Source organism: Mustelus asterias, chromosome 25, assembly GCF_964213995.1.
Source record: "Mustelus asterias chromosome 25, sMusAst1.hap1.1, whole genome shotgun sequence".
NCBI lineage: Eukaryota > Metazoa > Chordata > Chondrichthyes > Carcharhiniformes > Triakidae > Mustelus > Mustelus asterias.
Genome location: NC_135825.1, coordinates 27,124,790 through 27,196,878, shown reverse-complemented (window position 1 = coordinate 27,196,878; position 72,089 = coordinate 27,124,790).

Genomic DNA, 72,089 nt, shown 5'->3' with positions numbered 1-72,089 from the left:
CGGCGCCGCAGTCCTGCCTTGAACAATTACAGACAATGAATGGATTGTATGTTCAGCCTTTAGTGTTCCAGTATCTGTGGTTGAAAATTGCACTGCCTGAGTGCTTGTTATGGACCTGATGCACACTGTCCGTCAAAGATTATGCTATTAAATATTGCAGAATTAAGTTTGTGAGACACACATCAATAATAAATACATTTTGTGAGCTTTTGCGAAGCAATTGAGAATGTGCCTTGCAATCATAAGAAAACTAGATATAGACAATGTCAGGAGCATTAAAGAAGACTGCACTGCAGTAAAAACCTCTGGGAGCAAACTAATCAATGGCACACCCTTGTCAAATAGCCAAACAGATGTATGCAGAAAATGATTTGATATCTATTTAGAAAATTCTCACTTCATTTTATTAATCCGCTCTCAACTATTATATGTTATTTTCGAACATAATGGTGAGGGCATGAGCTGAGTTCAGCCCATGTCCTAATGTATAGATTTGAACATTATTAATTGTTAGTGCTATCTTCCTCAATTCTAGCATATCTCAATTGTATTATCACTTTGCAGCATTTTGGAGTCTCCCAAATCATATGATACCCTTTGGAATGCAGCAGTCTCTCATTGGAAAATGCAACACGTTATTCCAAATAGTGCCATGTTTTTATTCAGGGTCCGTAAAGAGCTCTTGCGAATGTTTTAATCTTTTTAACCAAATTGCTGCTGTGTCTCTCTCTCTCCCAAAGGTGTTGGCCGTTGGATGGGCACTAAATTGGCTCTGTTTCTTTCTCAAGCGTGAGCCTTGAGAGTATCAGCAGATATTTAACCACAAGAAGCATCACACCATCACTTGGATCAGTCCTTATCAGTACACAGACACAGATTTCTGTCAAATGGCTGGGGTGGGTGGCATTGAGGAAAGGAAACCTTGGGACGGATTTTCGCTCCCGTCTTGGGTGCACAGAGATGGAGGAATTCCCAGCCCTGCAAAACCTTTGAAAATGGGCACCCGCAGTTGGAACTTGCTTTCCAGGGGGTAGGTGAGGGGGCGGGACGGTGGGCTAGATTAGGCGTCGGGCCCCCAGAACAAGTGCGTAGGCTGCTGGATGGCGGAGGCAAGCTAGGCTGCAGACCTGCCTTTGTGTTTCAGCCCTTTAAGGATGAGGCTTTCCTGAAAATTGGCAAAGGCTGATGGTGGGTGGGGATGGCAGTGTTGAGCCTGCCGATTGGACTGGCATCTTTGCCCGCTGCATAGTGCGCCACTTAGTGCCAAATAGTTTTAGCCATGGGACCCATGCCATATCACCAGTGAGGCGGCCTCTGATTCGCACACCCCACCATCACCTCAACGCTGCCATCATCGGGGCACCACCTTCGAAGACCACCCCAGCTCACAACAGCTAGATTTGGTAGGCTGCTGGGAAGTGCGAGGCGATTGCCCCAAAATTCTCCAATTCTTCCCTGGAGAGACTCCTTGATGTGGATGAGCCCTGCAGTGACATTATCTACCCCCGCTCAGGACAGAAACCTAGCAGCAAGGTGACAATCCCAGCATGGGAAGCATGGGTGGCAGTGCACATGAATGCCAATGCCCTGCAGAAGAGGACAGCCATCTAGTGACAACAGAGGATGAATGATCTCCCCCACTCTGCCAGGGTAAGTCACTCTTCTTATCACTCTCAACTCTCACACCCATCACACATCCACGGGGATCTCACTTACTGCCAGCTCAAGGACACTCACTCTCCCATACACATCTTCATCTCCTCTGCGGGTGATGTTCTCATCACCTCCCTGCTCCCACTCACCATCCACACATGCCAGGCATCCTTATCAGCTGTCCTGCTTACACACTCCATCTGTTTTCATGCACGATAAGCTGGCACACAACAAGAGGGAGAGATCACAGACGATGCCAGAACTGAAGGTCCTTTGAGGATAGAACCATCCAGGTCGTTGACCGCTCCTGTACTGATGGTGAGGTCAGCAAAGGTAAACAAAGTGAGGATCCAGCACTGCATCATCCATCAGACAACAAAGCTGTGAGCCATGTCTCCTGTTTCTAAAGGCCCTGCAATGCACGAGTAAATTCTCCTTTTTTCACAGGCACACCTGAGAAGCTGCCTAAGGAGTCCACCAGCCAGGGCTTCAACTCCAGCACTGACAGCAGCACAGAGGAGGACCCAGTGAATAGAAGAACTGCCACAACGCTCACTCTCACCCTCCACCAGCAGACATACATGGCGGGATTTTACAAGCTTGGGCAAGGTTAATAAAATCTCACCTGAGGCCAATGGAGAATTGCGTTCTGCAAGCCTCACCCACCTGATTCCGGGGAGGGTGGGATGGTAAAATTCCAGCCACACACACCTTGGGTGGGACCCAGTTCTAGATTAACCTCAGGGTCACAATCTGGTGAGCACATCACACTTTCAGATCCACGGCAGGCGGAGGCAAGGATATCCCAGAGTTCTGGCACTTGGAGGATTGCTGAAGGTCCGGGAGGTCAGATAACATACGCTTGGACTCGGTCATGACTCAATTGCTGGAGCTCCAAAGGCAAACTCAGGAAAATCAGAAGGGATGTCCAGTACACTCCTCAGATTGAAAGGCTTGCATAGAGGAGTACGCCCGCCTTATGTCTAAGATGATTTCGCCAACACTCTCTCACATTAAGGTCAATGCAGCTAGGGTGGTGACCACTGTGGAGACCTTGGCGCAAGACCTTTTTCCTGCAGTGCTGCAGGACATGCACTCTAAGGGGTGCAGGCACTTGTTGGGATCCATCAGTGCCAACATTAGAGGATGGCAGGGATTGTCAAGCTCAGTGCAGCTGCCCCTCTATTGCAAGGAGGAAGCCAAGGGCCTTCAGGTACCCATTGTGGGGAGGAACAGCTGATGCAAACCCCGGGGCCATCCCCCCAGAGGACTCCAGAAGTCAATCCAAATCCCTTCTTCCTCGCTCCAGCTCCAGCTCCACAGACTGAGGAGGGTGGCACTGCCACATAGCGGACCTTGAAAGCAGAATGTGACCCCAAGTCTTTGCCCTCCACAAGACCCCCACCAAAGTTATCACAGATAACAGGGCTTGGCAGACAGCAGGCTGCTTGTACCTCCACTGTGGATGTTGGGGATGCACCAAGACATAGCAACAGGATTAGAAAGGTGAGGAAGTTCCAGTTGCACAGTGTGGGCATGGGTGTTAAGCACTTGTACGTAACATTCACCTCTGAATAAACTCTCACTAATTGCACCCTTTCTATGGCTGCATTCCTGTAGTCCCGACCTGATTTCTGCACAAGAAAAAGGCAGGATGCTCAGTCCAGGTTTCCTCTATATGCTTTCTGAAAGGTTGTCAACACATTGCTGCCGTCCCTTAACAGCGGTTGGTCCCATCAGTCATGCCTGTTTCTCATAAGGAATGAGGATGTCTCCCACAATGTACAGGGCTGGTGTCACTCATTCCAATCATTGTCAATGGGTGATCTCTGTACCTTTGAGGTGTGGCTGGCCTCCCTATTGCATCTGACTCAGCCTCCGGTGACGCTGAACCTCAAGGGCACAGCTCACAAAGGATGCCATAAGATGAGAAAAGGTGAAACTTTCTTCAATGCATAGCATTGACCTCACCATCAATGACCCTAGTCATTGAGAGCCAACAAGCTGCCATCAGCCAGACAGGAGTCAGACATTCACAGTAGCTTTGTGAGGATCTATGCACTGTCCCCACTGCAAGTCATCATCATCCTGAAATATAAGGTCGATGACAACTGCTGTGTCCCCATGACAGGAGCCTTATCACAGAGCATGTGCACTGCCATCAGTTAGTCTGGAGAGTAATGCTCACAGAAGCAATGTGAAGATAATAGGATGTCCTCACTCAATGTCCTCATCACCCTCTGTGAATCTAGTGGCAATGAGCATGTCCTGAACTCATCTGCCTCATCATGGCCAACATCCTCTCCCTCGCAGACCTCCTCAACCTCATCCCCTTCAACATCCTCCTCATTGGAGGAAACATGCCGCTCCTCCATCTACTTCTCTGGCAGTTCCTGCCCCAGTCGCAGCGCCAGGTTGTGGAGGGTGCAGCAAGCAACCATGATGCGTGACACCCTCTGTGGATTGTGTTACAGGGCTCCACCGGATTGGTCCAAGCACCGCAACCTCATCATCAGTATCCCTATGGTCTGCTCCAACAAAAGTGCGAGTTGCAGCATGTTTCAATCTGCTTTGTCCCAGCTGCACTTTGTGGTCTCTGCGCAGGCGTCATCAGCCACCTCCTCAGTGGAGGGGCCCTGTCCCCGAGGAGCCAACCCTGGAGCTCCTGTGGACCCTGAAACAGGTCAGGGATCTGAGGGTGGCTCAGAATGTTCGAGTTCTGCACATTCCCTGGGAACTGAGCACGCACTTGCATAATACGTTTGGTGTGGTCATAAGTCAGCTGAACATTCGCTGAGTGGGATCCTTTGCTGTTCACTACTTGGTGGCCTGGAGATCTGAGTGCCACGTGAATGCAGTCAGTGGCACCCTGCACCTCTGGAAAGCAAATATTTATATCAAGCCCATCGCTCTTGCATCCTGGCTCACCTGATCCCAGTGGAAATGGATGGAGTTGTGTACCCTCATGAATATTGCGTCCATCACCTCCTGGATGCCCTTGTGTGTGGAGGCTTGCAAAACCTTGCAGATGTCACCTGTGGAAGGAGTCACTGATATAAAAAATTGAGCATCACAGTAACGTTTTGTGACACCGGCAGTAGATTCCCTCAAATCCCCATGGGATCAAATCCTGCAGTAGGTGGCAGATGTGACTAACCAGTTTTCGGGCATGCGTGGTCTTTGGCGACACTGGTTCTCGGACATCTGTAGGTATATCAGATGCCGTCTGTTGACTCTGGGTGAGGTGCCTCCAAGCAATGGCCATCTGGGCTTCATCCTCTGCGTGTGAAGTAGGCCCTCTCATCCCTTCCTTTTCCTGGTTCTGCTGCTGCCTTTGGCAAGCCAGGCACTTCTGTTGACATCTTCTTCTCTCCTGCCTATGAACAAGACGAATGACAGCAAGGTCACCAGGCTCCATGTCTCATATGTTCTCCTCACTGCAATATCAAAGAGAGAGACTTGCTGATTGGCATTTGTCTCTTAAGGACTGTTCTTTGCCCTTTCATTGTCTGACGCTGTGTCTCAAAGCCCACTGGCTCATGACCTGGCCACTGCATTGATCCTCAGTCCTTAATTCACTTTGGCAAACCCCACATCACATGACCAAGTGACTGCAGCTTTGTCCATTCTACCACATCCTGAGCTCTCATCTCAGACATTGTCCAAAGCTTCACCTGGTCAATGGGGGGTGCACTTGTCAATACACACCTCAACACACAGCCAAGGATTAGGAATGCTCTCCACGGGCAGTGTGTTCAGATTTGAGTGAATCCACAAGTCCGTGCTGACATCCCACCCAAACACTGCAGTGCCCAAGGCTTCCCATCCCTCTGTGCAGCTCTTCCAAGAAACCAGAACTCCAAGCTTCCCTTCCCTCTATAAAGCCCAAGATGCTTGTGGCCCAGCAGCAGAAAACAGCTTCAGGAATGGTGCTTTTTCAGTCTTCTCGCGGGTACCCCGAGTCATCCTCCCTGTACTCCTCGGGTCTTCCCCTGTTCTCCACCAACTAGGCCCCTGTACCCTGGAGTTTTCCAACTCCACCACCACCGCCGCCCCCCCCCCCCCCCCCCCCCCACCTCCCCGGCACCCTTGAGTCAATCCCCTGGTACCCTTCCAGTGTTACTCTGGTCTCCCTTGAGTGACAGCCCAGTTGCCCTTGTGTCAAAGCCTGGTCACCCCTGAGTCAGAACCAAAACCCCCAAGTCAACTCCTAAATCTACGGGGCCATTCTGCGAGTGTTGAGCAGTCATACACCCTTCACACGGTTACCCCACACATTCCCCATGCCTCATTGATGCCAACCCATGTCACCTCATACACCCCGATGAACCCCCATGACCCATTATACCTCCTATGACAATTCATCTCCCATTAACCTGCCCCCTAGGCCCCAAAATCCACTATGCCAACCACTGCATCTCTACCCACGCCCTTTTGCCCTTAAATTTCCATGCAAATTCACCTCGTATCGTTTGACACCTTTGACCGTTCCTCGACAGTTTGACAGCTGCTTCACTGTTCTTTATGATGTGGAGATGCCGGCGCTGGACTGGGGTGAACACAGTAAGAAGTCTCACAACACCAGGTTAAAGTCCAACAGGTTTAAATAAACCTGTTGGACTTTAACCTGGTGTTGTGAGACTTCTTACTGTGTTCAATGTTCTTTAACAGTTTCAACAGTTCCAATGAGTATTTGCACTTTTTACACAAAATTTTATTTACTTTTAACAATCCCAAAAGGTGCTTTACCTCTCCCACAGTGATTGGCAAACACAAAGGATGCCTGGATTCTTCCACAGGTATCCTGGGAACAGATCCAAAGGCATGTCTTACCTCTCCAAAAGAAGATACTGGTTATCTAAACAAATCCATCCAGTTCAGACCTCCTGGTCTAATCTGCACACTTCAGTTTTCACACTCCTGGTTTACCAAAGCTCCAGTTTAGTGGTAGCAGCTATTGATTTAAATGACCAGCTGCCTCTGTAAAGCACATATGCACGAGCCCCGACCCAACTCCAGCCTTCCCCCCATTCCTAACAAAAATAGGAAATGCCGTACTTGGGGCAGGCCTTAGAATTTCCAGCCAATTCTGGACCCAAATCTGGGTCTACGTCTGATTTAGTTCTCCTTATTTGAAGCTTTGCTACACATTATAAGACCATAAGACCATAAGACATAGGAGCGGAAGTAAGGCCATTCGGCCCATCGAGTCCACTCCACCATTCAATCATGGTTGATTTCAACTCCATTTACCCGCTCTCTCCCCATAGCCCTTAATTCCTCGAGAAATCAAGAATTTATCAATTTCTGTCTTGAAGACGCTCAACGTCTCGGCCTCCACAGCCCTCTGTGGCAATGAATTCCACAGACCTACCACTCTCTGGCTGAAGAAGTTTCTCCTCATCTCTGTTCTAAAGTGACTCCCTTTTATTCTAAGGCTGTGCCCCCGCGTCCTAGTCTCCCCTGCTAATGGAAACAACTTCCCTACGTCCATCCTATCTAAGCCGTTCATTATCTTGTAAGTTTCTATTAGATCTCCCCTCAACCTCCTAAACTCCAATGAATATAATCCCACGATCCTCAGACGTTCATCGTATGTCAGGCCTACCATTCCTGGGATCATCCGTGTGAATCTCCGCTGGACCCGCTCCAGTGCCAGTATGTCCTTACTGAGGTGTGGGGCCCAAAATTGCTCACAGTACTCCAAATGGGGCCTAACCAGTGCTTTATAAAGCTTCAGAAGTACATCCCTGCTTTTGTATTCCAAGCCTCTTGAGATAAATGACAACATTACATTTGCTTTCTTAATTACGGACTCAACCTGCAAGTTTACCTTTAGAGAATCCTGGACTAGGACTCCCAAGTCCCTTTGCACTTTAGCATTATGAATTTTGTCACCGTTTAGAAAATTATAGAATTGCTGATAACTCCTCAGAGTCTATACTCAGCAGATTATAATAATTCCAGGAGCCAGCTGTGAAGGAACAGTGCAAAATAAAGTAAAGCAAAACCATAAGCCCCTGTGGTGAACACAAGTAAGTCCCAACCAGAACAATACAATTATGGACCCACTCAGAGGCCTGCTTTATACAGGGCTCAGTATACAAATCCCACCTGGTAAGTAATTACCAAACCCCAGGGAGCTCATACTCAATGAGTGTTACAGAAAGGTCAGTGATTCCCCATGCAAGTCATAGAATCATTGAATCACTACAGTGCAGAGTGAGGCCATTCCACCCATTAAAACCTGCACCAACAACAATCCCACCCAGGCCCTACCTCCTAACCCCACATATTTATCCTGCCAGCCCCCCTGACACGACGAAGTAACTTAGCGTGGCCAATCAACCTAACCCGCACATCTTTAGACTGTGGGAGGAAACCGGAGCACCCGGAGGGAACCCTTGAAGCCCTGGGGGTTATCACACAGATGTTGCCTGAAATTCCACAGAGTTGAAATCAGCGTCAGAGTGCCACTCTGCTTCAAGTTTCTTACCCAAAATTTTTTTGTTCCTGTCTCGCCCAATCTTCCCATGCAGGCCAGGAAGGATCCGAGTCATACAGCATGCCCCTGGGGCCTAGTGCCAAAAGGCAGCTCTGTTGGATGGATATAAGGAGACCACACCTCCTTTTTTTTAATGGCAGTAGCTGCTGTAAACCAGGTAAGTTAAAGGTGAGACAAAGTTTAACAGTATTAGATAGGTCAGGGAGAAGGTCAGTGTGTAAGATAAGTGTATAAGGTAAATGTGTAGGAATTGGAGGTGGGGTAGAGGTGTGGGGTCCAGGTTGTTGGGTCGGACGAGCATCAGGACGGGGCAGGTGGGTAGTGAGGTGGGGCCCCAGGAGGTTGGACATAGGTATGGGAAGGGTGATTAGACCGTGCATTTTTGGATGGTTCCCAGAGTCGAGCAATTGCCCAGAGAAAATTTCCACTTTCAGGCCATTGCCATGCCAACCTTACCTACAAACCTGCCTGCCTTGGCAGGAGAGGAGGTTGGAGTGGGGGTTGCTACTTCCTCAATATAACACTCTGGAACTCTGAAGTTACAGCACATCATCTGAGGTCAACTGGAATTTCACATCATAACCAAGTCAAAGGTATATTCATAAATCAGAAAACAACAATAGATTGTACAATTTTCAAACACCTTTTCCAAGGAAATGGCTGCTTGACGATTTATCCTCCTTGTTTTGGGTGTTCATTTTGTTTTATTTTGAACTAATAAACATCAATTTTGATGTGAAGCAGTTGCCCGCTGTGTCATTCTTCCCTCTATTTGTTTTGTTTTCTAAGGATCGTAGGTTAAACATTCTAATGCTGTTTCACTTTTTGTATTGGCTAGCTGTCTAAATAATTTGTTTTGTTTACCAGTATGGTTTGCACTGCATCATTTTATGGGTCAATTTTGTTTATATGCAGCCATCTGTAACTCATTTTGGGAATCTGTGACAAAGGCTTAACGGTCAGTGAATTAGTCGGGCAGAATGGTACTTATTAGTGAATGCTGAAATGGGTTTCCTTTCCTTCCTGAATATATAATTGGAATGCCACCCTCTCCACAGTCACACAAAATAGCTTCAGATAATTTTTGTTTCCATTTCTGATTTACTGTTTTTCCTTTTTTAAAAAAAAAATCTTTATTTTTCCTGCTTAAAAGGAGGAAGAACAAGTGCTTGAGAAAGTGGGAAAGGGGAAGGTATCTGGGACTGAAACAGAAAAACGCTGGGAAATCTCTGTAGGTCTGACAGCATCTGTGGAGAGAGGGTGGAGACAATGTTTCGAGCTTAGATGACCGTTTGGCAGAGATCTGACGAAGGGTCATCTAGACTCGAAACGTTGGCTCCACTCTCTCTCCACAGATGCTGTCAGACCTGCTGAGATTTTCCAGCAATTTTCTGTATTTGTTTCTGATTTCCAGCATCCACAGTATTTTGCGTTTATCAAAGTATCCGGGACACCTGGACTGTGCAGTGTGTGTAACCTTATCCTTCTTTTTAAGTCTGCCTTCCAAAGCTCTTCAATAGAAAAGGCTGAGCTGATAAATGAGGTAGTTCCTCCAGGAATTGTCCCTGACTGAGTGTTGCAGACAGGCACATTCCAAAGCCCAGGACTATGTGCTGAGGGACGCACTAAAGCTTGGGGCAGCTGCCTCAGAGGTGCAATGGGGAAGGTTGCTGTCCAAGACTTTTCAACCACATATACAGCGAATATTACACGTATCTCAGTTGTACTGAAGTACCTCCGAGTGCAACTCTTTCTATGTAGACAACCTTTCAAATAACTGTACCGTTTATAAGACCATTGTTAAACGTCTGAAATATTCCCTTGACTGCATTGAAGCATCTCAGAATATTACTTGATGTATGTAAAGAACTTGAATATTATTTCTTTTTGTGTGGTGGTCATTTTGGAATGATTGTAATGTTCTCACAGTTTTATGAATAAAATATAATTTTGGAAAAAAACTGAGGTAGTTCTACAACTAGCCTCCAAGAGGAGAGTGGGAACATTGCACCTTGATTCACACTCTCAATTATTCCTGCGGTTGCCATGGAAAAGCGCTTCACCTTTATGCTGGCTACTAGGTTGATCCCAGATATGGAGGAACATTCTTATGAGGAGAGGCTGAGTAGGTTGGGCCTGTAATCATTGGAATTTAGAAAACGAGAGATGATCTTATTGAAACATATAGGATTCTCAGGGGCCTTGACAGGGTTGATGCTGAGAGGTTGTTTCCCCATGTGGAAGAGTTTAGGACCAGAGGGCATAATCTAAGAGTAAGGAGTCACCCATTTAAGACAGAGATGAGAAGGAACTTTTTCTCTCAGATGGGTAGTGAAACTGTAGAGTTCTTTACCACAGAGGACTAGTGAGACTGGATCATTAAGTATGTCCAAGGCTGAGGTAGATGGATTGTTAATCAGCAAAGAAGTCAAGGGTTGTGGGGATTAGGCGGGTAAATGGAGTTGAGGATTATCACATCAGCTCAGTCATGATCACATTGAATAAAGGAACAACTCTGATGAAGGGTCGTCCTGACTCAAAACGTTGGCTCTATTCTCTCTTTACAGATGGTGTCAGACCTACTGAAAATTTTCCAGCATTTTCTGTTTTTGGCGTGTGAGCAGACATGATGGCCTACTTCTGCTCCCGTGTCTATGGTCTATCCTGGTCAGGCACCTCTCTGAGATAATCTAGGAAAGATTTTAAATGAATCATATCGGGCAATCATATCAGCTGCAGGGCATTCTGGAAGGGGGGGGGAAGTGCGGGGGGAGGCGGGGGAGGGTAGTGAACTGCCAGTTGTCGTGGTGTATCTCGGCACCAATGATATAGGTTAAAAAGCAGGATGAGGTCCTACAAGCTGGATTTATGGAGTTGGGAATTAAACTAAAAAGTAGGATCTCAAAGGTAGCAATCTCAGGATTGCTACCAGTGCCACGTGCTAGTCAGAGTAGGAATGTCAGGATCGCTAAGATGAATACGTGGCTTGAGGGATGGTGCAAGAGGGAGGGACTCCAATTCCCAGGACATTGGAACCAGTTCTGGAGGAGGTGGGACCAGGACAAATTGGACAGTCTGCACCTGGGCAGAACTGAAACCAATGTCCTACGGGGAGTGTTTGCTAGCGCTGTTGGAGAGGGTTTAATATGGCAGGGGGATGGGAACTGATGCAGGAACTCAGAGAGAAGTAAAGTGGGGACTGAAACAAAAGGCAGTAAGGGGAAAAATGGAAGGCAGAGAAACCAAAGACAAAAATCAAATAGGGCCACGTTACATCATAATTCTAAGAGAGCAATAAATGCCAAAAAAAGCCTGAAGGCTCTGTGTCTCAATGCAAGGAGTGTTTGTAATTAGATGGATGAATTAACTGCGCAAATTAATGGGTATGATGTAATTGGAATATGGAGACCTGGCCCCAGGGTGACCAGGGATGGGAATTCAACATCCAGGGGTATTCAATATTCAGGAAAGATAGACAGAAAGGAAAGGGGGGTGGGGTAGCATTGCTGATTAAAGAGGAGATTAATGCAATAGTAAGGAAGGACATTAGTGTGGACGATGTGGAATCTGTATGGTGGAGCTGCGCAACACCAAAGGACAAAAAACGTTAGCGCGAATTGAGTACTGACCACCAACCAGTAGTAGTGAGGTTGGGGATGGCAGAAAATCAGAGATGTGTGCAGTAAGGGTACAGCAGTTATTATGGGTGATTTCAATTTGCATATCGATTGGGCTCACCAAACTGGTAGCAGTGTGATGGAGGAGGATTCCTGGAATGTATAAAAGATGGTTTTCTCGACTAATGTCAAGGAACCAACTAGGGGCGGCACGGTAGCACAGTGGTTAGCACTGCTGCTTCACAGCTCCAGCGACCTGGGTTCGATTCCCGGCTTGGGTCACTGTCTGTGTGGAGTTTGCACATTCTCCTTGTGTCTGCGTGGGTTTCCTCCGGGTGCTCCGGTTTCCTCCCACAGTCCAAAGATGTGTGGGTTAGGTTGATTGGCCATGCTAAAATTGCCCCTTAGAGTCCTGAGATGCGTAGGTTAAAGGGATTAGCGGGTAAAATATGTAGGGATATGGGGGCCTGGGTGGGATTGTGGTCGGTGCAGACTCGATGGGCCGAATGGCCTCCTTCTGCACTGTGGGGTTTCTATGATTTCTATGATTCTAGAGAGCAGGCCATCTTAGACTGGGTATTATGTAATGAGAGAGGATTAATTAGCAATCTTGTGGCGCGAGATCCTTTGGGGAAGAGTGACCATAGTATGGTAGAATTCTTCTTTAAGATGAAGAGTGACAGAGTTAAGTCTAAGACTGGGGTCCTGAACTTGAGAAAAGCTAACTTTGATGGTATGAGACGTGCATTGGCTGGGATATATTGGCAAAGGATACTTGAAGGGTCGACAGTCGACAGGCAATGACAGACATTTAAAGAACACATGGATGAACTTGAACAACTGTACATCCCTGTCTGGCATAAGAATGAAATGGGGAAGGTAGCTCATCCATGGCTAACAAGGGAAATCAGGGATAGTGTTAAAGCCAAAGAGAAGGCATATAAATTGGCCCAAAAAGGCAGCAAACCTGAGGACTGGGAAAAATTTTAAATCTAACAGAGGAGGACAAAGAGTTTAATTCAGAAGGGGAAAATAGAACATGAGAGTAGGCTTGCAGAAAACATAAAAACTGACTGCAAACGCTTCTATAGATATGTGAAGAGAAAGACTGGTGAAGACAAATGTAGGTCCCTCACAGTTAGAATCAGGTGAATTCATAATGGGCGACAAAGCGATGGCAGACAAACTGAATAAATACTTTGGGTCTGTCTTCACTAAGGAGTACACAAATAACCTTCCAACAATACTAGGGGACAGAGAGTCTAGCATGAAAGAGGAACTAAAAGAAATCCTTATTAGTCAGGAAATTGTATTGGAGAAATTGCTGGGATTAAAACCTGATAAGTCCCCAGGGCCTGATTCTCTGCATCCCGGAGTACTCAGGGATCTGGCCCTAGAAACAGTGGATGCATTTTTCAGCACTCTATAGACTCTGGAAGTGTTCCAGTGGATTGGAGGGTAGCTAATGTGATTCCACTTTTCAAAGAAAGGAGGGAGAGAGAAAACTGGGAATTATAGACCAGTTAGCCTGACATCAGTGGTGAGGAAAATGCTGGAGTCAATTATTAAGGATGCAGTAACTGAGCATTTGGAAAGCGGTGACAGGATTGGTCCAAGTCAGCATGGATTCACTAAAGGGAAATTGTGCTTGACAAATTTTCTGGAATTTTTTGAGGATGTGACCAGTAGAGTGGACAAGGATGAACCAGTGGATGTTGTGTACCTGGACTTTCAAAAGGCTTTTGACAAGGTCCACAAAAGATTAGTGAGCAAAATTAAAGCTCATGGTATTGGGGGTAATGTATTGATGTAGATAGAGAACTGGTTGGCAGACAGAAAGGAGAGAGTGGGAATAAATGAGTCCTTTTCAGAGGGGCAGGCAGTGACTAGCGGGGTACCACAGGTGTCAGTGCTGGGACCCCAGCTATTCACAATATACATTAATGACTTGGACAAAGGAATTGAACGTAATATCTCCAAATTGGCAGACGAAGCCATGCTGGATGGCAGTGTGTGCTGTGAGGAGGATGCTAAGAGGCTGCAGGGTGACTTGGACAGGCTGCCAGAGTGGGCAAATACTTGACAAATGCAATATAATGTGGATAAATGTGAGGTTATCCACTGTGGTGGCAAAAACAGGAAGGAAGATTATTTAGGAAAAGGGAAAGTGCAACGTGACCTGGGTGTCATGATAGAACAGTCGCTGAAGCTTTGGCAAGCAGGTACAGCAGGCAGTAAGGAAAGCTAATGGCATGCTGGCCTGATAGCAAGAGGACTTGAGTATAGGAATAAATATGTTTTGCTGCAGTTTTACAGGACCTTGGTGAGGCCATACCTTGAGTATTGTGTATAGTTTTGGTCTCCTAGTCTGATGAAGAACAGTCTTGCTATTAAGGGAGTTCAGCGAAGGCTCACCAGACTAATTCCTGGAATGGCAGGACTGACATATGAAGAGAGACTGGATCGACTGGAATTTATACTCACTGAAATTCAGAAGCATGAGGGGGGAACTCATAGAAACATATAAAATCCTGATGGGAACTGGACAGGCTAGATGCAGAAAGAATGTTCCCAATGTTGGGGAAGTCCAGAACTAGGGGGTCACAGTCTAAAAATAAGGGGTAAGCCATTCAGGACGATGATGAGGAAGAACCTCTTCACTCAGAGTTGTGAACCTGTGGAATTCTCTACGACAGAAAGCTGTTGGGGCCAGTTCATTAGATATGTTCAAGAGGGAGCTGGACATGGCCCTTGTGGCTAAAGGGATCAAGAGGTATGGAGAGAAAGCGGGAGTGGGATACTGAAAGTGCATGATCAGCCATGATCACATTGAATGGTGATGCAGGCTTGAAGGGCCGAATGGCATCCTCCTGCACCTATTTTCTGTGCTTCTATGTTTCTATTACGCATTATAATAATGCACACATTCAGTATTTATTTTTACAATGATACATTCATGTTTGGGCTGAGAAAAAAGTAGATTGGACAAAATTTACCACAGTGTAGCCTTGAGAGAAGGTTACCAAGAGTGGAGGCAATTAAAAAAGAAAGTTTCAATCGGGATGTGATGATAGCTACAACCACATTCTTCAAAAAGAAGCGGAGATATTTTAAACCTGTTCCATGGAAGCTTTTGGCCCAGTGATGGGGCTGCCATGCAGCACAGCAGCAGGAATTACAGCTAGTACTTACATGCCCACAGTCCAACAAAAATTCATGAGAGGAAGCTATAAACCTGAAACATATTAATTGCAAACACGTGTCATCACACCAGTTATGAAGCACAGCAGCAATCCAAGCTGATCTACTCCGGATGTAGATCTGTCCCTATAACCACAGTATTTAAATTTGCCGTGTTTCCTGGTATCCCTGTACATCCAGTTGAAGCAGAAAATGTTTTGCTATGGAAGAATGTTTAAATAGTTTTTTTTTTCCCTGAGGGCTCAGATATATTGAAGTATACAAAATATCTGAAGAATTCTTCAGAATTCTTCCGGCTCGAAGGACATTTCATTTGGGCGGTACGGTGGCACAGTGGTTAGTACTGCTCCCTCACAGCTCCAGGGATCCGGGTTCGATTCCCGACTTGGGTCGCTCTCTGTGTGGAGTTTGTAAGTTCTCCCCGTGTCTTCGTGGGTTTCCTCTGGGTGCTCCGGTTTCCTCCCACAGTCTGAAGATGTGCGGGTTAGGTGGAATGGCTATGCTAAATTGCCCATAGTGTCCCGGGATATGTAGGTTAGAGGGATTAGTGGGGTTAATGCGGGGATAGGGCCTGGGGTGGGATTGTTGTTGGTGCAGACTCGATGGGCCAAATGGCCTCTTTCTGCACTGTAGGGATTCTATGATTTGATTCTATGTATTCATTTCTCCTTTAGCAAGGGCCCGCCGTATTTACAAACTCAATTGCATTCGGGAATTTTCACAGTAACTTCATTGCAGTATTAATGTGAGCCTACTTGTGACACTAATAAATAAACTTTAAACTTCTCGTGTATTATTCAGGTTTTTCCATGAAACAAATGTTGTGTAGCAGTATAGACAACATTCCTCCCTGTCTAGATTATTTGATGGAGTCTCTTCGCTGAACTTGGAATGGTAACTGTATGTTCCTTCTTGACTTTGTTTCCTGTGGCAAACATCCTCCGAGGGAAGATGGCCAAAGGATGTGGGGCAGTACTCACCACAGATGGCTTCTCTCTCAGACAACTGGTCATGCCAAAGCTGTCAAGTGACTATATCCCTCAAAACCTCCCTCAGATTCTCAAAGTTTTTCCTTTGTTACTCACTGTTTAAATAAAACGAAGGCTTGTAATTTGCGGAATTTAATAATAAGGGCAGGGGGGTCTACTATACTTTCATTGGAACTACTTGTGTCGCTTGTGTGGCTTTTGCTACCAAATAGACCTGTTGGACTTTAACCTGGTGTTGTGAGACTTCTTACTACTTAGGCTTGCAGACTTCATTCTGCCTACATGTTAAAAAAAACTGCACTGCATTCCGTGCATGTCATACAGAATGCTTCTTTTAAAAGATAAATTTTTAAAAAGGCCTTTAAGTCTTCCGAGTTTTGTACCCTTCAATTAGAGAAACACTAATTCTAGGACAAGCAATACAATTAGTTTCCAAGCAGTATCTGCATTAAGTACTCTGAGATGGCACTCTGACCAGCCTCTCCACGGCATTGTGAAGCCAGGGAGATTTTTCCATTTGGCTGCCACCATTAGAAGCTATAAGTGTTTGTTTTTATTGTAAAGATGAATGAAGGGCGTTGACAGATAATTTGAGTTATGTCACTTCCAAAATGGATAATGTGTGTCAGGGAAACAGGTAAGAAGTCTATTTAAACAGATATCTTTGTTTAAATTAAAACAAACAAATGCAGAATAAAAAAGTCTGTTTTATATTTAAATTCACAAAGAGTTTGGGCCCCAAAACAGATGTAACCAAAGCTGTTTTCAGAGACTAACCTTTAGGGTCTTAGGATGCCTGAAAGATGCCCATTTGATATTGGGCCATTTTGCAGCTGTCAGGGCAATGGGTAAAGACAACAATTTGGCCTCTTTCATTGGCTACTGGAGGGATAATGTCTGTGTTAGGACCCGTCAGGGAAATTGGGCTCTAAACAGAACAGATGTTGGGTGTTGATCCAGAAGGAACTCTTCCAGTGGAGACAATAAAAATATAACAAAACTTACTCCAACTTATAAATCAAAGAAAAGGTTTAATAAAGAAACTTCATTAGTCAACACTTGAGGCCTCACCCTGGGCCATTCCAAGTCTCAGCACAATTCCCAACATGTTCTAATTTATACGGAGTCAGCTGATCATCACATCATTCTGTCATTGGTTACATGGTTTACTGGGTCAGCTGACCCTTACAGCTTGTTACCATTGGTCACAACAGATCCAATGTTATCACTGATTACATTCTAACATTGGGATTTGGCCTAGGTGAGTATTTGGCCAAGTATCAACCACTGCCAAAATAGTTTAAGCTTTCTTTAGGTTTGACATGGAGCCAGGAGTTGCCCCTCAACTCTGCCGTGTGCCTGAAGAACACTATTCACCTCCAATCAGCTGCTCTCTTGCTTTCACCCTGCTCCGGACTCACCAACACATCCAAATCACCAACATTGATCCTCATTAAATGGTTAAGCTGCACTCTCCCCTGTCCTCTCCACTGTTCATTTTCCAATGCACCTGGCCAATCAACCTAACCTGCACATCTTTGGACTGTGGGAGGAAACTGGAGCACCCTGAGGAAACCCACGCAGCCACAGGGAGAACATGCAAACTCCACACAGACAGTCACCTGAGGCTGGAATTGAACCCAGGTCCCTGGCCCTGTGAGACAGCAGCGCTAGCCACCGTGCCACCTCCCTACTCTGTCTCCCTACTCCTTCTCCCTACTTCACCTCCTCTCTCTCATTCTGCCTTCCCCCTTCCCTCTTTCCTTGTCTCCTTTTCTTCCACACCATATTTCCCCTCCCACCTGCCTCTCCACGACTGCCTTTATCCCCTTCCTCTGTTTTGCTCTAAGTAATCCTCTAATCCTGCTTGATCCTGATACAGTAACTGATTTTGAATTTTCCATGTGTAATGCAAGAGAAAATCGATTAGTGTTAGAAATAAAATCAAACTAATAAAATAGTTGAGTGCAAGAATTGACATAGAAGAGTATAAAAAGAAAGGAAAGCAGTAAAATAAAATGTTAGATATTAAAACGGATTTAAAATTGTTCTTATGGTTATTTTATTAGCATACAGTTAATATTACATAATAAATCTACTTTTGATGTCTAGGCATTTTTATTACAGTAATGTTACAGTTTATGTCAACATTATAGTATGTGAATTGCAAACTTGTAAACATGGCCAGTGCGTTGCTTCCTGGATCTGCCAGCTGTTTTGCATTGTTCTACTGAAGAGCTGGCATGGACAGAGTTGGCCCAATGGCATTCTTCTTTGCTGTGAATATTGATGGTTCTCTGTCTAAACTTCAGTTTCAAAACAAAACTAAGCCCCTCTTTGCGCCTTCTGCTATTTCTTTTTCAGCCATTAAATAACTCAGACAGACATTTGTTATGTATGTTGGGGCATAGCCCCTTTAAGGGAATGGGTCATGTGACTTTTCATGTGGGGTAGGCTGTTGGAATCCGCCCAGTGTGGAGAGTCAGCATTTGGAGTGTGGAGCGAGTGGATAGAATAAAGAACTGTGTTCCCTGATGCCTGACTGTGGAGTAGTCATTTAAGAGAAGTCTCAGCATCAGCAAGGTGGCACAACGGTTAGCACTGCTGCCTCACAGCGGCCAGGGACCCGGGTTCGATTCCTGCTTGGGTCGCTGTCTAAGTGGAGTCTGCACGTTCTCCCTGTGTCTGCGTGGGTTTCCTCTGGGTGCTCCGGTTTCCTCCCACAGTCTGAAAGACGTGCTGGTTAGGTGTATTGGCCATGCTAAATTCTTCCTCAGTGTACCCGAACAGGCGGCAGAGTGTAGCGACTAGAGAATTTTCACAGTAACTTCATTGCAGTGCTAATGTAAGCCAACGTGTGACACAAATAAATAAACTTTAACAGTACAACGGGATTTAACAGTGTTGGACTACTGCATGCTCAACTTGTATGAATTAGGTAATGGCAGATCAGCATTCACAAGTCAATCTTCTCAATACCACAGAAACACTCATTGCTTGTTGTCCACATTCGTCAGATGAAGGCCTTCACTTAATGTGCAAATGTAGTTTCCCGTGGTGATGTTTCTCAGTGCCTGCAACTCATACGTATTCAAGAGGTGGCTAGGTATAGCACTTGGGGCGAATGGGATCAAAGGTTATGGGGAGAAACTAGGATTAGGCTATTGAGTTGAACGATCAGCCATGATCATAATGAATGGTGGAGCAGGCTCGAAGGGCCAAACAGCCTCCTCCTGCTCCTATCTTCTATGTTTCTATGTTTAATTCAGGAAACTGAGTTTTAAAAAAACTAGCATGCAAAGGGGATGTACTTTACACTTCATTACTTCCTTACAGACTATCCTTTCCCATTAACAGCTGTCAGAGGAGGAGGTTTGACCCTATTAGTCTGAAATATGTTTGAACTTAGGATCTGGTGCATGACCGAGTTACTAAAAGATGCTTGTCCTGTGCTCACATGATAGAAGCCGTATTGTAAAACTATATAATCAAAACATAATTGTTTCATTCCTGTATTTGGGAGTAGAACCTGGTCAACTTTTACTTACACTTTGCTATTAACGCAGAAAAATAAGCTTTGCCTATTAACAAGAAAAACACCATGCATTCATATAGCACCCTTAATGCTGTAAAACATTTCAAGGTGCTTCAGAGGAATACTATCAAACAATGACCAGATTCTCCGGGCCCATTCACAAGGATCCAAATCCCGTTATGGTCGGAAACTCTTGCGGGAGGGCCACAATGGCATTTGCACCGGAGAGATCTCACAATGAGATCTTTCCCATCCCCCTGCTGGTTACGTAATCAGATTCACGCACAGTGAGGGCGTGAACCTGTTAACTATCAATTTAAGTAAATTATAATTTCCCTAAATGTCATAATGCCTCCCGGAGACATGCCCCCTCCCCTCCCACTCACCCCCAAACCGGACGTCACTGCTGTTCTGCAACAGTTGAGGTGACCACACCGGGAATCATAGAATCATAGAATCCTACAGTGCAGAAGGAGGTCATTTGGCCCATCGAGTCTGCACCGACCACAATCCCACCCAGGCTCTATCTCCGTTACCCCAGACATTTACCCCAGCTAATCCCCCTGACATTAAAGAGCAATTTAGCACGGCCAATCTACCTAACCTGCACATCTTTGGACTGTGGGAGGAAACCAGAGCACCCGGAGGAAACCCACACTGACACGAGGAGAACATGCAAACTCCACACAGACAGTGACTCAAGCCGGGAATCAAACCCGGGTCCCTGGCACTGTGAGGCAGCAGTGCTAACCACTGTGCCACCGTGCCGCCCTAGGGAAGGTGGAGGCCAGAGTAGCCCCTGGGTCATCAAGGACATGGCACCCCTGGCAATGCCCACTGGCCCCCTTGCAGTGCCAAGCTGGCACTTAAAAGGGGTGGGGCCAGACACAGGGCAATGATGGGAGGGAGGGTAGATTGCCAGTGATGATGAATGGATGGGATGTGTGGGGGGAGGTCGCTAGTGGCGGTGGAGAGGGCAATCCCGATGTCCGTTATGATGGGGATTGCTATCTCTTAACATTGTATCTGGGGGCCCTTTAAAAAAGATGCCCCAATCTCTGTGGAGCCAGCCTTGCCAGCATCTTTAGGTTCAGCCCCCTTAAGAATGACAGAGCAAAACAGGCCCCTCTCTTATTTTTCTAACAAAGTGTCAGAAGATCTGCAGCATAATCAAGGACCCCACGCACCCCGGACAGATTCTCTTCCACCTTCTTCCACCAGGAAAAAGATACAAAAGCCTGAGGTCACGTACCAACCGACTCAAGAACAGCTTCTTCCCTGCTGCCATCAGATTTTTGAATGGACCTATCTTATATTAAGTTGATCTTTCTCTATACCCTAGCTACGACTGTAACACTACATTCTGCACTCTCTCCTTTCCTTCTCTATGTACAGTATGCTTTGTTTGTATCATGTGCAAGGAACAATACTTTTCATTGTATAACTAATACATGTGACAATAATAAATCAAATCAAATCAAAAATCATAAGGCCATGGGGTGAAATTTCCTGTTCTGCCCACCACGGGAATCTGAGCGGGTGAAGGACTGGCCATGGAAAGGTCCGTTGGCCTCGGATGGGATTTTCTGGTTTCGGGGTGAGCACGGCCGGAAAATCCCATAATTGTTTCAGTCACAACCTGACGCTGCCTTTTTTGGGGGAAAATTCCACCTAATGTATCAATTGCAACCAACAGCAACTTGCATTTAGATAGCACCGTGAACATAATAAAACATCAAAGGAGGCTTGGCAGGGGAGAACAGGAGCACATATCGGAAATTGGAGAGTGCGTTGCGCATGGTTCTCTGACCATTATAGTGGGAAAATCCCATACATTGTGTTTACTTATTCCCAATATGTGCTTGGTCCATGGATGGCATGGTGCCCCACAGCATCAGGGAACCAGGTTTGATTCCCGGGTCACTGTCCGTGCAGAGTTTGCGCGTTCTCCCTGTGTCTGCGTGGGTTTCCTCCATTGCTCCCACAGTCCAAAAGGTGTGTTAGTTAGGTGCATTGGCCATGCTAAATTCTCCCTCAGTGTACCCGAACAGGCGATGGGGTATGGCCACTTGGGGGTTTTCACAGTAACTGCATTGCAGTGTTAACGCAAGCCTACTTGTGATGCTAATAAATAAATACAACAATAAAACTTTAAAGTAAGACTCACAGCAGCAGACCATAGTTAGAATACGCCTTAACTCTCAACAGCTATAAGACTAATTGGCTGACAATTTCCTCGCTTTCCCTTCTCCCCTTACGTGAGGTGTTACATTTGCAGTTTCCAAGCCTTCGGCAGAATCCTTGCTTCGAAAGGTTAGCAAAGTATTATTGGCTTAGCATTATCGCAACAGAATTAATATAACTCTGAGCTAGTATTATATGGATTCTGTGAAAGTTAGAGATTGCATTTCTCATGCCAATTAATATTAAATTATGCTAATTAACCTCCTCATGTAAATTAGATGATGGAACATGCTTACCCACCCCCAAAGAAAAACCTCAATAAGCACAAGTCCTAACTACTCAAAACTTGTGGAGCATCCTGGTTATGCTGTTTTGCTGAAAGGGGCAACATAAATAAATATGCTAATTAGATGAGATTTACATATATAAACCAGCTGGATCAGAAAATTGGCTTTCCCAACAACAGAGATGTAAGTCTTAATGAAACGTGGGGTAGATTAATTTTGCTTTAAAGGATAACCAACTAATAGGATATGCTAATTGGATCTTATTTAAATATACAAATCACATTTGTTAGAAGAAAGAGCTTTAAATGTAACTCAAAGATTACACTGACTGGGCTTCCCCAGTGGTTTAGCACATTTACTTTGCAAGAAACTGAGCTGGAAAGAGTAAGGAATGCCCCAAGGTTAGGATTCTGCTTTGGCTGATGGTTCAGTGGTTCCTGCTAGGCCAACATGCTGATGGGGATCCCAAGTGACTACCTCGGCTATATGAAGAGAGGCCACCTGTGCAAGCTAACAGCTGTCTGTGCCGAGTGTTGAGCTGTGTCCCATGGCTGATGGTACGGTAGGGTGCAGGCCTGGCAGATCTAAATAAATGGAGTATGGAACTTAGAGAACATCCATCAGTTTTTGCCACCTCAAATTCTGATGGATGTGAGATGTTTGCTATAGCAAAATTATAGCCAAGCAAATCATGTATGAAGTAGGATGTCACCGTAAGCCCTAAATCCCAACAACTATGTTCTAAGATGAGCTACTAGAGAACATGATAACTTAGAAGAGCATCTGAATAAAGGAGAGACACGGTGGCACAATGGTTAGCACTGCTGCCTCATAGTGCCAGGGACCCGTATTCAATTCTGACCTTGGGTGACTGTCTGTGTGGAGTCTGCACATTCTCCCTGTGTCGACGTAGGTTTCCTCCAGGCGCTCCGGTTTCCTCCCACAGTACAAAGATGTGCAGGTTAGGTGGATTGGCCAGGTTAAATTACCTCTTGGTGTCCCAATATAAAGTTTATGTATCAGTCACAGGTAGGCTTACATTCACACTGCAATGAAGTTACTGTGAAAGATGATAAGTTAGGAGGATTAGCCTGTTAAATGCACAGGGTTACAGGGATAGTGCGGGGGCGCAGGGGGTAGGTCTGAGTAAGATGATTTTTCGGAAAGTTGGCACCCGGTGTATTAGCTTTCTTCCACACCATGCCTCTGCCTTCACTCACCCAAGTAAATTTTCCAATTCTTCCAACACAACTAACAGTTCATGATAGGATATATGTTTTCATCCCACCCAGTAATACTTAAATCTGCTGATCGCCCAATATTGAGTCAGCTGGGTGGTCCCACTCTGCCGCACTGATTGAGAGCTTGACTTTGCAGCGCAGCTTGCACGTTCTCCCTGTGTCTGCGTGGGTTTCCTCTGGGTGCTCCAGTTTCCTCCCACAGTCTGAAAGATGTGCTGGTTAGATGCATTGACCCAAACAGATGCCAGAGTGTGGCGACTCAGGGATTTTCACAGTAACTTCATTGCAGCGTAATGCAAGCCTACTAGTGACTAATAAATAAACTTTACTTTACTTTTAGGTGACTTTTACAATTTCTGCTCAGACTCAGAAGTAACTCAGATTTCCAGAAAGTTCCTAATTGAATGACCATCAGTGGAGCGTCTCCCTTGAATGAACATAACAAGATTAAATTATTTCTGGAATTTACAACTCCTATTGTTTGTGGTGTTAGTCAAACCTCCAAATCGATGGACTCTAAGACCTACTGTCTCTGAGTTCCATACAAAAGACAGCTGCTGAAACCAGTTGAACACAAGTAAGTGTGAATGGCCATCATTCATCTCCCATTGTGTGACAATGTTTTTTAACTTGACATAATTCTGGGTGAACAATAGAATTATTGATCATGTGATCCCCTGATTGGAAATGTCTTCAGATTACTTATTACTCTAAGAACAGGAAGAATCCAGTCAGTCTGCAAACCACATCGCAAGAAACAGATGCAATAAAGGCAGCAATCTCAATGCCTTAAAACCGGAGACTGCAACATCTTAAGGTCTCCCAGCATTTTTACAAATTCACTTGTGGGACATGGGCATTGCTGGCTGGCCAGCTTTACTGCCCATCCCTAGTTGTCCCTGGAGGGCAATTGAGAATCAACCATATTGTTGGTAGCTCTGGCGTCACATATAGGCCAGACCAAGCAAAGACAGCAGATTTCCTTCCCTAAAGAACATTAGTTAACCAGGTGGGTTTTTCTGACAACGAAAATGGTTTCACAGTCATCAATAGATTCTTAATTCTGGATTTTTTTTATTGAATTCAAATTCCACCAGCTGCTGTGGTGGGATTCAAACCCAGGTCCCCAGCACATTAGCTGAATTTCTGGATTAATAGTCTGGCGATAATACCACTCGGCCATCGCCTCCCCTCTCCCTTTTCAAGTCTGCCAGTAAAGATATTTGAACTCTTGCTAAGGAGAAGACAAGTAATTAACTCTGTAACGTGGTGAAAATCCACCTCTTTGAAGGAATCCTGCAATGATCCTAATATACAACTCTGGCTATTGAATCCACCTAGATTACACCGAAGGAGTGAAATAACCTTATTCACTGGGCTTGCAAAGCACGCTTTTTCCGAAGACAAACTAAACACATGAATTACAAACTATTAATTTCTTTACGGACTGTAAAAGTGCACAATTCTCTTTCACTGTATTTATCGCTGATGCGTATTTATGTATGAATGTTGTGTGAGTAATGTAGCATTAGCCTTTCAGGGTGAATGTGTGAATAAATAATCTACTTTATTTAAACTCACAAAAGCTTACTGTTAGTTATTCAACATGACCACACACTCAGGCATTAAGAAACGCACTTCTTCCTTTTCCAAAAATACACTGATTATGTACAGTAAGGGAAATGAATTGGGATTTCAGTTCTCTCTCATCCCTGTCCATTACAGCGGTGGCACAGTGGCACGGTGATTAGCATTGCTGCCTCACTGCACCAGGGACCCAGGTTCAATTCTGGCCTCGGGTCACTGTCTGTGTGAAGTTTGCACATTCTCTCTGCATCTGCATGGGTTTCCTTCGGGTGCTCCGGTTTCCTCCCACTGTCCAACAGATGTGTGGGTTAGGTTGAATGGCCATGCCAAATTGCCCTTATTGTCAGGGGGATTAGTGAGATAAATATGTGGGGTTACAGGGATGGGGCCGGTGTGAGATTGTTGTCAGTGCAGACTCGATGGGCCAAATGGCCTCCTTCTGCACCGTAGGGATTCTATGATTCTATGATAACAGTTTACAAAATAGCATCAACAGTGGGCTGAGAGCAAGTTTCTTGCCTCTTACCCCAACAAGAGATTGCAAAGTGTAAAGTATGTTATGTAAATAAAGAAAAATAATGCTAAATATGATTTGAAATAATCTATTTTTAAGTATTATTAACATTTATGTTTAACAGATTTCTTTTGCTATGGTTTTTGAATATAGTATGGTCATCTATTGAGGCAGTATAATGACACAATTTAATCAAATCGAAAAATGAAACAAAAAATTGATTTGATCCATTTGTGCTGTCATATTAGATGACCACACCATGAGAAATAACTGCTCAAAACTAGCCCACAACTGCAAACTTACTGTGGTTTAACTTTGTAAATTAAAGCTTATTTATGAAAATATCAAAGCAGATAATCTGATAGTTTTTGTAGGAAGGAAGGTCTTTTATATTTGCTTCCCACGGACAGTTCAACAGCAACAGCAGGACAAGCATGAGTTTTCAAAAATAACAGGCTTGCTAAATGTCTTGGGAGCTGTCAGTTATACATATTCTGCCACCTGTCCATCTTTTGGAAAGTTATGTCATGCAGGTGGCCTGTGACACCAAGCATAAAATGACTACTCCAAACCCACTTATAATTGGATGCTGCTGGGTGTCTGGATCTTCTGCGTCTCTCAGCAGGGGGGGGCTCTTTCTCAGTGAGTCGTGTTGTCAGCTTTTGCTTTGCACTGCACTCCAGATCTTCTTACTTTTGTTTGATATCTGTGATCGACTCATATAATGCGTTTATCACGTGTATTTTTTAGCAAACACCATAAATATTGTAATTGCTTTCCTACATCAACTTGACTCAGGTAGAATCAGTGCACAGGTGGTTTATGGGCACCCAGCTGCAGCTCTTTCCATTTTAAAGATATTTTATTCCTTTAAGTGAACACAGCATACGCTCTAATTCTATCTTTTACTCTCGTTCTATGCTTCTAAAACTCTACCCTTACTCTCTTAAACACTGCAACAATGCTTTAATTCAATCTCTTATCTACCTTATATTAAGTTGATCTTTCTCTACAATCTAGCTATGACTGTAACACTGCATTCTGAATCCTCTCTTTTCCTTCTTTATGAATGGTATGTTTTGTCTGTATAGCGCGCAAGAAACAATACTTTTCGCTGTATACCAATTCATGTGACAATAATAAATCAAATCATTTATTGACTTAATTCCTGTGCACTTAAATACACACAGAACCATCATTTGGATTTTTGGGTTTTTCTTTTTTCCCTCACTAATCTTTTGGATTACCATAATCATTGTGGGGTGGCACAGTGGCACAATGGTTAGCGCTGCTGCCTCACAGCGCCAGGGACCTGTGTTCAATTCCGGCTTCGGCTCATTGTCTGTGTGGAGTTTGCACATTCTCCCGTGTCTGCGCTGGTTTCCTCCGGGTCCTCCGATTAACTCCCACAGTCCAAAGATGTGCGGGTTAGGTGGATTGGCCATACTAAATTGACCCTAGTGTCAGGGGGATTAGCAGGGTAAATATGTGGAGTAACGGGAATAGGGCCTGGGTGGGATTGTGGTTGGTGCAAACTCGATGGGCTGAATGGTCTCCTTCTGTACTGTAGGGATTCCATGATTCTAACCCCACTCCAGTTCAGGAAGGACAGGGAGAGTATTTACTTAATCGTGTGTTTTGTGACTTCTCAGTTCCCATTTATTAGAAGACTTGGAAGTGCAGTTTGTGATAATTGGGGCATTGATTTTCAGCCCGCTATGAAGAGAGGAGACAGTCCAGGGCGCATTCACTCTCTTCAGATCTGGTCTCGGTCTTACAAAGAACAAAGAACAAAGAACAGTACAGCACAGGAAACAGGCCCTTCGGCCCTCCAAGCCTGTGCCGCTCCTTGGTCCAACTAGACCAATCGTTTGTATCCCTCCATTCCCAGGCTGCTCATGTGACTATCCAGGTAAGTCTTAAACGATGTCAGCGTGCCTGCCTCCACCACCCTACTTGGCAGCGCATTCCAGGCCCCCACCACCCTCTGTGTAAAAAACGTCCCTCTGATGTCTGAGTTATACTTCGCCCCCCTCAGCTTGAGCCCGTGACCCCTCGTGATCGTCACCTCCGACCTGGGAAAAAGCTTCCCACTGTTCACCCTATCTATACCCTTCATAATCTTGTATACCTCTATTAGATCTCCCCTCATTCTCCGTCTTTCCAAGGAGAACAACCCCAGTCTACCCAATCTCTCCTCATAGCTAAGACCCTCCATACCAGGCAACATCCTGGTAAACCTTCTCTGCACTCTCTCCAATGCCTCCACGTCCTTCTGGTAGTGCGGCGACCAGAACTGGACGCAGTACTCCAAATGCGGCCTAACCAGCGTTCTATACAGCTGCATCATCAGACTCCAGCTTTTATACTCTATACCCCGTCCTATAAAGGCAAGCATACCATATGCCTTCTTCACCACCTTCTCCACCTGTGTTGCCACCTTCAAGGATTTGTGGACTTGCACACCTAGGTCCCTCTGTGTTTCTATACTCCTGATGACTCTGCCATTTATTGTATAACTCCTCCCTACATTATTTCTTCCAAAATGCATCACTTCGCATTTATCCGGATTAAATTCCATCTGCCACCTCTCCGCCCAATTTTCCAGCCTATCTATATCCTGCTGTATTGCCCGACAATGCTCTTCGCTATCCGCAATTCCAGCCATCTTTGTGTCATCCGCAAACTTGCTGATTACACCAGTTACACCTTCTTCCAAATCATTTATATATATCACAAATAGCAGAGGTCCCAGTACAGAGCCCTGCGGAACACCACTGGTCACAGACCTCCAGCCGGAAAAAGACCCTTCGACCACTACCCTCTGTCTCCTATGGCCAAGCCAGTTCTCCACCCATCGAGCCACTTCTCCTTGTATCCCATGAGCCTTAACCTTCTTAACCAACCTGCCATGTGGGACTTTGTCAAATGCCTTACTGAAATCCATATAGACGACATCCACGGCCCTTCCTTCATCAACCGTTTTTGTCACTTCCTCAAAAAACTCCACCAAATTTGTAAGGCACGACCTCCCTCTTACAAAACCATGCTGTCTGTCACTAATGAGATTGTTCCGTTCTAAATGCACATACATCCTGTCTCTAAGAATCCTCTCCAACAACTTCCCTACCACGGACGTCAAGCTCACCAGCCTATAATTTCCTGGGTTATCCCTGCTACCCTTCTTAAACAACGGGACCACATTCGCTATCCTCCAATCCTCAGGGACCTCACCCGTGTCCAAAGAAGTGACAAAGATTTCCGTCAGAGGCCCAGCAATTTCACCTCTCGTCTCCTTACTTAAGGTCTCACTCTCAGTTGAGGTCTGCTGTGGAAACTCAAAGCTATCTTGAGGATATTCTTCCTATTTAAAGATCATGTGCCACCACCTCATTGCTACGGTAGCATCAGGAAACTCCCCTTTGCATTGGCAAACTATATCTTGGTGACAGAAATCATGCAGGGTGCCCACCATACGCTAGAAATGATCCTATTCCAAGAGAAATAGATCAGAGTGAATTCAGAGAGTTCCCAAAGTGCAGAATGATTTCACAAGTGTGACATATGTGCATTTCTTGTGAATGTCACACTTATTCCCCCCAGTATACTTTGCCTGTTACTTTTTACCTGTCTACACACACTGTAACTTAATTGAATGTCTTACCACAGTGGTGAGTTTTGAGGCAGGGGGAATTTAATTGAGTGACACACTGTCGGGTGGCATTTACAATGTCTTCCTGCCATTTTTCTCCCTCCACATGACTAATTCCAGGGCAGAAAGACTCAAGGATGGCCTTCCAACAGGGACACTAATTAAGGCCCTTAAGTGGGTGATTAAACATGGAAACATAGAAGATAGGACCAGGAGGAGGCCATTTGGCCCTTCGAGCCTCCTCTGCCATTCATTACAATCATGGCTTATTGTCCAACTCAGTAGCCTAATCCTGCTTTCTCCTCATAACCTTTATTCCCATTTGCCCCAAGTGCTATATCTAGCCGCCTCTTGAATACATTCAATGTTTTAGCATCAACTACTTCCTGTGGTAATGAATTCCACAGCTCATCACTCTGGGTGAAGAAATGTCTCCTCACCTCCGTCCTAAATGGTCTACCCTGAATCCTCAGACTGTGACCCCTGATTCTGGACTCCCCCACCATTGGGAACATTGTCCCTACATCTACCCTGTCTAGTCCTGTTAGAATTTTATACGTCTCTTTGAGATCCCCCCTCTTTCATCTGAACTCCAACAAAAACAATCCTAACCTAGTCAATCTCTTCTCATACATCAGTCCCATGATCCCCGGAATCAGCCTGGTAAACCTTCGCTGCACTCCCTCGAGAGCAAGAACATCCTTCCTCAGAAAAGGAGACCAAAACAGCACATAATACTGTCGGTGTGGCCTCACCAAGGCCCTGTATAGTTGCAACAACACATCCCTGCTTCTGTACTCTAAACCTCTCGCAATGAAGGCCAACATACCATTTGCCTTCTTTACCACCTGCTGCACCTGCATGCTTACCTTCAGTGACTGGTGCACAAGGACACCCAGGTCCACTGCACATAGGGGCGGCATGGTAGCACAGTGGTTAGCACTGCTGCTTCACAGCTCCAGGGACCTGGGTTCGAATCCCGGCTCGGGTCGCTGTCTGTGTAGAGTTTGCACATTCTCCCTGTGTCTGCGTGGGTTTCCTCCGGGTGCTCCGGTTTCCTCCCACAGTCCAAAGATGTGCAGGCTAGGTTGATTGGCCATTCTAAATTGCCCCTTAGTATCCCGGGATGCATAGGTCAGAGGGGTTAATGGGTAAATATGTAGGGATATGTGGATAGGGCCTGGGTGGGATTGTGGTTGGTGCAGACCCGATGGGCCGAATGGCCTCTTTCTGCACTGTAGGATTCTATGATTCTATTCCCCTCTCCCAATTTACAACCATTCAGGTAGTAATTTGCTTTCTTGTTTTTGCTTCCAAAGTAAAAAACCTCACATTTATCCAAATTATACTGCATCTGCCATTGATTAGCCTATTCACCCAACCCATCCAGATCATTCTGAAGGATCTCTGCATCCTCATCACAGTTCACCTTCCCACTCAACTTGGTGTCATCTGCAAACTTTGAGATGTTACATTTTGTTCCCTCATCCAAATCATTAATATAAATTGTGAATAGCTGGGGTCCCAGCACCAATCCCTGTGGCACCCTATTAGTTCCTGCCTGCCAATTTGAAAAGGACCCATTAATTCATACTCTTTGTTTCCTCTCTCCCAACCAGTTTTCTATCCATCTCAACACACTTTCCCCAATCCCATATACACTTCCCCAAGATCATATGCACTTCCCCCAATTCCATAACACCCATGTAAGGGCCTCTTTTCACTGCACTGATATTTCACTCACAGCGTGTAGTAGAATTGCCAGACAGGAAACCCGGAAATTAGGATCCCGGGGCTGGCCCTCATTCAAAGACATTCAGTGCCTGATTGGAGGGCTTGGCATCGGTAAGGGGGGCGGGAGCGGGGGGGGGGAGGTAGTTCGGCTGTAATCTACGCCTACATCCTTGCCTCCATCGCCCCCTCTCTCCCAAGATGGCTCTGCAACCCCCTCACTCACATTTGGCTTTGGCTCCCTCGCTGATCCTGGGCCACTGATTGATACATTGCTGGCAGCTGCCAATCCTCCCACTGCCTGCAATCGAGAGCTGTCGGCCTCTGACAGCTCTCGATTGCAGGATTTGCACCCTTGGCTTTTCTTCATCCTGGGGGAGGCCTGACACTGGTCAGCTAAGGGGGACACTCTCAGAGGCGATGGGAGGGCTCTCCAGCTGGTTGGTGAGACCCCTGTCACCTGAACTAAATTCCGTCCATTGTGCGTAACACTGGGAGATTAAAGAATTACTGCTTTTGTTTCCTGCTATAAGATCTGAAACAAAGGCAGGACTTACTAAACTAAAAGCAATGGGCTACAGATGCTGGAAATCAGAACTTACTGTTAAACTCTATCCAGAATGAAGTTTGTCCTTGATTCATGTCGGTTTGAACAAAGTGATGAAAGCGTAAAATGAACGGGATTCCCCTTCTCCTTAAATATCCACACATAGAAGCATGCCAACACCACCTGCAGCAAATCTGCTTTTTAACTTTTAATTTATCGATTGACTTATAAATGCAAGAATATTGCAAAAAAACTGTTTGAGAAAAATAAAGAAAATAAACTGACTGAGAAAACAGACATCACTTACAATTCCAGTTCGAGCAACTACAGATGCGTTAGTTTTCAAAATTAAAAGAAATTGTTTGTGTTAGCATTCAAACAGAATGTCATAAAAAAAGAGCTCTTCAAATTGCCAGTTGACCTTTATAACATGCTTCCTGCAGTGCACTACGATCACCATTATGTTGTACCGTTGGCATTGTGTGTTTAAAGCAAAAGGCAGATGAAAGATGAACCACATACATGAAATACCAGGTAGTCTGCGCACAAGAATGTTCACTGTCCACACGTAGGGAAGTAAAACGCACTCCGAGAATAAACATTTTTGTGGTCAGCATGAAGTCCTTTCTTTGCTGTGTGCCATTGTCAATGGCTTGTACTGTGGCAACAATAGAATGTTGGTGTCATTGCTACACATTGCCCCATTTACTTGCTGTTCACGTACGGCATGGTGGCACAGTGGTTGGGGGCGACATGGTGGCACAGTGGTTAGGGGCGACACGGTGGCACAGTGGTTAGCACTGCTGCCTTACAGTGCCAGGGACCTGGGATCGATTCCCGGCTTGGGTCACTGTCTGTGTGGAGTCTGCATGTTCTCCCCGTGTCTGCGTGGGTTTCTTCCAGGTGTTCCGGTTTCCTCCCACAGTCCAAAGATGTGCTGGTTAGGTGCATTGACCCGAACAGGCGCCGGAGTGTGGCGACAAGGAGAATTTCACAGTAACTTCATTGCAGTGTTAATGTAAGCCTTACTTGTGACTAATAAATAAACTTTAAACTTTTAAACTTTTAGTGCTATGAATTCAATATAATAAACTGAATGATAGGTAAACTGAATTCCATCTGCCATCATTCTCATTCCAGACTTCTATAAAGTGAATTGGATATGGAAAGACATTCCATACTCTGATGTAATATTGACAGAGGCGCGGCATGGTGGCACAATGATTAGCACTGCTGCCTCACAGCACCAAGGATCCAGTTAGGTTTGTGGCTTGTGTCACTGTCTGTGCAGAGTCTGCACGTTTCCCCCGTGTCTGCGTGGGTTTCCTCCGGGTGCTCTGGTTTCCTCCCACAGTCCGAAAGACGTGCTAGTTCGGTGCATTGGCCATGCTAAATTCTCCCCCAGTGTTCCCGAACAGGCGCCGGAATATGGCGAGTAGGGGATTTTTACAGTAACTTCATGTTAATGTAAGTCCACTTGTGACAGTAATAAATAAACTTTACTCGATATATACTTAGAGCTTGAACCACAGAGGAGGGGTTACTATTCAGCTGCTTAATATCACCATGTAGTAAATTGTTAGTGATATGGTACAGGAAATTATTGCTTCACTTGAACCAAAACAATGCCACATGATTGACATAACAAACCCTGATGTTAAACCTTTAAGGGTTAATGACCTTCACATAAACCCATAGCCAACAAAGCATTTCTTTGACAGAAAGAGGTGTGTGTGTGTGTGTGCGTGTGTGTATCACCCCCATGGATACATTTATTGAGAACACTGATGACCGCAGTGGTCAATAATCTGACCTACGGCTTGAGAAGCAAGTTATAAAATTAATACAATTACCACAATAGGAAAACCATTTTGGAACTAACAATCTTCACATGTACCCCACCAATAGTTTGCTATAAATACAATATTGACCTTGAGAACCACTTCCTTTTATTTTGTTGCAAGCATGTCTGCTCTGTCAGCTGGCCCTCCTGCTCATGATGACCTTGGTCTTAAAACATCACAATAACGGTCAGTAATCTCTATAATCCAATTTTTTCAGAGTTCAAAGGTATTAAAAGAGATTAATTAAAAAGTGAATGGTGCCATTTGTGACGCTCATGAATCTTTGTGAATTGACCCAAATGGTCTCGATCTGCAAAAGGGATCTCCTGCAGCTAGTTTTCCTGTTTACATCATGTGATCGATGTTTAAAAATACGACTAAAATGTTTTGAGGTTTCTCTGGAATCCATTAGACGTGCTTCAAAAATCAAAAGGAGTTCCCCCAGCCCCTTTCTTTAGATTCCTCTCCCTCCTTGCCTGAAAGCAAATTTAAACAGTTGCCTTTTAAATTCAAGGAACCTTTGCAATCAAGCATATATTTAAAGAAATTGTGTTTGTATTTCAATTAACTGCCCCTCCCCTTAGTCCCTTAAGTATTTGGTGGGTAACCAACCAAGTAATCATCACATATGTGTATTGAGATTGACGTAAATGGCCCTTCCGACTGATCTCGCGTCTAAGTTGTGGCAGCTGATCAGGAAAATCCCTAAGGAAGATCCCAGGAACGATTCTGGTGAGCAAAACTAATTAATAATTTTTCCTGACAAAAGATCATAGTAACCAATCTTAAACCAGACAAAAATGCTTTGGTTCGTATGATGACCCATGTGCTGGGAACAGCCATATTTTCTTTCATGTGTTGTCCCCTGAAGACTAAAGTGGGCTGAGGGATATTCTGAAAGGGTCCAAAAAACGCCCCTGTGACCTGAGGTTGCCATGGGGATGATTGGCTAAAAAGCAAAGGGTAAACAGAAAGCTAATTGCAGTGGGATTGGGTGAGCCTGTATCTTCTGTTCGACAATTCAAAACAGACTGAGAATTTGTGTAAAGAGGAACCAAGCAAGGTTCTTGTGGAATAGAATATTCTTTTGTTTGGCAGTCTTTGAATAAATCCTGGTGTTGAAGCAGGTTTCTGAGAATAGAGAAGAGTCTGTGGCCTGGATTTTCAGTCTCAAAAACAACATGAAAAGTTGCTTTCCCACTGGTGTGAATGATGATTGGAATGTGTGCCCCTGCCCATTGTGGTGGGTTGCCATTCCTGCCAGAGATTGGCATGAAGCCATTTTGCATCCTGTTAATGGAATGCAGATGAAGGCAAGACCAGAATTGCCCCCCTGTCCAATTATCCATGCCGCCAGTAGGATATTGTACCAGTCTGGAACATGTCTACATCAATGTGGCATTGACATGTCAGTGCTCATCTGGAAGGTGTCCTGGGGCTGCCTGTGGAACTGGAAAGGTGGAGGCCTCCAGCTTCTGTGGACACCAGAACACCATGTGCAGCAGCAGGTGGGTGGAGCATCAACCACATTGATCTTTTAGCTGCTGGAGCTTCCATAGAATCATAGAAGAATCGCAGAATCCCTACAGTGCAGATGGTAGCCATTCAGCCCATCGAACCCAAACTGACCACAATCCCAACCAGTCCCTATCCCTGTAACCACACATATTCACCCTGCTAATCGCCGTAACACCAAGGGGCAATATAGCATGGCCAATCAACATAACCTGCACATCTTTGGAGTGTGGGAGGAAACCGGAGCACCCGGCGGAAACCCACACAGGCACGAGGAGAACATACAAACTCCACATAGACATTCACCCAATGCCATGAATCGGTCCTGGTCCCTGGCGCTGTGAGGCAGCAGTGCTAACCACTGTGCCACCGTGTCACCCATGGATCGGTGGACAGCTGCGGGAGGTACTATTGGGTGGTAATAGTCTGCACTGGGGGGAGGGGGGATGGGGGATTAGACAAGGAGGAGAGTAATGAAGATTTGGAACGGGTGTGGAGACCTAGAAGGGGGCAGGCAAGGTCGGGGATTGTAGGAAAAGAAAGATACTGTGGGGATCATGGAATGTGTAAACTGGCATTGGGAGAGGGCAGAACAGACCGTGGTGGACTATAGGTTGGGGGTTGTGAGTTCTGCAGGTGTGAACAGGCATGGAGGTTGTGCATATATGAATGAGCATGTGGATGGAAGAGGGAAAGGCACATGTGTGTTTCCAGTGCACTTGGACACAGCCTGGTGTAGGGTGGGGTGAGGTGGGGGTGGTGGGGGGCAGAGGAGGAGTGTTGTGGGGCAGGCAATGGTGCACAGGCTTAGTGACTACGAATCAAAAATAACCCACATCAAGGTGTAACTTTATTTATTAAAATGTGACAACATTAGCAATCATAGTTTATCTGTGCAACAGCACGTAAAATCATCATTTCTTTAATGTTGCATTCCCCAACACTTCTTCCAGGTGCTCCCCTGACATCACAGCAGCCTGCTGACAGTTTGCCCTGTTGCCTTGGATGACCTTGGCAGCCACCCTCTGGAGATCCAAGGCCTGGAGGGCCTGGGCTTACTATGGCTGTCCTGCTGTGAGGGAGCTGCTCCCTCTGTGGTCACAGGGGATAAAGCTGAAGGTGTCACAGGCAAGGGAGATTCCTCAGGGCCGGACACACCCAGAGAGTCCTGAGTGGAAGTCCCAGTGATGTCCTGCAGCTGCTCCTCACCCTTTCGGTGCCTGAGGACCCTGCCTGACTCTTTGAGGTGAAGAGGCACCTTGAGGGAGGTCAAAGTTTCCAATCCCCCTCTCATGTAGCCACTGCAGAAGCTCATTTATATCTATAACGATGGAGTTCAGGTCTGCGCGTATCTCCGGCAGAAACTGGATCATTCTGATGGACCAGATTCACCCCGGTGTCCGCCAGCCTCCTCATGGAAACCTCAATATCCTCACATGTGGGCACCACTTCATCAGAGAGCAGGCGGACAGACTCCTCTGCCTCACACGATACTCTGTTGTGGACCTCTCTTGGATGTTACCCTGCCTCTCGCAAGAGTTTTGGGCAGGACTAATCCCAGAGTTTTGTCATCTGACTTGGATATTGTAGATGTCGCTTCCCCAGCAGTCCCCTGAGTGCCAGTCAACTTGGCTGACCCTGCGTCCTCCTACTGCAGACACGCGCTCAGGCGATGACAACCAGAGTGTGAGACCCGACTTGAACTATGTCTAGTACCCATTGAAGTGTGTGTCTGTGCACTGGAGGGTGCCTCTCCAGGTGTACTTTCTTCCTCCTCTCAATGCCCTCGGTACTCTGTTGGCTGGAGGACCCACTGGGTAGGGCTTCCTCTTCCTGCTGGCACTTGTAAGTGAGAGTGGAAAGAGCAAATGGCTGCATGAACTTCCTCCAACATAGGAGAACGCATGGCCCTTAGATTTCAGTGTGACTATATTATGAATGGATCATTACTGGATGGAAGCCACCCACCAACCTTTCTATCTGCACAGGCTCGGTCTGGTTCCTCCACAGCTCCTCGAACCCAGTGATGTTCTTAAGGTCAGGCCGCCCCCCGCCCCATCCCCCTTCTTCTTCTCTCTCTCCTGTTGTGCTGTGACTTTTCCTGCACAAACAGAGAAAGGGTTGAGAGCAATTGTGTTTCCTGTATCTTTCTCATTCTTCAAGTCTTACAAATAACTCACTGGATTATGTAGCATGTGATTGATGCACTGCAGATTAACCAAAAGTGTTTGAGGGCAACACCCTCCAGATATGTGAGCCCATATAGATTGAAGGATAAAGCTCACAGAGACATATCATTGGGCGCTTGCTGAGCACTCCCCCACCCCCAACCACCACCACCCCCTCTCCTCCCCCCCACCCCTCCCCCAAATCCCTCACACACCTGCAATACCTCAGACAACAACTGAATTATCTGTGTGGAAGGGTTAGGGAACCACAGCGGCCTATCCACCTGTAGACTAGATGGGCTGCAGAATTATCACTTTATCACATTGACTAGTTATTACTATGCATGGTGCCCTTCCCACTGAGGCCCATGGTCCCCACTACCATTGAGTGAGGTGAGTGTGAGAAGTGGAGATTTCACTTACCCTGGGATGAGGCCATTCATCCATTTCTGTCAATGCGGGGCTGTCCTCTGGTTGAAGAAGCCATGGGCACTGACCAAGCCTGGCAACCTCTTCCCATGGAGTGTTAGTCATATGGCTTGGTCTTCCCCTTCCATCCTCAGGGTGGAGGCTGCCCCTACTGCTCTCCACTGCATTCAGCAGCATTTTGAGGGCAACATCGTTGACTCTGGGGGCCGGAGCTCCCTGGGATCACCGGGCCATCTCCTCCTTCAGTGGTGGGTTTGCAACAAAGAAGTTGATGTTTAAATATGGTGCCTGGATATGACAGTGGGGCGCGCATCATCCAGCCCGCTCCGCCATACAATATGACGGGAAACCCCTGACTCCATAATTAAATAGGCCAGCACCGCACAGCTCAGTACGAATTCCCATTGGCCGAGGTGGGAAACACTTCTGATTCCCAACTCCACCCTGGGACTCAGGCCCGGAATGGAAAATTCTTTCCATTGTTACTGTGTTTATGCAGTTGGAGAGCACTGAAGACAGGAAGAGAATGCGTTGTGGATTAGACAAGATACATTACTGCTGTTTCAGTGTCGCCAGAACCCACCATATTGCCAAAAGGGATCAGTGAAGGGAGTTGCTCAGAATTCTGTTGTGACCTGAGTGAGAAAGTGTTCGCAGACTTGCATCTTTTCAGAGGTAGTTGTGTCCCAGGACTTTGAATGGTGTACAGTTGATGGTGAATGCAACTCAAGGGCCAAAATGATTGAGTGGGAAGTGACAGATCCGACATAACAGAGGCAAATTGGAAAGACTATGCGATAGCAAATGGTCCCTCATTTGTGTGAGATATAATGTGAGTGCTTGTAACTATGTAAGGTGTACCTTTGTTGTATCGACTATTTAAAGTGAAATTTACCTTCTTATTTTAAATATCCTTCATCTATTAATTAATGTTTGAATAAAGTTGATTTTAGTTAGTTTGTTACAGTAAAAGTTTAGAAAGTGACATCTTGCGCAGAGGTTTTCTTTCCGTTGGCGTAATGCAGATTTCTTTCTTTTTAAAGCAGTTACTTGTCCCTATGGGAACATTCCTCAGAACTGCTGTTGGGCTGCCACATTTATGTTATCTGTGTGTGCTGGAAACCTAGTTTGCGCTCAAAAACCTCACCTTTGATGAAATCCTGAGGGATTTCACAGCCTTCATTTTTGTCACATAGTCACCCTCTGGAAAAGCAGCAAAGTGGTTATTTGTTGTGTGCAAACCTTGACAGCGAACATTAACCGGCCATCTAAACAAGGCAGGAATCAGGAGGTAACAAAAACAGAAAATGCTGGAAAATCTCAGCAGGTCTGACAGCATCTGTGCGGAGAGAATAGAGCCAACGTTTCGAGCCTAGATGACCCTTCGTCTGTTTCTGTTTTTGTTTTAGATTCCAGCATCCGCAGTATTTTGCTTTTATCAGGAATCAGGAGGTGATGTTCCTATTGTCAAATGGTCACGCCCAAGAGACACTGGATAATAACCAGGTGTGGAAACTCTGTCCTCTTTTCCTCTCCATGAATTGGGGTTTCTGAAGCTAATACAACAAAAATATTATTACTACGATAACACCAAGCATGATTAATCCAAAGGAACATTCCAAGGCAGTTTAGAGGCATGAGGAAAAATAAAATGTGTGCCAAATCAAGCAAAGGCATACAGAGAGGGGTTACCAAAAGTTTTGTCAGAGACTCTGGGTTTGAAGATGAAAAGGTTGAGCAATGAGGGATTTAGGGAGGGAATTTGAGAATGTAGTGATGAGGTGAATGAAGGTAAGGCCTTCACTAGTGGGACAAAGGAAGCTGTAAGACCGTAAGACCATAAGACATAGGAGCAGAATTAGGCCACTCAGTCCATCAAGTCTGCTCTGCCATTCAATCATGGCTGATATTTTTCTCATCCCCATTCTCCTGCATTTTCCCCATAACCCCTGGCCCCCTTATTAATCAAGAACCTATCTATCTCTGTCTTAAAGACACTCAATGACCTGGCCTCCACAGCCTTCTGCAGCAAAGAATTCCACAGATTCACCACTCCCTGGCTGAAGAAATTCCTCCTCATCTCTGCTTTAAAGGATCGTCCCTTTAGTCTGAGGTTGTACCCACTGGTTCTAGTTTTTCCTACTAGTGGAAACATCCTCTCCACGTCCACTCTATCGAGTCCTCACAGCATCCTGTTAGTTTCAATAAGATCCCCCCTCATCCTTCTAAACTCCGAGTACAGACCCAGAGTCCTCAACCAACAAGCTCTTCATTCCAGGGATCATTCTTGTGAATCTCCTCTGGACCCTTTCCAAGGCTAGCACATCCTTCCTTAGATATGGGGCCCAAAACTGCTCACAATACTCCAAATGGCGTCTGACCAGAGCCTTATACAGCCTCAGAAGTACATCTCTGCTCTTGTATTGTAGCCCTCTCGACATGAATGCTAACATTGCATTTGCCTTCCTAACTACCAACTGAACCTGCACATTAACCTTAAGAGAATCCTAAACAAGGACTCCCAAGTCCCTTTGTGCTTCTGATTTCCTCAGCATTTCCCCATTTTGAAAATAGTCTATGCCTCCATTCCTCCTTCCAAAGTGCACGACCTCACACTTTTCCACATTGTATTCCATCTGCCACTTCTTTGCCCACTCTTCTAGCCTGTCCAAGTCCTTCTGCAGTCCCCCGCTTCCTCAACACTATCTGTCCCTGTACATATCTTTGTATCATCTGCAAACTTAGCAACAGTGCCTTCAGTTCCTTCTTCCAAATCGTTAATATATATTGTGAAAAGTACACCACTAGTCACCGGCTGCCATCCTGAAAAAGACCCCTTTATCCCCACTCTTTGCCTTCTGCCAGTCAGCCAATCCTCTATCTATGCCAGGATCTTACCCTTAACACCGTGGGCTCTTAACTTACTTAACAGTCTCCTGTGCGGCACCTTGTCAAAGGCCTTCTGGAAATCTAAATAAATCACGTCCACTGGTTCTCCTTTATCTAACTTCCTTGTTACCTCCTCAAAGAACTCCAACAGATTTGTCAGACATGACCTCCCCTTGACGAAGCCGTGCTGACTCAGTACTATTTTATCATGCACTTCCAAGTACTCTGCAATCTCATCTTTAATAGTGGACTCTAAAATCTTGCCAATGACCGAAGTCAGGCTAACCAGCCTATAATTTCCCATCTGCTGCCTCCCTCCCTTCTTAGACAGCGGTGTTGGGAGGGAGGTGGGAGTCAAAGCACTGGGGACTTTGTGGGAATTGGAACCCTGTAGAAACCTGCAGAGATGAAGAGTGGTGTGAATAGGAAGTTATTTAGATATAGGCTTGAGAAAGTTATACATGAGTTATAGGAAAGAGTGGGAGCCTACGTAAGTCAGAGCGAACAGGGTATTGAATGAGCAGGGCTTATTGCAGCAGAATTATAGCAGAATGGATAGATGGCACTTTCATAGCCTTTGGGTAGGATTTTCTGGACCTTCCTGGTGGCAGGATCGTTTGGTCCCACTGAAGATCACCCTCTGTCATTTGATTCGATTTATTATTGTCACGTGTATTAGTATACAGTGAAAAGTATTGTTTATTGTGCACTATACAGACAAAGCATACCGTACAGAGAAGGAAATGAGAGAGTGCAGAATGTAGTGTTACAGTCATAGCTAGGGTGTAGATCAACTTAATGCAAGGTAAGTCCATTCAAAAGTGTGATGACAGCAGGGAAGAAGCTGCTCTTGAGTCAGTTGGTATGTTACCTCAGACTTTAGTATCTTTCTCCCGACGGAAGAAGGCGGAAGAGAGAATGTCCGAGGTGCGTGGGGTCCTTAATTATGCTGGCCGCTTTTTCAAGGCAGCGGGAAGTGTAGACAGAGTCAATGGATGGGAGGCTGGTTTGCGTGATGGATTGGGCTACATTCATGACCTTTTGTAGTTCCTTGCGGTCTTGGGCAGAGCAGGAGCCATACCAAGCTGTGATACAGCCAGAAGGAATGCTTTCTATGGTGCATCTGTAAAAGTTGATGAGAGTCGTAGCTGACATGCCAAATTTCCTTAGTCTTCTGAGAAAGTAGAGGCTTTGGTGGGCTTTCTTAGCTATAGTGTCGGCATGGGGGGACCAGGACAGGTTTTGGTGACCTGGACACCTAAAAACTTGAAGCTCTTTACCATTTCTATTTTGTCCTCATTGACGTAGACAGGGGCATGTTCTCCCTTACCCTTCCTGAAGTCGATGACAATCTCCTTTGTTTTGTTGGTGGGTTCCCCGGTTGCAGGTCGGGCTCGCCATGCAAACCACCATAGACTTTGGAAGAATTCCCAGCAACTTGCTTCTCTGACCCCGTTAGGCAATATGATGGGCTCTGGCAACACTGAAACAGCAGTAATGTGGCTTGTCCAATCCACAATCCATTGCCCTTCCTGTCTTCAATGCTATGCTTTTTATAACTGTATAATGCACTGTAACAATGGAGAGCTGCCTCTGCTGCAGGAAAACACACCATGGAGGGTGGGGGTGAGGGTCGGGGAGTGAAGGGGGTGTTGGGGGGAGGGAGGGGGGAGACGTGGGGGGATCCCGGCCATTGGAGCCAAGGAGCAGCAGGAAATCTGCTCACCTTCAGGATATGAGGCTGACTTGGCAGACATTTTAGGAGTAACCATTGTGCAGAGGCAGAGATGTGCAAGTAGATGTTTACATCAGGTGGGAGATGGATGGCCAAGGAATATAGTCAACTTTGGAGATTGCAAGAACATGAATTAGGTTTTCAGCAGCGAATGGGCTGAAATGGGGGTGAAGAAAATTTATAGATTCCGAGAGTAGCCAAGTCCAGGGTCTTGGGCAGGGAGGGTCGGAGCAGGTCTAGGCAGGTCACCATCCCCATCGACCCCCCCACACCCTCCCTGCTTGCCTCCCTCTACCCCCTCGACCACCCCTTCCTCCTCATCCCCCTCCACCCTCCTCTTGACCACCTCCCTCTCTCACGCCAATCAGCAAAGGGCAGACCCCAGAGATCAATTCCCCTTCCATCCCACCTTTTGAAGAACTTAGTTAAAAAATCGGGCTGCCCGCTCCCACCCGACTGCCCATGCTAAATGTTTTATATCATGGGTGGTGGATTGTCAAGGATATCTGGTTCGGTTATAAGACTAATCGATCCCTGATTACTTAATTGAATATGGTGGGTGGACTGCCACTTTCAGCGTCCACCCAACCCACAGCTCGGTATCACAGGGGTAATCTCGGGGTCGGGTAGCAAGATGGTGAGATGGGCAGCCACCCTACTTTACATGCCTCCACCCAAAACATGCCCAGAGGAGGACATATAAAATACAGCTTCTATCCCACCTAGCTGGTGGAATTCACGGCTTAGCCAATATTGTGACAGGATAGAAGCAGTGTAGGGACTGAGAGAGGGGATGAACCCCAGCTTAGGAAGAAATTGATGACATGTCACCAAAGGATGTTACCTAAGGGCATATTAATCAGTAAGAGGAGCAGGCCATGGATGGAACAATAGGCTATAGAAATATCCTTCCTGCTGTTAGACAGCAAGGCTAGGAGCACTGAGTGCAGCATAGAAAGGCAGTGTTGCAGAATGATGCCCTGGTCAACTGTGCCAAAGACACAGTGTGTTGAGGGGAGATAATGCATCGTAGTCAGCGAGATTTCTCTGGGGGTTTTTGGCAAGGGCTGTTTCAGTGTTGAGTGAGAGGCAAGAGGTTTCAGAAATTCAAACCAAATATTGTGGAGAAGATGGAAGTGAGCTGAAAGCTAACATGTTGATTAGAACATAGAACAGTACAGCACAGAACAGGCCCTTCGGCCCACGATGTTGTGCCGAGCTTTATCTGAAACCAAGATCAAGCTATCCCACTCCCTATCATCCTGGTGTGCTCCATGTGCCTATCCAATAACCGCTTAAATGTTCCTAAAGTGTCTGACTCCACTATCACTGCAGGCAGTCCATTCCACACCCCAACCACTCTCTGCGTAAAGAACCTACCTCTGATATCCTTCCTGTATCTCCCACCACGAACCCTATAGTTATGCCCCCTTGTAATAGCTCCATCCACCCGAGGAAATAGTCTTTGAACGTTCACTCTATCTATCCCCTTCATCATTTTATAAACCTCTATTAAGTCTCCCCTCAGCCTCCTCCGCTCCAGAGAGAACAGCCCTAGCTCCCGCAACCTTTCCTCATAAGACCTACCCTCCAAACCAGGCAGCATCCTGGTAAATCTCCTCTGCACTCTTTCCAGCGCTTCCACATCCTTCTTATAGTGAGGTGACCAGAACTGCACACAATATTCCAAATGTGGTCTCACCAAGGTCCTGTACAGTTGCAGCATAACCCCACGGCTCTTAAACTCCAACCCCCTGTTAATAAAAGCTAACACACTATAGGCCTTCTTCACAGCTCTATCCACTTGAGTGGCAACCTTTAGAGATCTGTGGATATGAACCCCAAGATCTCTCTGTTCCTCCACAGTCTTCAGAACCCTACCTTTGACCCTGTAATCCACATTTAAATTAGTCCTTGCTATTGGAACAGCACTGTTGGAAAGAATAGGAAGGTTGGAGGTGGGCTGGTGGAGAGGGGAACTGAGGGCAATTTTAAAATCACTGAGGACGAGAGGTCACTTGGTATAGAGGCTGAGGGAGGGGAGGCTATCTTAGAGAAAAACTGAAGCTGGAGTGACAGCAAACAACAGTGAGGTGAAAGAAAGGGGGAACTGAACTGTGAAATAATTCCTCAGAGGCTGGTGTCCTTTTATTTACAATCTCTATTCCATTTCTGGGGTGCTTCAGGTACAATGTCAAAATCAGGAGTGTCAGTGGAACTGACACTTCCATATTTATATACAGGTGAGGCTTGCTGATTGGGCAGTTAACGATGACCTCAATCAGGGAGCTCATGATCCAAGAGGCCAATCTCATTGAAGTCATTACAAATTGGGTTCTCAAAAGTGGAGAAGATGTGACTGGATAACAAAGGCTTTCAGTGGCAGCTTGTATTTTATTGCACAGTTTGCACATCTCTGCCTATGCAAAATGGCTATCCCAAAATGCCTGCTGCAATACAACAGCGACTACACTTCGAAACATTACTTCATTGGCTATAAAGCACTTTGATCATTCGGGTTGTGAAAGGCACTGTATAAAATCAGGTCTTTCATTTTCTTTCTGACTGAAGAAAAAGTCCATAAAATGTACAAAATCATCAATTTTTAGAGGTGCTTTCAAACTATGACATGAATCACCCCATTAGCAACCCGAGAGACATGCAGGAAAGATTAAAAGCTTCCTCCCATGTCACTCCTTTTGGAGGTTTCTATTGCTTGGATGCAGCTTGTTATGCAGCACTAATCTCATGTTGGTTTGGCAGGAGGGATTCAATTCCATATCAGATTCATTCCTACAATTTGTTTGTCTGAGGTGAATCTGCCCCTTTATTTTAATGTTTTTCTTTCACTGGGGGGTTTGCAGATAGTGTTCTGGCAGGTTTGGGTTCCAGCCAATCCCGTTACGCACATCACATGTTCTAAACTAGAACCAGGTTCACTCCAGTGAGACCTTGGGTCTTTTCAATCAGTTCTGCTTCGGTTGTGTCTGAATTTGAATCCTTTATTTTGTAACCTTGTTTATTTATGGCACTTCTACCTGATGCACTTTGTGGATTAAAAGATGCTTCGTGCAACATGTACAACAGTGATCGCGAAAAATAAATTACACGTTTGCGCTCTTGCAAAAGCAGCATGAAGGTGAAAGTTCAGTTGTTCCTGGACAAATAACAGAAGCAGTGTCTCGTTAAAGTATTGCAACGTTCATAGCCGCAGCACTTGGAAATATAAAATTTTGATAGATGACTGCATGGAATCTCCAGCTGAGCCCAATCATTTGCCTCCACTTAATTATTTGGGTTCATAAATCAAATTTATGATTTAGAAAATGCTTGTCTCGGTTGTGGAGGGTTAAACAGCTGATGGAGCAGTTATTCATTTTGTACAGCAGAAAATGTGAGGCATTTTCAGTGAACAAGCTGTTAAATGTCTAGTTTATTTTCACATTGCTCAGTTGGGTCTCATGTTTCCCCTTTGTTGTCTCTGACACCAGTGTTAACACCTGTACCTGAAGCATTTAACCCATCTGTGCTACTTCTGCAGTGTCCTGTGAATTTGCTCCTCTCATTCACAAACCTTTCCAAATTGCTCTTGGTCAGTCCCAGCTTGCCAACTTTGGTTGGATGTTGTTAAATATTAGATGTTTTGACTGGTAGGCCGGAATTTTATTGCCCCGCCTGCCATGGGAATCGGAGTGGGCAAGGGGCGGACAATGGGAAGGTCCATTGACCTCGACCGAGATTTTACCGTTTTGGGATGAGCGAGGCCATAAAATCCTGCCCGTAGTATTAACAAGACAAAAGATGCCACACTATGGCTTTTGAACCAATTCAATGCAGATTTATTTAAGAACTGTTGCCAGATTGAAGTCCAACATGGAAGAGAGATAAAAACCTGCGAATGCCTCTGGTGATGTCACAGCATGTCATGAGGCTAATCACACAGAGATGCATTGCTTTACAATACACAACATTCCTCCCCCTTTACTTCAGTAGTACGACAACAAACTTTTAAACATTAATGATTAATGCTTCGTCAAGGGGAGGTTATGTCTGACAAATCTGTTAGAGTTCTTTGAGGAGGTAACAAGGAAGTTAGATAAAGGAGAACCAGTGTACGTCATTTACTTGATTTCCAAAAGGCCTTTGACAAGGTGCCGCATAGGAGACTGTTAAATAAGTTACGAGCCCATGGTGTTAAGGGTAAGATCCTGATACGGACAGAGGATTGGCTAACTGGCAGAACACAGTAAGAAGTTTAACAACACCAGGTTAAAGTCCAACAGGTTTATTTGGTAGCAAAAGCCACACAAGCTTTCGGAGCTTGTGTTAGGGTATCTTTCAAATGGCAGCTGGTGACTAGTGGTGTGCCTCAGGGGTCAGTGCTGGGACCACAACATTTCACAGTATACATTAACGATTTGGAAGAAGGAACTGAAGGCACAGTTGCTAAGTTTACAGATGATACAAAGATATGTAGAGGGACAGGTAGTATTGAGGAAGCAGGGGGGCTGCAGAAGGACATGGACAGGCCAGGAGAGTGGGCAAAGAAGTGGCAGATGGAATACAATGTGGAAAAGTGTGAGGTTATGCACGTTGGAAGGAGGAATGGAGGCATAAACTATTTTCCAAATGGGTTAATGCTTAGGAAATCAGAAACACAAAGGGACTTGGGGGTCCTTGTTCAAGATTCTCTTAAGGTTAACATGCAGCTTCAGTCAGCAGTTAGGAAGACAAATGCAATGTTAGCATTCATGTCGAGAGGGCTAGAATACAAGAGCAGGGACGTACTTCTGAGACTGTATAAGGCTCTGGTCAGACGCCATTTAGAGTATTCTGAGCAGTTTTAGACCCTGTATTTAATGAAGGATGTGCTGGCTTTGGAAAGGGTCCAGAGGAGGTTCACAAGAATGATCCCTGGAATGAAGAGCTTGTCATATGAGAAACAGTTGAGGTCTCTGGGTCTGTACTCATTGGAGTTTAGAAGGATGAGGGGGGATCTTATTGAAACTTACAGGATACTGCGAGGCCTGATAGAGTGGACATGGAGAGGATGTTTCCAGTAGTAGGAAAAACTAGAACCGGAGGGCACAACCTCAAGCTAAAAGGAAGATCCTTTAAAACAGAGGTGAGGAGGAATTTCTTCAACCAGAAGGTGATGAGTCTGTGGAACCCTTTGCCACAGAAGGCTGTGGAGGCCAGGTAATTGAGTGTCTTTAAGACAGAGATAGATAGGTTCTTGATTAATAAGGGGATCAGGGGTTATGGGGAAAATGCAGGAGAATGGGGATGAGAAAAATATCAGCCATGATTGAATGGCGGAGCAGACTTGATGGGCAGAGTGGTCTAATACTGCTCCTATGTCTGATGCTATTATGGATTATCCACTATGAACATCAGTGACATTACTAAACATTATTATCTACATATGTACAATTAATACAGGAGTCTTTTTGGTGGACGCAATTTTGTGTTGGTAAGACATGTCAGATCTTTGACATCCTTGGTAGTCTATTCCTCATGAGTACCAGTACTTCATTTTGTGATGCTGCTTCCTTGTCAGCTTCCAGAGATGTTGGCTTTACTACAGGAGTAGAATCTGTAGTAATCCTTGATTCAGGGATTTCACAGCCTTGGGTGTCTGACGTAAGCCTTTCTGATACTGTCTCCCTGTCTCTGCTAATTCACCTTTTGAAGAGAGGATTTGATCTGTATGTCTCTGCCATATTCTCTCATCACCAGGTTTCACTGCATAATCAATCAGGCCTGTCTGAGCTAGAATGGAGGCAGGTACCCACTTCTCACTTGCAGAGTAGTTTCTCGCTAAAACTTGTTTGAAACTCTTCGGTTTCGTTGTTTGTTCACAGTGAGTAACTTGTGCTTGTTGTCACTCTACTATTGCAATAGCATCAGATGATGTGAAATCAAATTTAGTTCTCAGTTTCCTTCTGATGTACAACAATGCTAGTGAATCCTGCGTGGTGACATGAGTCGTGTTCCAATAGGACATGAGAAAGTTGCTTACTCTCCTGGAAAGCGAAACTTCATCCTTTTAAGCTTTGATAGCATGTTTCAGTGACTGTTCTAGCCTATCCTCCAATCCATTAGTGGACGGATGATATGGGGCAGTCCTTATGTGTTGTATACATTGCTCTTAAGGTAATCCGCAAATTCCTGGGATGTGAATTGTGTCCCATTATAGCTGACTAGTTGTTCGGGCTGTCCAGATCTTGCACACAATTCATCCAATTCCTCTGTGGTTGTTTCTGTCATGGGGATTTCATCACCCTGACCTCAAGCCACTTTGAATACATATCCACTGGGACAATAAGTAGTTTGCATCTTTGTAGAAACTTGATGTCTGTGTCGATATGCGTGATCTGGCACTCACCTTCATCAGGCACTCACCTGATGAAGGGGCAGCGCTCCAAAAGCTCGTGCTTCCAGATAAACCTGTTGGACTTTAACCTGGTGTTGTGAGACTACTTACTGTGCCTACCCCAATCCAACGCCAGCAACTCCACATCACTGGGACAAGAAACATATAGCTTTCAATGGGGCCCTGAAGTCAATTTGTTGTTTCGGCCAATCCACAGGTGAAGTGGTTGTAAGGGTGGAATATTCCATATTCTTGCGCATGACTGACAGTGCCCCAATTTTTCTGCTATTTGTGAGTCAAGTACCAGCCATCAAAAATAGCTTTGTGCGAGCTCTTTTACCTGTACTAGCCCTGGATGACCTTCATGCAGTTGATCCAGGATTCACCTTCGTAAGCATGGAAAGATGATCACCCTGATTCCCCTGTAGCAATACTTCATTTTGGACAGTTAATTCAAGTTCCTTCATTAGATATGGTCTGAATTCAGGATTCTGCTTTTGTTTGTCCAATGATGTTCCTCTTAAAATTATGTCCAGGACCCTATCCATCACTGGGTCATCCCTCAGCTGCATTTGCACCTGAGATGATGTTATTGGGACATTCTCTACTTGGGAGCAATATATTATGTTGATGTAGCTGCCTTGTTTTGTCCTGAAGTGGCAGTCTTGGTAAGGCATCTGTGTTTGCATGCTGTTCTGATCTCCGACACGTGATTTCAGAGCTATGTGCTGATAATATCAACATCCATCTTTTTAGACAACTTTTTTTTGCGGCTAATGATGGAATTCCCTGGTATGGACCAGAAATGATTGCCAACGGCCTGTGGTCAGTCGACAAAGTAAATGGTCTGCCATACAGAGACTGATGAAATTGTTTAATGCCAAAAACTACACTGGTTGCTTCTTTCTCAAATTGTGCAGAATTTTGTTCCGCGCTTGATAACGTTCAGGATGTGAATGCAATTGGCCACTCCTCCTCAGCTGCAATAATATGAAATACAACAGCACCCACCTGCAGGGTGATGCATCACATGTCAGTTGAATTTTCAACTCTGGGTTAAAATGGACCAATACCTCGGATTGCTTGAGCATGTCTTTAAACTCCTTTCACACTCATTTGTCAGTTTCCATTGTTTGTTAGCACACAATGAAGTATGAAATGGCTTCAGTATTGTAGCAACGCTTGGGATGAACTTCTTGTATTAATTGACTAGTCCAAAAAAGGATTGCAACTGTGACAGGTTTCGTGGTGTTGGCACATCTAGAATCGCAGTCATTTCCTGAGGTTCTTTGTGGAGGCCATCCTTGTCTATCACGGTACCTAAATAACTGATGGATGAATTGAAAAATTCACTTTATTTTTCACACGGAGATTGTATTCTTCTGGACACTCCAGTGTTTCCTCTACGTTGTGTAAATGTTCCTTTTTACTTCTGCCTGTGATTAGGATGTCCTCTGAATAGCACTGGATACCGTTGAGGCCACTTATGATTTGGTCCATTGATTTCTGGAATATGGCTGGTGCTGATGTTATTCCAAATGGTCGACGCTTATACCAGAAAAATCCCTTGTGAGTAACAATCATTAGCAGTGATTGCAACTAAGTTGCCACCCTCACCTGGAGGTATGCTTGGGACGAGTCTACCTTGCTGAACTGCTGACCACCAGACAGTCCAGCGAATGGTCCTCGACTAGTGACAAGGGGTAATTGATCGATACACAGTACTAGATTTATCGTCATGTTAAAGCCCCTGCAGTTACATACAGAACCATCAGATTTAATAACTGGGATGATTGGGATTGCCCAATCGCTCATCATTACAGGTTCAATCACTCCATCATTCGTTAAGTTCTCCAGTTCCACTTCTACCTTCAGTTTAATTGCATAGAGCACAGTTTTTGCCTTGAAGCATCTAGGATTGCTGTCAGCTTTGATCTTGAGCTTTGCCTCCACTCCAATCATGAATCCTAGGGTATCCTCGAACACCTTCCTATACTTCTCCAGAAGTTTTGGTAGCGTGTTCTTGCTGTCAACCAATTGGTTAATTTCTCCCCAGCTAAGCTTGATTTTGTGTAACCATGCTCTTCCAAAGAGTGTGGGAAAGTTTCCCTTGACTATGTGCAGAGGTATTTCCGCTGACTGACTATTAGCCTCTACTTGAACCATGATACGTCCCTTCATGGAAATACCTCTTCAGTACAACTTTGCAGGTTTGAAGGTTTTAGTGGTAAGTGTTTAAGCTTCGGATTCTGGATGTTTTCTGGGAGAAGTGATACTGCAGCTCTTGTATCTACTTCCACCTTCACTTCTTGTCCATCTAACTTTGGATAAACTCAGATCTCTGAGTATTGCCTTTCATGGGTATGACACTTAGTCTAAGTTCTTGGATCTTTCCAAGTCCAGTAACATCCTGAAAATTTTCATCATCATCAGAGGGATATTCTCTCATCCTGCCCACCACAGGAATTGTAGCAGGTGGGCGATGGACAATGCAAAGGTCCATTGACCTCAGGTAGGATTCTCCGGTATTGGGGTGAGCACAGCTGGAGAATCCCACCACAGATATTTTGTAGACCCCATTTTTAGATCTTGACATGTTTTCACACCTTTGGAGTTTGAGAAGGCTGTCATGTCCAACATGCCTTATTTGCGTGGACTTTCTTGCCACATCTTCTATATTTATTTTCTCTACTCCAACATTCATGTGGCATGTGCCCCACTTGGGCACACCAATGACATGCTTGCACTTTAAGAGATTTCTTCCTGTCTGTTCTCATTTTGTGCATTTTAGCTCCAGCTCCAATTTAGGAAGTCTCTTTTGTAGCCAATTCCATGAACACTGCGATCTCAGCAGCAAGTTTTAGTGTTAAAGCGATCTTGGTGAGCAATCACTTTTCAATTGCTTAATTTCGAAGTCCACAAACAAATCTGTCTCGCAGAATGTCTTCGAGGATCAAACCAAACTCAGAGTTCTTCGCTTATAAAGCACCTCTACTGTAGTAAAATGTCTTGAGGTGTTTCATAGGAATATAATCAGAAAAACATTGACACCAAGCCATTAAAAGGCATAATGGATTGGGTAAACAAAAGCTTGGTCAAAGGAGGGTCTTGGAAAGGGAGCTGGAGAGGTTTCAGGATGGAATTCCATAACTTCGGGCCTGGGCAGTTGGAGGCATGACCGTTAATGGTGGGATGAAGACTTAGCGATGCACAAGAGGCTTGGTTTGGAGGAACTCAAAGTTGTTGGAAGATTGCAGGGCTAGAAGAGATTACAGAAATAGGGAGGTGTGTGGCCATGGAGTGAAATTGAAGTGTTGGTGGACCAGGAATAAACTTTGTCAGGAAATACAGGAGTGATGAATGGGTGGGAAATGGCATGTGTTAGGATATGAACAACAGAGTTTCAGATAAATTCAAGTTAATGGAGGGCAGATTACTGGAGGCCGCCCAGGAGCACATTGGAATAGTCAAGTCAGGAGGTAACAAGTAGTTTTTAGCAGGTGGTAAGCTGAGGCTAAGGCAGTTTTGGTTAAGGAGGTGGAAGTAGGGAGTCTTTGTTATAAAGCAGATATTAATATGGAAGTTTAGGCCTGGTCAAAAGAGGCTGAGGGTGCACTCAGTTTGATCAGCTTGAGACAATGGCCAGAGGGAGGGATGGAGGGCTGAAAACGGTGGCCTGCTTCTTTGCAATCTGTCAACATATATAATTTAAGGATAAACTCTCCGCCATAGAAAATTTAATGCAAATGTGCCTTGTTATGTCACGTCGGAGAACAGTTAATGGTTAATCACTTTGATGTGGGATCGGAGTTACATATAGGCCAGTCTGGGTGGAGCCAGTAGGTTGACTTTGCTGAAAAATCCAGTGAATCAATTGGAGTTTTACAACGATAATTTAGCTTTGTTGAAACTTTCACAGGTGCAGTTTTGTTTAAACTGAGCACACATTTTCAAACTGCCATGGTGTAATTTGAGTTCACGTTTTGGCGCATCCAGAAATGGGTGTCAGGAACAGAAACATGAGGCAATGCAGAGATTGACAGAAATGGCAGTGAGAGGTAACTGGATGTCATGAACAAATAATCTGCTGGCTTCCACTGAGCCTTCCCTCGCCTTTATTTATGAATTCAATCTCTGCTGTAAATATATTTTAACATTGAATCACAGTATAGAAGACCTATTCTAAATTCTTTCGGCCTATGAATCTCAAAGTTCATCATTTCCTGATAATAGTGTCTAATCTTGACTCATATCTTTGTGTAATGACTTCAATCAGGCCATTGAGGTTGGCCTATTGGAATATGAACCCCCTGATTAAGGAGTCAATTGATGAGCCAATCAGGGAGTCTTTTCCTTGTATTTAACTGGGAGTGCCAGTTCCTTGGGCACTCCTGAAGGTAGACTGTTGACTGATAGCACTCTGTGGACTGCTGTTGGAATTGTAAATGAAGGGGATTTTGGTGAAGGGAATTCTTCCTCCAAAGACTTATTACACTTTGTTCACTCACCAGGGATACAGTCGTGCTGTGATTACGTGACTGAACTGGTAAACATGAATTCAAATTTAAACCATGGTAGTTTGAAAATTTGAGTTCAATTTAAACAAACCTGTACCTGTAAAAGTTTCAACGAAGTTACATTATCGTTGTAGAACCCCAATTAATTCATTAGATTTTTCAGTAAAGTCAACCTAACACTTCACCCAGTCTGGCCGATATGTAATTCCAGTCCCACACCAGATTGATCATTAACTGCTCTCTGAAGTGACCTAACAAGGCATTCAGTTTTCTACGGCAATAAGAGTTGGGCAATAAAATTAAATCCACATCCTGAGACGTGAAAAGAAAAGCTTACATTTTGAATAGTGCCTTAATGACTACCGGATGTTTCAAAGCACTTTGCAACTAATCAAGTACTTCAGAAGCGTAGTCCTGTCGGAATAATAATGAATAATAATAATCAAGAATAGTTATCCAGAGTAAGAGACTCTGTTAATCAAACAGAGTTTATGCTTAAATTAAACATGTTGACAGGTTGTATATGTCAAATCTTCCATTTTTGTGCTCAACCTTAATCTTCTCCACACTTGTAATGGGATTTCTAGTTAAGCACAATATACAAATCCCATGATAAGAATCAAAGCATAATAATTGAAATAAAATAATCATAATTGAGTGTTGCTCATAGGATGTACGGATCTGAAAAATGGTTGTTTTCAGAGATGCTACGGCCAAGAGTTTTCACATGATTTCCAGCCAGATGACTGGCAAAATTCTCCCATCCTGGCCGTGGTGGTTTTGGTGGCGGGTGGGAGTGGAGAATCCAGCAGGAGTCAAAGATCGGAATTCTCTGCCCTCTGGTCCCGCTGCGGTGAGCGGAGATTTGGCTGAACATCAAATTCTCCACTCTCGCTGGCAGCGACGGTGGGGTGTACGAGACCGGGGAATTCAGGCCGGAAATTCTGAAATCTGCTGGCGTAAAAACAGTTTGAAATTCTCCCAATGGCAAGTTGGTTTTCCTACTGGTGTGAGCACTATCTGTATTAATTCACTTCTCATGACTGTTCATTAAACCAGTTGATCCTCAACATCTTGTCAGGCCTTCCAACCTTGTGTCACGCCAGCAGGAAAAGCTTGTCAGCCTCAAACCCATCTGAAAAAGAGTGATAAAAAAAAATCCTGATTTAATCTGAGTTTGTTTACTTGGTTTGACCTAAAAAGAGGGCAAGGCAGACCTTAGTCTACTCGAGACTTTGAAGTGAGCGCAACATACATAGCTCACCTGCCATTGCGCTGTGCTGCTCCTGTTATACCGAATGCCACTCAGCTGGGACAGACTGGTTCATGCCCTCCAGCTCCATGCCGAGTTATGGGACAAATGGACCCTCCACTCCAACTGACCAAAGTTCGGCCGGGGGTGGAGTGCAAGATGAGGAGGGGTAGTGGTGGAGTGGTGGCAGACAAAGACAAGAGGAGGCACTGTGGAAGGAGGGCTATTCAAGGGCAGGGGATGATAGGGCAAGAGGGCACGGTGGCAGGCAGACCGGTAAGGAGGTGGATGGAGAAGGCGAGCAATGGAAGGCAGAGGGAAGACCGATGGGGGCGGGGAGGGGGGGGGGGAGTGGGGAGGGTGCGGGGGGAAGGAGTGTGGGGGGTGGGGGGTGGGAGCTGGATCCTGACAAGGCTGCATGAAAAGCTCACAAACAAGGGGGTCAAATGAAGACTCCAGCTAGGGTGGGTAAAGGTTCACGTGGGGGTTGGGTGCCTCATAGGTGATGGGATCTGGGGAGGTGTGAGTGCCCACCACAGTAATGACAGCATTCAGAACGTCTGCAGGGGTGGTTGCTAGGGGATAAGGGCTAGCCGTTTAAACAGTGGCTGATGATTCCAGTGTGCTGCCCTCAGACATGTGCTGAGGAAAGTTACAACGCTGTTCAGAGCTCCATAAGGTCCTTCATAGAGCAGACCACAGACTTCTGAAGATGTGATTCAAATGCCTGGATCACTCAGGTGGCTCTCTGCAATATACACCAGAGAGGATTTTCCGTATAATCACAATTTGCTATACCCTTCACAATCTGGCTATGCAAAAGAGGTGAGCCCTCCCCAGAAGGTCCAGAGAATGGAGTGCATAAAACATGACAGAGGGATGGTGGTGATGTGAAGGTGCCCATGAGGAAATATGGGCGGGATTTACGGCCTCGCTCCTCCCGAAACCATAAAATCCCATCCAAGGTCAACGGACCTTCCCATTGTCCGCCCCTCGTTGGCTCCGATTCCAATGGCTGGCGGGGTGGTAAAATTTTGGCCTATGCGTCCCTTGTCAATGGATGCATAATTTCTGTGAAGAAAGTCACCGTTTGAGTACATGGTGCCATGATGAGTGTTTGATAGTCGAGGGAGCTGAGAGAGGACGTTTCCTGGTGGAGCGGATGAGATCATTCATCCGCTTCCTGCGCTGCATCGTGCTTCTCGCAAGGTTGCCAGTCACGCTGACCTCCTGGTCAACAGCCTCCCAGGCTGGAGAGGTGTGGCTGCTGGGCTTCCTGGAGCCTTCCCTTGGGTAGAGGTCGTGCCTCTATGCCCAGACTCCTGGAATCATGGCCTTGAGGGCATGGTGGTTGAATAGGGCTACAGATTTCTTTTAGAGGCTGCTAGCCTTTTGCCTCTGGGTTCCAGACATTCTGGTTGGTCTGGTGAAGACTGGTGGGCTGGAGAGGGTGATATGAGTGTGTTGGATTGGTGTTTACGTATGATAACTGGACAAGAGCTCCTAACCCACCAGGTGGTTCGGAGAGTTGCTCGTTTGTGCATAATTAATGAGATTGCAAGCACACAATCAGGTGCGAGTTCCTGCTATTCCGGCCAACTGGAACGGTGTTGCTGGAACCGCTTACCACCGCACTTTCAAAATAATAGAGAATTCCGCCTAACAACTTTGGAGCATGGCAGCAAGTTTATTACACTGGGTTTAGATTCTCAGGTGGACAAACACCCATGCTCATTTGAATCCAATGTTAGTCATTCAAGTAATAGTGACCAGCAGTCAATTGAAGCCACAGACTGTTTTTGCCCTGGTTCTTTAAGAAAAATTCAACATTAATAAATTTCAATACAAAAAACTGAATGTCAGGGAGGTGATGACCGAGTGGTATTATCGCTAGGCTATTACTCCAGAAACTCAGCTAATGTTCTGGGGACTCAGGTTCCAATCCCGCCCGGGGAGATGGTGGAATTTGAATTCATTAAATAAAAAAAATCTGGAATTAAGAACCTACTGATGTCCATGAAACCATTGTCAATTGTTGGAAAAAACCCACCTGGTTCACTAATGTCCTTTAGGGAAGGAAATCTGCCATCCTTACCTGGTCTGGCCTACATGAGACTCCAGAGCCACAGCAATGTGGTTGACTCTCAACTGCCACCCAAGGGCAACTAGGCATGGGCAATAAATGCTGGCCAGCCAGCTACGCCCATGTCCCACAAATAAAAAAAATACAAAAGTTTAGGTGATTCGAATTACAGAAGTTTATAAATATGTATGGAAAATGTTAGTCACTCCCAGCTTCTCAATCTTATGAATTGATATTTGATAATTGGAGTGGCACGATGGCACAGTGGTTAGCACTTCTGCCTCACAACGCCAGGGACCAGGGTCCGATTCTGGCCTCAGGTCACTGTCTGTGTGGAGTTTGCATGTTCTCCCGTATCTGCGTGGGTTTCCTTCGGGTACTCCGGTTTCTTCCCACAATTCAAAGATGTGCGGGATAGGTTGATTGGCCATGATAAATTGCCCCTTAGTGTCAGGAGGTCTTGGAGGGTAAATATGTAGGGTTACGGGGATGGCACCCGGGTGGGGTTGTTGTCAGTGCAGGCTCAATGGGCCAAATGGTCTTCTTCTGCATCATAGATTCTATGATTCTATGAATTTATGATATGTTCTTTACAATCAACACAAGGTGCATCATTTAAATTCTCCTCACGGCAATTGCCTCCAAAGCAATGACAATCTCCGATTTCTACTTCCAGGTTTGTCTTGATATCATTCCATTCCCTATGTTCCTCACTGACTTCCTCAGAATCAGTCCTGTATTTGCTTGGCTCATAAGTGGGATCTTCCACTGAATCATCTTCATCAGATAGATCACAGGTCAAAGCTTCAACCCAGCATAGTTCTTCTTCAGCTAAATCATCTTGCTTGTTTTTGATTCCTTTGCCACATGGTTTATTAGGCAATGATCTTAGTTAATCTGAAATTTCACCTTGGTCTAAATAAACTGCTGGCCACAAGGAAACTCAAACATCTGCTGCAGTCTGTAGGGTGCTCTGTTGTTGCGACAATTAATTCAAAAATTAGGACCAAACACATTCACTCAATTGATCTGCCTTACTGCTGCAGAAATATCAATGAGTTAATTGAAGGTCAGTGATCAGTTGTCAATTGATGCCACTGACCTGGCCTGCCCCGCTCTGCTGCAGAAAGCCCCAATTAGTTTAACAAGTTAAAGAACGGCTAATATCTTGACGATAATACTTCACTTTGCGATGTTGGAGGATGGGCTGCTCCAGTCATGAAGTGATTACGATGGATTAGATTACACTGCTTGATTATTTTGATTAATGGGGGATTTAAATCCGAGTTTATACTTTCCAGTGGAAACTTAGACACCTCAGCAAAACCGGGCACACTCGTGCATGTTCCCGCATTGTGCCACCAGCGGGAAGGCCAGGTTTACATGTTAAACTGGGGATTCATTACCATCTTAATGCTCTCTCAGTTCCAGCAGTTGGCTGCTCCCCTCATCCAACACATTAATTTTTCATAGACACAGTTTAAATTGAACTCACTGTGACTTACAACCTCTATGAATATTTTAGAAATGTGAGGAAATGAAAGGCACAGTATGCCTTCCTTTTAAATAAGCTAACGTTTTTTAAAATTAGCCAATTGTGGCCTTATTCCCCTGGAAGGATCTTTTCCATAAGATGCTGTTTGAAATGTTGTTTGTACACACTGTGTATTCACAGATCCTCATTACTCCTTGCCTTGTCCCCTACCTCCTCATCTGCCGGAGTGACAGACACAGTTACATTCATCGTCAAACCAGAGAAAAGAACTCTAGGTGCAAATGGGCAGGAAGGACGCGAGTTGAACACATCTTTAATACGTATCCTTGCAAAGTAGCAGGAATCCTGGAAATTCCGGGAAATTCATTTCACATTTGATTGCATTTAATTAATGTAAGCATCGTATCAATGATAGTGCACACAACTGACAATTGTTAATGTGCAAGCCATCATCATGAGCTATTTAACTCCAAGGGTATCACAGCATCCAAGTCGACTTCACACGCATGCCTCTCGCAGGGCTGTTATTTAGCATTCAGCTACAGGAACCCTCAGTGATTTCCCCTCAACCAAGGACCAATGAGATCAATTGTAGCTCCCCTATCCTTGTCCCAACTGAGATCAGCCAGCTAAAGACTGACCAGGGATCAAAGTAGGAGCCAACTGGTCAGTCTCACTGAGTGTTGGACTGGGCCATTGGGGAAGCTCTCCTTTAGAATATTAAGTGCAAAGTTTGTCATTGTTTGCAGAACTAAGGTTGCTGGCATCTGTCTGCAACATGGAGTTTGTGGCAAGCATTTCTTGCTTCCAATTTTATCACATTTTGGGCCGATTTTACCATCGTGTTATGCCCATTTTTGGGCACAAAAACTTGGTAAAGTCGGGCATGAGGCGAGTCGCACAATCCATGCCTGACTCCATGCCGGTTCCTCCTTTACCAAGGCCCAAAAACGGCCGCGATTGGAACCGTGCCCAAAACGTGTATTTAAATTGACTTAATGGTCTGCATGCCCAACTTTACGGGCACTTTCCCCTTTACCTCCGCATTCGCCCATCCAGAATCGGCGCAAAATTGACATGCTCCATAGAAGTCTGATTCGAGTGCTCCAGTTAGTGAGGAGGTAAGTGCCGCACGTCCAACGGCTCTCTACATAAAGTCAATAAAGTGGGGAAGGGGGGTCTGGTGCCACTCTGCCTGAGATCGGTGGGGGGGGGGGGGGGGAGAAGGGGCGGAGAGGCCCGCGATCAGTCTGGATGGCAGGGGTGTTGGGGGGAATAAGGGGGTCAGTAATGTTGTGGGGGTGGGGCAATGTCTGTGGGGGCCAGGGGGAGGCATTATCCGGCCCAGGAGGAATGTGGCAGGAGAACAGCATCCTATCATTTTTATTTGCCCATGCGCAGTTGGAGGCGCCGATCGGAGCTGCAGGGTTTCGGGCGTGTGTAGCCCCGCCCACAGGCTTGTGCAGCACGATTCTGACTCGCTGATATTTTTGCAGGCAGAGTGTGTATGGGGGCGCCTCAGAATGGGTCTAATAGTCAGATCTGAAACACTCCCAGTCCGCCCAGTACTTAGAATCAAAATGGTAAAATAGGGCTCTTTATGTTCAATGCACTTTAAACAATCACAGGGCTAGAAATTGAAGATACCTCATAATGAAAGAATAAAATATAATCCTTCAAGATTCTGGCCTTTTGTGCATCCCCTATTTTAATCACTCTTTCATTGTCATAGAATCATAGAATCCCTGCAGTGCAGAAGGAGGCCATTCAGCCCATCGAGTCAGCACCGACCACAATCCCACCCAAGCCCTATCCCCATAACCGCATGCATTTACCCTAACTCGTCCCCCTGACACTAAGGGGCAATTTAGCATGGCCAATCCGCCTAATCCGCACATCTTCGGACTGTGGGGGAATCTGGAACACCCGGAGGAAACCCACACAGACACGGGGAGAATGTACAAACTTCACACAGATAGTGACCCGAGGCTGGAATTGAACCCAGGTCGCTGGCACTGTGAGGCAGCAGTGCTAACCACTGTGCCACCCTGCCGCCCCTGTCAGCCACACCTTCAGCAGCCTAGGTCCTAGGATCTGGAATTTCCTCCTTAAATCTCTCTGCTTCTCTCATGCTTCACCCTCCTTTAAACTGCTTCTTAAATCCGACCTCTTTGACCAAGATTTTTCTCACCTTCTGTGGCTCATTGTCAAATTTTGCTGGAGAATTCTGTGAAGTACTTTGGGACATTTTACTGTGTTAAGTGTGCTATATAAATACAAGTTGTTGTTGCCTCAGATGCAATAATTGTGAAGTTCACTGCCCATAAAGGACCAATGACAGATGCACCCAGGAATATACTTTTTTTTTTAAATCCACGACATGATTGATAACTCATGAGAAATTAATTACAGATTGCACCATAAGTTTTCATATATATATATATTAGATATATAATATATTTATATTCATATTCCATTCCATATATTTTTGTCATACAGATTGAACATATGTTTAAGGTTTATTTTTATTATTACACTTTATGTATTTTATGATTGCCTCTTAGCTGAATCATCAATGGATTGTCGAGTGATTCCCCCTTTCCTTCCCCACACCCAGAAACAGTTTGCAAGATGTGAAGTAGCGTATTGAAAAGTGTGAAACCCAAATGGTTCCGATTAGAATGAATACAAATAGAATGAATAAAAGTACAATAAAGTTTTGAAATAATAAACTCTACTTATCATAATGCATGATAGACATAATTTGAAAAAAATATGGACTAATGTTGCTACCTGTCACTTATTTGGGTGTATACCTTGTGAGTTATCAATCTCGTAGTTCATCTTTTAATGTACTACAACTTCCCTGTACAGCATTTTTAGTTTCCAGATTGCTTAAGTTTAAAAACTGTTGTTACTGTTAATTTCTGGTTAAGGGTTAATATCGACTGAGTTCAAACTACTGACACACTGTAAAATAACTCATTTACCTCCAACAGACTCATGTATAAGCATAAGCAGCTCGAGCACTGTGAACATCTCTGCCCTGTAATTGTATTGTTAGTGTATAGGTGTGATGTCACGTGGTATATTAACTTCAATGAGATAGCACCTTCAAATCGCAACCCACTAAACCTTTGAGGACAACAAAAGAATGTCGGTAAACTGTAACCATAATACAATTTTCTCACCATTTCAGAATGCATTTTGTCTTAAGAAATGCTCTGCGGTTTGAAGCATTCTCTTAAACTTATCATCATTTAAATTACTTCTAGGTTTGATAAAGTTTAACTTTGTAGTGTTACAACCAAGAAAATTTCAAACTGTGTTGTACTGGAAAACATGCTGAAAAATGTAATAAATAATATGAAGTTGATTTTCTGTTTGAAAATGTGAAGATAATAAAGAGATTGGGACACCAGGAAGTAAATTAAATGCAATGGCCTTTTGACCCTGAAGAACAAAGTTGAAATTGAGTGCAGCATCACAGACTAACCATATCTCCCCTATTAGGTCGTTCATATTCTACCATTCGAAGGTAGGTTGCTGTTAAAGGTTGCTATTGTGTTGACTCCCCTCGAACTTTGTACGAGATGAAATAAGTGGATAGAGGCTTATAGTTAGCTAACATTTTAATGATACATCACCACAGCAAGCAATTGGCGTGGAAATGAAAAACAATGTCCCTAGAAGCAATTACTGTCATTTAAAAAGAAATCTAATGAGATATAGAGCTGCTTGACCTTACTTAGGAGAGTGGGAACTAAGTTCAATTTTGTGGTTCTCAAGTCTACATGCCTGAGTGCTAGCAACTTAAGTGCTTTTCTGGTTATCTTAAAATGGCCTTCTGAAAATATTCAGCAGAGCTGCAAGCAGTCTCCCTCCTATTGCAAACTCCTGGGTATTCCTCTCGTGAAAAAAACAACCCTCCGAAATAACATTGCCAATCCCCTGAGTGCTGAAACGTATTAGTAGTAAGCAATAGAGTGAACTAGGTGAGAACCATACTATCATAGTACCTGCATGAACAATAATGATGTGGAGATGCCGTGTCGATATGCGCAATCTTCTTGGAGATCCTCTCCACGTGGAGTCGGCAGTTTGCGGTGTCGATGGTAGCCATGATGTGGAGATGCCGTGTCGATATGCGCGATCTTCTTGGAGATTCTCTCCACTTGGAACCGGCAGTTTGTGGTGAAATGATGGTCAATGTACCTCATGGTGAATGACTAAGCCATACAGATTTGGAAGGTCTCACAACCTCTCCCTAGTGTATGCTAACTTAGCAGGTCCGCAGTAGAAGGAAAACAATTGTGCCTAACATTCCAGATTAAGGAAACATTGACCAAAGTTCCTCTTCCTAATAATTATCCAGATTGTGGAGATGCATGAGTGTGGGTATTGAGTGGGTAAACAAATTAGGGTAGTCTGCAGTATCAAATGGATTAACTACTTTTTGTAATCGATGTGCACACATGAAGAATGGCCATTTAGGTGGGATGCTTTATTTGTTCAAGGAATGTGAGTTTTGCTACTAGCATTCAATGAGAAAGTGGGCATAGAACGTAGAATAGTACAGCCTATGATGTTGTGCCGAACATGACATAGAATTAAACTAATCCCTTCTGCCTGCCCTTGGTCCATATCCCTCTATTCCTGCACATCATGTGCTTATCTAAAAACCCCTGAAATGGCCCTACCATATCTACCTGAACCACCATCCCTGGCAGCACATCCCAGAAACCTACACTCTGTATAAAAAACTTACCCCTCACATCTCCTTTGAACTTTTCCCCTCTCACCTTAATGCATGCCCCCTAGTATTAGACATTTCAACTCTGGGAAAATGATTCTGACTGTCAACCCTATCTATGCCTCTCATGATTTTATAGACTTCTATCAAGTCTCCCCTCAGCCTTCGCCGCTCCAGAGAAAACAACCGTAGTTTGTCCAGCCTCTCCTTATAGCTCATACCCTCTGATCCAGGCAGCATCCTGGCAAATCACTTCTGCACCCTCTCCAAAGCCTCCACATACTTCCTGTAATGTGGCAACCAGCATTTAAGAGTCAGACCAGGTAAAGACAGCAGATTCCCTTCCCTAAAGGGACATCAGTGAACCAGTTGGGGTTTTATGGCAATGGCCATTACTGGACTTTTAATTCCAGATTTTTTATTGAATTTAAATCCAACCACCTGCTGCGTTTGTTTTTCTCTTCTTTAGCCTGAGTTTTTACTGGCAAATGTAGTGCAACCCCGACTGAGATTAGCTAACTGGAGCTAATTGGGCTCTCTGACACAGTGCCTATGACACATTTTTCTACTGAATCTACAAAAGCACAAAACTAAATTTAGATTTGCTTGGCCCTTAGCCCCATAGGTAGGCTTATTCCAGTTTTTAAAAAATCAAGCGTTCCTATTACCTTTTGGACTTCTAAAACTATTAACCCTGCTTTATAACAATGACCTTTCCCAATTATTCACTATCTGTTTAGGAGATAGTAAGCTGCATTTCTGTTTAACTCTTTAACAACTGTGCAAAAATTGGTCATTTCTGAGAGATACATGAGCAGTAGACACAAAAATATGCTGTGGTGGAAATGCATTTCCATGGAAAACATTGGCTTTGATTTTCTTCTTGGCAGAAAAGGATTCAAATAGCCCTTTGAGGCAGAGTTTACCTCCTGGCCAGAGCTCAGTAGACAGTTGCCATCAAAAGAGCAAATCAGGACAATAGGGCTGAGTCACCAGAGCTGTGGACCTGCCACGTACTTAATTTTATGGTGCATCTGTGGAATTAAAGCAAACCATATGTTCAGCATTTTAATACTTAAATTTTGGCCTTATTTCCACATTTTATTTTTAATAAAACGGTGTTATTCAGGGAAAATAACTTGAGAACTGACCTGAGCAGTACATTCACATAGTATGACGGACAAGATGGATTAACAGAAAACCTTTTACTCATTGAACTCAGTTCAACATTACAATTGGAACATATTTTTGACTTTCCCTGTATTACTGCTGGTGTCTTTAAAAAGAAGTGGGAGTGCTGTCAGTAGTCGGCCAGGCAGCATTTAAACCTCATCTTCACAATGTCTCAGTGAGTCACCTGTGTCCAGTGTGACAGGTAACTAGAAAGACTAGGAAGGTGTCGTGCCCCAGTATAGTCTGAACTTCAAACTAATTTTTATGTTTTAAAAGTGACCAAAGCAGGCTGCAAAAGATGGCTGTCTAAGGGTCACATGACTTATGTTATGGCTTGAAATCACTCCCCTATCTCAAGAGGGAACATCCCAGACTGATGTATTTTCAATGCCCTCTCCTGAAACGGATCCATTTTAGGTATTATCAAATTGAATGGGTTATTCAAACACAAGGACATTGGATACTTCAAACTCTCAAGCTGTTAAACAACAGCACAGGATGCGTAATCAACATAACCACCCACTTTATTTGGAAATGGCCTTTGAACTTGTAAAAGACAACATGATGAGACAGTCATGTTTTCGCTCTGCTTTTAAAAATCAGTAAAAGCTGGCAGAGTTCCACCTAAAGTCATCAAATTAGCTTCAAGCCATCAAACAGTCAAGGTAATTGTAATGACCTCAACGAAACCCATGAGGTGGGCCTCTTGGAGTATGAGCTCCCTGATTGAGGTAATGATTGCCTGCCTAATCAGGGAATCTCATCTGTGTATATTATGAGGAGTGTCAGGTCTACTGCCATTCTGGATTCTTTCATTGTACCTAAAGCACTCTTAGGGGTGGAGATAAGTTTGAAATAAAAGGAATCTGGTGAACACTGGCCTCTGAGGAGTTATTTCAGTAATTAACAGCAACTACTTTTGATGTGAGTGATTCCAACAGAGAGAATGACTTTCACAACCTGTGCAGTTAAAATTCATCTGAGAACCAGCCTCCTAGAAATTTGACTACAATTTGGGGCAGGACGGTAGCACTGCTGCCTCACAGCTCCAGGGATCCGGGTTCAATTCTGGCTTCAGGTCACTCTCTGTGTGGAGTTTGCACATTCTCCCCATGTCTGCGTGGATTTCCTCCGGGTGCTCCGGTTTCCTCCCACAGTCCAAAGATGTGCGGGTTAGGTTGATTGGCCATGCGAAATTGACCCTAGTGTCAGGGGGGTTAGCAGGATAAATATGTGGGGTTACGGGAATAGGGCCAGGGTGGGATTGTGGTTGGTACAGACTCGATGGGCCAAATTGCCTCCTTCTGCACTGTCGGGATTCTATGATTCTATAACACACCTCACAGCTTCCTTCCTTTGCTTTACAAGACCTTCATTTCAACTTGACCATCAATTTCATCTAAGAAACTACAGGTCTGCCACAAAAGAGACTCATAATGTGAGTGAAATGAGTAAGTGAAATTTTTCATTATGTTTGGGGTAAATGTGTGAGAATAAATAACTTTTCTTTTTAAATTTACAAAAGCTTGCTGCTGAAATTATTTAATTTGGGCTCCACACTCTTGAGAGTAAGGAGGCACACACATCGCACATACAAACATGCTAATCACAGACAGCAAAACAGACATGCAAATTCTGTCTGTGACAAAGGTCACACATTAGCTCACCTTCAGCAAGGCAATGCAACTGGCCTCAGCATTCTTGGGATATGAAAAGGAGGGGAGGGGATGGGGGAAAGGGGTGGTGGGTGGGGAAGTGTCTACAATTCCCGGTCCTAAATAGTACCCATTGGTGCCTGCCTGAAGAATTGCTGGGTTTCAAATGAAGATGGTGGGTGGGATTCTCTGATCTCACTTGTTCCTGCTATGCTGCCAGTGAGAATGGAGAATTTGATGCTCAGCCAAAACTCCATTCACTGCAGCGGCACTGGAAAATCCCAATGCCAGATGAGGTCAGAGGTTTCCGGCCAGGATTTTACATTGCTGTGACTTTCATGATAAAATGGTCAGTTAACAGTAAATGCTGGCATCTAATGAATTACTGAACAAAAAATGCCTTCTTACATCCTTTTATTAAGGGAATATCACCGTTTGGTGTCAACTGGCCAATCTATCAAGAAAAGCATAACAATGTGAATTCCTCTCTCCATTTGAAATCAGTGAATATTTCAGGTTGGCATTATTGGCGATACTAATTAGGTCACCTGAAGAAGGGGCTTAAGGCTCCTTCACTCACCTGAAGAAGGGGCTTAAGGCTCCTTCACTCACCTGAAGAAGGGGCTTAAGGCTCCGAAAGCTTGTGTGGCTTTTGCTACCAAATAAACCTGTTGGATTTTAACCTGGTGTTGTTAAACTTCTTACGATACTAATTAGGACCAGGAATCAGAATCATAGAATCACACAGTGCAGAAGGAGGCCATTCGGCCATCAAGTCTGCATCGACCACAATCCCATCCAGGCCCTATCCCCATAACTCTATGCATTTACTCTAACTGGTCCCCCTGACACTTAGGGACAATTTAGCATGGCCAATCTGCCTAACCCGCACATCTTTGGACCGTGGGAGGAAACCGGAGAACCCGGAGGAAACCCACGCAGACACTGGGAGAACATGCAAACAGCACACAGACAGTGACCCGAGGCTGATAATGCCAGACCTGTTGAGTTTTTCCAGCATTCTCTCTTCTCATATCTCTGGATAACAATTTGGGACAAGGGCTTGCAGATACTTTTCCCAGCTTCCTATCCCTTCCTACTCCAAGAATGCTGAGCTCAGCTGCACTGGCTGCACCATTTTCCTGCTGAAGGTGAGCTGAAGTGTTACTTTCCTGGTCTATATGGTTATATATCACGTCTGGCACAGCATTCACCCACCAAGACATTGAGAAGATGAGGTTTAAATGCTGCCTGACTTTTTACAAGTCATACAGAAAAGGCCGAAAATCTTTCCAAATAATAACATAATAGGATTGATGACTTTGAAATGTTCAATTTTTAGGAACCTGATAACAAATCACTAGTTGTGGAGAAAAGCTCTGATTTCCATTAAAAGAAGCATTTCACTCTACGTTTCTAGATTCCACGTGGCGGATGATCATCTCAATAACGTTAGAGCTCCAACAGATTCCATTGTCACAAGAGAAGAGGCAAGGGGCAAAAAAAAAGTTAGAAAAAGAAAACACCCGGCTGATTTGACTTGTTTTCTTATTGTCACATGTATTAGCATACAGTAAAAAGTATTGTTTCTTGCACGCTATACAGACAAAGCATACCATACATAGTTAAGGAAATGAGAGATTGCAGAATGTAGTGTTACAGTCATAGCTAGGGTGTAGAGAAAGATTAACTTAATGTGAGGCAGATCCATTCAAAATTCTGATGGCAGCAGGAAAGAAGCTGTTCTTGTGTCAGTTGGTACACGTCCATGACCAGACATTTAAAATTACATAGAAACATAGAAGATAGGAGCAGGAGTAGGCCATTTGGCCCTTCGAGCCTGCTCCGCCATTCATTACGATCATGGCTGATCGTCCAACTCAATAGCCTAATTCTGCTTTTTCCCCATAACCTTTGATCCCATTCGTCCCAAGTGCTATATCCAGCCGCCTCTTGAATACATTCAATGTTTTGGCATCAACTACTTCCTGTGGTAATGAATTCCACAGGCTCACCACTCTTTGGGTGAAGAAATGTCCCCTCATCTCTGTCCTAAATGGTCTACCCTGAATCCTCAGACTGAAATTACTCCTATTATCCTGCATTTAGCAGAACAGACAACCCGGAGAGTGAATGAGAAAAAGACACAAAAATAAACTGCACATGCGAAAGAGGCAGCTGTGCTTGAATGAATAGAAATTTTGGGTGTATTTGAAAATTGTGATGGAAACACTCAAAGTTTTAATGACATTTTGAGTTTTCACATTTAAAGAGATAATTATACCCAACCATATTTATCATCACAGTGCCAAAATCCGTAGAAGCAGTTAAAGATTCAGAGCTTACTTGCACTCTGCTTGGGAAAAGAAATTGGTCGAGAGCCAACTCACAGATGTTTTTGAAACTCACAGATATAATACTTTCAAAGGAGTGGCTCCATATCAAATCGTGTATATATAAAAATAGGATGTGCAATTTTGCCAGTAACTTGTTTTGCCAGTAATTTTCATCAGTTGTCAGGTTAACAGTAATGGAGCGTGTCAGCAGGAAATGGCATCATTATTTTACCGTTGTTTCATAATAATATATTATTTTCTACCTTTGCCAGTTGTTTTTTATTTGCGATGAGCTTTACCTCTTTGATCTGGCTTTCGCCAGAGTTCATCCCAAAGTAATTGTCAATCAAATGAAACTTTGCTTCATATTCTTCTTTCCAAAATATGCTTGGCAACAACTGAGGATAACACCTTGGCTGCCATCAGTGATAACAACTGTTAGCAAGTTATTATTCCCAGTCGTAAACAGTGGACCCATATGGGATCCCTTATTCAAAAACAGAAGACAGATACTACACAACTGAATTAAATAACAAAAGCAAAGGAAGCTTTTGTAAATGGGAAAAGGGTAAGTTTTGACAAAGAAATTCAACAACTTTTGATTGATCTCAAGCCACTTCTTGCCCTCTGCCTGCACTCATCAAATTTTATCTCTCTCCAAGCGCAGATCCAGATACCTTTGGACATTATCACGTTAAAGACACTGCACCATATGAACTATAGTCACAGATGGACACATCTCTTTATATTCTTTCTTAAAATAGATCATTAATAGATCTTCAGAACCACTGCTTACTTTGTTGGAATATTGGGATAGTCCAGTTTACTGACATGTTTATATCAACCTGTCGGAAGACACGCTCATGCCAGTGAGAAAGGGATTCCCTCCCCTGGGGTAGTTTTTATTTTCCCTTTTGAGACAGTAAGGTTGACTTAGACTGGCAAAGCTCACCATCTAGCGGATGGGAATCAGGAATCCTATTCCACAGAATCTACAACGAAGCATCTGGATCAGCGAGATCCCTAGTTCATTAAAAGATGATACAGGAATTGTCTTCTGAATCCCCACTCCTTCTGCCTGCCTTTCATCAGCCTGCTGTCTTTGGCAGTGTCTTCTCTTTTTTCCCTTACCTGCCTGGTTCGCTGCTTTCAATGAAAATGAATCTGCATATTTGGAGTGACATTCCGGGGTTCGAATCCCACAATGGCAGATGGTGGAATTCAAATTCATTAAAAAATACCTGGAAGTAAGAATCTACTGATGACCATGAAACCATTGTCGATTGTCAGAAAAACCCATCTGGTTCAGTAACGTCCATTGGGGAAGGAAATCTGCCATCCTTACCAGGTCTGGCCCACATGTGACTCCAAAGCCACAGCAATGTGGTTGACTTTCAACTGCCCTCGGGCAATTAGAGATGAGCAATAAATTCTGGCCAGCCAGCGATGCCCATGTCCCATGAATGAATAAAAAAACTGTAAGTGCATAGGTAAACCTGTAAAGCATCCTCAGTTTCATTAGGAGAAGCAACCATAAAGGGATGTGAGCAAATAAATTTGGAGTTATAGGTATTTATTTGATTTTTCTGCCTCTCCCAGAGGTTCTATGTCTCTGGACAGGATGGGGGTGGGTGTATGTATTGTGGTGGACAAGGTATAACTTCCTGGGGCAAGCTGAATAGGCCAGTAGTCTTTTTCTAACCATCATTTTTAAACAGTACAATAAAACATCTGGTACCAGCTTCTAAACCTGTTCCCTTTGAACAAGTTGTTAAGTCACAGGATGAAATTCTCCGGCCGCGCTGGTCTAAAAGCTGGAAATTCCCACCCGACCGTTAATGGTGTTTCACATTCTCCGCAACCCGTCCGCTAAAATTCCAGTGGCGGGCGGGATGGGAGAATTCTAGCCACAGAGTCAGTGGTGCACTTGCTATCTAATTTCATTGTTTGCACTCATGCGATAAGTAATTTGTAATCAAGCATTTGACTGAACTCGTGGAGAAATTATTTTGTGCGATGTCGTGAGACAGATAACCTGCTCAGCCTTCAGGCTTTCCAATGTCATCTGGTGAATAACTTGCACCATGCCACTATTTAAATAGCAATTCTACGCTTGTCACATCTTAAACTGAAGATCACTCATATTTTTGGAAGTACCAGTACCAGTGTACAGCATCTCCAGTCACACATACAGAGGATACTGGATATATGTCAATGAAGTAAAAATCAGTAATCCAGTTAAGAGGTTCAATGATGTGCCTTTTTAAGTAATTTATGTTTCCCTCTGAACCCCAAGATTAGATTACTGTCTCTATCAGGTGTTATTTCTATTATTTAAGAGACAGTGGTTCTTTTAATGTTGCAGACAGCATAATGAAGGTTCTTCAGCACAACATAAGATCTGATTTGTGAGACCTGATTGTTTCAGATAGAAAACTGCAGAAAAGAAATCCTTCCCTGCTAAAACTTCCTCTACTAATGCACGATTGCCCAGTGTTAACCACAATAGTGCAGTGCAGGAGGGACGATTGGCCTCTTAAGTTCCGTTTTAGGGTCGCACAAAACAAAAGGCAGGGGCGTGGCACTGAGTGAATGGCTCCTTCAGAGGGCTAGCACAAACACGATAGGTTGAACGGCCCCCTTCTGCGCTGTAACCGTCCTATGACTCTATGGCTTATAGACTCCTGCCTGCCAGATCGGCAGCATCCCATCACTGTATCAAGGATGCTAAGGTCAAGGAAAGAGAAAATTGCAGTGTTGGCACTCTTGATTCCTACCAGAGAATGGCTGCACACTGTGAGTGAAGATGGGATCAAGCAGCCCTGTGGTAGCTGCACTGTCTGCTGCTATTTACTGACCTTGAAATTATATGTGAGACATGAGTGTACAGAAGCTGAACTAAATTGTCTGTAATTCCGCTTTGTGCTAATATTAGACGTGGTAAGTACTGATACAAATAGACAGAACCACCCCTCCCCCCTTCCATTGAGGCTAATAGAAAGGAGGGAATCGGACAGTAAATATTACTGTTTTTCAAGAAACATTAAAAAAGAAAAAAACCTGTCATTTTAATTTTATTTGTATCATTTATTTGAGTATCTCATCACAAATGCTCATTTGTGTACAGACAATATACTACACTGCAGGGGGGAAAAAAACAAGAATTGTTTTCTTGTTTTATACTTTTACATAATGAAACTTAAAAGAAAACATTTTGCGGAATATCATTTTGTCTCCCTGAGATACCATGAACATTTTATAATCTCGTTTACTGTGAGCAACTATTAATTTTCACCCTGTATCATTTATCGTGGGAAGGCTACAAAATGGCCATTAACGATGAATTTTAGTCTCTTACTACAAATGTGTGCAATGTGGGTTCTGCGTGTCAGTGAGAACATAATGCAGAGTTTATTCACTATACTTAACAGAGATAATGGAATCATCGTTGATCATAATTCAGTCCATCGCAAATGTCAGCGGCAGTCGGTGGCATCTCTGCAAAGCAGGTGAGGCAAATCATTTTGAAATCACTTGACAATTATCATATTTTCCAGCTGCTGTTTTTTCACGAGTCTATGAAATAAATTCCCAGATACGATGCAAAGCTGTGTGTGTTCATCAGAAGCACTTGAGCGGCACACTGAATTTATACCAAAAGTATACCGCAAAGGTAGGTTGATTCGCCATGCTAAATTGACCCTTAGGGCGGGATTTTCCCACCGCGCGCTCGCCCCAAAACCAGAAAATCCCACCCTGGTCAATCGACCTTTGCGTGGCACCCCCCTTCCCTCCCCTGCTGCCCCCCCCTCCCCTACACCCCCTCCCACAACCTGCTACAATTCCCATGGCGTGTGGGACAGGGAAATTCCCCCCTTAGTGTCAGGAAGATTAGCAGGGTAACTTCATGGGCTTATGGGGTTAGAGCCTGGATGGGATTGTTGTCACCACAGGCTCGATGGGCCAAATGGCCTCCTTCTGCACCGTAGGGATTGTATGGTTCTATGATCCCTTTGCTCATCCCAGTTTTCTTAGAAATTCGCAGGCTCGTCAACTCTCCTGTATCCAGTACAGGGAGCTATGGGTGGAAACTTCTCCGATGGTGAGCATGGAGGCAGAAAGGGCAATTACTTAGGCAGGATGGTGGTATACCCGAATCCAGTCACTTTCTCGCCTCCGCATGAGTTGTGTTATGGGCAGGAAGGCCCGTGGTCAACCTTCCTGCCCTGCCACTAATTGAGGCTCTAAAATTGGCCAATCCTTGGCTACTTAAAGGGCCACATCATGACAGAGTTAATATTAACTCAACTGCAGGTGGGCCTGTTGTCACGCAGCATGTACAGCAGCTAAAACCATGTGGCAAGCTTCTCACCTCTTGGGAGAGGGGAGGGGTCCCTCAATCAAAGATACTCAGGTCTGATTGATGGACTCAACCTCTGTAATGAGCAGGGGGGCACTGAGACCCACCCTGCCTTCTCTGCCAACACCCCCACCCCACACATCCCTCTGTGACCCACCACCCATAGCACAAAAGGCGTGCCCCTGATGCTTCAACAAGACCCTGCCCTATATTTCAGAGAAGAGCATATATGCCAATCTGAAAAACCAGTGGACCCAAGTGTAATA